The sequence below is a fragment of the Lampetra fluviatilis genome, chromosome 13 (assembly GCF_964198595.1).
Source record: "Lampetra fluviatilis chromosome 13, kcLamFluv1.1, whole genome shotgun sequence".
Taxonomy (NCBI): domain Eukaryota; kingdom Metazoa; phylum Chordata; class Hyperoartia; order Petromyzontiformes; family Petromyzontidae; genus Lampetra; species Lampetra fluviatilis.
Window position 1 is genome coordinate 12,681,922 of NC_136287.1, and position 71,966 is coordinate 12,753,887.

The following is a 71,966-nucleotide window of genomic DNA, read 5'->3' on the forward strand; positions in this document are numbered from 1 at the left end:
TCGGGTGGTGGCGGCGGGTTCAACGACACACATTTCAGCGCTCTAACCCAACGAAAAAAAAAACCCCTGTATTATGGATGTATCCACGCTCTTTGTTTGTTAATGGCTCGGTACTCGGGACATTTATAACGCCGTTTCTCGTACGCCGGGCAGAATAACACGCTCCACTGTGCACTGGCACGCACGCTTTTAAAATTAATTACAAAGCAGCTGTAAAGAATCTGCGCGCGTCTACTCGCATCTGGGAGCATTAAACGGACGCGTTTATTTTCATTATTTTATTTTATTTTCATCGCGCGGGCCGCGTCGTTTGAAGTCACGCGGATTCCGCACCTAGCGTCTCGCTGGCGCGGCCTCGACATCGCAACCATTCCCCCACACGCAAGCTGCACTGGCACACACACATACATACACACACATACACACATACATACACCCACACACACACATACACACATACACCCATACACACATACACCCATACACATACATACATACACACATACATACATACACACACACACCCAGACACACATACATACACACATACATACACACACATACACACATACATACATGCACACACACACACATACACACACATACACACACCACACATACACACACACCCAGACACACACACATACATACACACACACATACACACATACATACATACACACATACACACACACATACATACACACACCCACACATACACACACACACACCCACACATCCACACATACACACCCACACACACACACAAACACCCCATACACACAAACAACCCACACACACACACATACAAAGATCCCCCGTATAGCTTTGACAGACTGTAGGGGCAAGTGCTGTTAGCATACACACACACACCCACACACCCCACCAACACACCCCTCCCACCCCCCACACACCCACACACATACACCCCCCCCACACACGCACACGGGCAGCCTGATGGACGATTTGCCCGTTGCCTCTTCAGCTAAACCAAGTTCGAGCGTTGTGTTTTTTTTTTATAAGTGCAGGATATTTGTTACTATGGAGACCTCAATTAGCCAAATTTCCTGCTAATGAACCTCGTGCACTCGTTACAGCGGGGATTTGGAGGGGTTTGTGTGTGTGTGTTGTGCGCAATTGAAATATGGCCCTCATGCCTCATTATTCTTGACGGTAATTAGACTTCTGCTGATTGCAAAGAATATTCGGACAAAAGAGCACAGCGCTGCTCATCAAGCGTCCAAGCGAATGGAGTTGGGAGACTTTTATCCGGTACATTATCTCTTTCGTGGGTCGTTCCGCTTGTGTGTTCATACTTTGGCCGTTTTTTTTGTCGTATTGTTAAGGAAAGTGTTGGTAAGTGGTGGTAAGTGGTGGTAAATCTTGGTAAGCGTTGTTGGTAAATGTTGGTACGTGTTGGTAAGTGCCTAAAGACGGTGACCGTATCGCGCGCTTTCAGATGTGCTTCTGCGGCCGTCTGGAACGCTCTCGCTTCCGATATTTGGAAGCCACTGGAGCTGTACACTTTTAAATCGAAAGTAAAAACAAATTTCTGTATAACTGTTTTTGTGTGTTTACTTTGTTGTCCCTCCCCGCTCCGCACACCTCCGATTGGCTACGCACGGTGCAAAAGAAGTTCAACATACATGTCATTCACATGTTACAGGAATAGGGCACTGGTGGAGAACGCATGGGGATTAAAAAAAAACTTGATTACATTGTTTCACGAACACAAAATAAAGGAACGGGAATAAAATGCAATTTAATTTAACAAAGTGACAACAACAGTCCCCCGATACCCTGAGTGTGATCCACACAGAGACTGGGTGAGGGGGGTGGGGGCTCTTTCGCTTGTCCACATCTGTGAAGGAAGTTTTACTGGTAGTAACCTCCTGGTTACACCAGCCCACAGGGGATTATTGCGTCCGTCCGTCGTGCATCAAAAAATGGGTGGGGAGGGGCTGGGAGGGGAGGGTGGGGAGGGGCTGGGAGGGGAGGGTGGGGAGGGGCTGGGTGGGGAGGGTGAGGTTGTGTGGGGGGTGGGAGGGGTGGGGCTGGGTGGGGAGGGGCTGGTCACCCCGTGGTGCCCTTATAAAACTCAACGTTTAACCTACTCACGCCGGCTTGTGCCCGCCCTCACAGTCGGGCATATTTGCGGAATACACCACGCCGCTGTTGACCCTGCAGGCCATTGACCGAGCAACCCAACGTTCCTACCAGCTCCCTCCGCAGCAGGAATGTGTTTATGTTAACACTCGTTTACTCAGGAAAATATCACTGCGCCTCGAGACTTGGTGAGGAGGGTTCTGCCAGTGTTGTTCCGTCTCATCCTAATAGAGTCAATTACAGTCAAGGAATCAAATCCAGGCGATTCTTGCTGTAAGGCGCAAGTGTTACCACTGTACCACCCTGCTGCCCAAAATGCCGACTAGGAAATAATGTTTGGCGATAATGGAAGACAATGAGAATGGTTTGGACGAGTGTGAGATGTTCACAACCATCAGAGTTGCTTTCCAGAAAGCAGACAGCCAAATTTCACCCCGTCAAGTAAGAAAACAACTTTGAGTGAGCCTGCAGTGAGTCATCAGTGGCAACGAGGATACGTCCATTGCCTTGGGGTAGATCAAATGATAGGGAAATAGGGCATTGGAATATAGCTAATTATGTAGGTATGCAAATAAAGTGCTGCATTTGGTATTGGGTGTTAAGCAATGTGTACGACCATTGTTTAACTTGGTCTGCCATTGCGCAGATGTGAAATTAACAGCATTGGAAACATTTTATAGAGTGCACAACTAAACAAATTATTGATGCCGATGGAAGACTGAAGGATAGTGGTACTGGCAGTGCTGAAATCGCACGTGTTACAACAAAACATCACCTCATTTGTATTCATTAACACTGCCTTAAAGCAATAAATGTGGCTCTTATATTTTGACTTCTACAGAGAAAATAAGTAATATTAAAAAACTTGTTTTAAAACACGCTTTAATTAAATGTACCCTACTCCAGGAAGTGGCCCCGAAGCTTGCCATAACGTAAGGGACCATGGTGATTTACAGCCAACGTCAGTTGAGCGTGGACAATTAGACCCAAGCCGAAACATAACATATAAAAATGAATGTTTAAACACATTCCTGCGGAGGGAGCTGGTAGGAACGTTGGGGAGCTCGGTCAATGGCCAGGGTCAACGGCGGCGTGGTGTATTCCGCAAATATGCCCGACTGTGAGGGCGAGCACAAGCCGGCGTGAGTAGGTTAAACGTTGAGTTTTATAAGGGCACCACGGGGTGACCAGCCCCTCCCCACCCAGCCCCACCCCTCCCACCCCCCACCCAGCCCCACCCTCCCCGCCCAGCCCCTCCCCACCCTCCCCACCCCACCCAGCCCCTCCCCACCCAGCCCCCCCCCCCTCGTCACACATCGTCACAAATGTCTGACCCCCTCCCCCTAGGTGCGTGACGTCATTAATGGACGGCCTCTAAGCCCCCCGCCCCCAACATTTTTTTTAAATCAAGCTGCAATCCATGCTACTGGATACGATGGTGGAGGAGGAATCGCCGTGGTCACGGAGATGCTGCTGTGCTGTTGGCGCGCCACGCGTGGGCGCACGAAGAGAGGGGGTGGGGGGGGAAGACCGCGGGCACGAGGGCAGATGGGACATTTGTTACTCGGCTGTCGGCGCGTTTGGGTAAACCACACGCCTGTCACTTGCTGTCCGCTTCAAACACCCATCGCGCCAGATATGTATAATAATAATAACAACAACAACGGATGTATATAAATAAATAGCCGCAGAGAGCACACAAGCCTTTGGGTGTTGCACGAAGAGCTAGAAATGTTCCCCACATCCGAGGTTCTTTTTTTTCTAGAAGGTCTACGTTTAAGTCTGTTTGCCGTGTTTTTATTGAGCCTCACCCCGATGCGCACGCGTGTAATCTGGACTCTCCGAGGCTGTGCTGAAGGGGGATATCCATCTTTGTTATAAACAACATTCATTGATTCGTTATTTCTCGACGGCACTTACATTCTTCAGTATCCTGAGGCTTGGTAAATACGATGGGCCTTCGTTTTTTTTTGGTAACTTTTCTTTTTTCTAAACGCGTGGCTCTGTTTTGGCACTAAAAGTTTTCATAGCACTTATCAAGTGGCCATAAAGGTTCGAGAGGGATGGAAATGAATTAAACGAAATGTTTTGCCACATTGCGGTGGCAGTCTTCCCTTACATGCGAGTCGCCTGCAGCGAAGTAGAATTACCTGTCGCGCCGTTCTAATTTCAAGTAATGAACCAGCATACGGATGGATGGACAGATTGATTGATGGAGAGAGTGGTGAAGGATCAAACGAATGGCTCATTTGACAGTTGGGTACGCGAGTGGCTAAATTGGTAGATGGACATGTGCGTGGATATATAAATGAATAGGTAGCGTGTTTGGTTTTATGGACAGATGGCTGCATGGTGTACGATCTGTGGGAGACAAAACACGGTTGTATGTCCGTTGCAGTTCTTCATTTGTAGCCGCAGTTAATTGCAGCCACAATCATTTGGGCCCCCTAAGCGTTCCGAACTCCAAAGAATGTTCTCCTAAAATGTCAGCATCGAGGCAAAACTTGGACGCACACTTTCCCCAGCACGCAAAGCACCTCGACTACAAGCAGCCCTCGGCTTACGAACAAAGTTCGTTCCCCGAGACCCGTTCGTAAGCCGAGGACCTCCTGGTATTTTGAAATTTGCCAAAAGCTTACGGCTAAAAATTAGTTGCAATGTGGTGGGTGTTTGTGTGTGTGTGGGGCGGGGCGGAAGACACATTTCCAAGCTGCGTTGACTGTTGGTCCCATCCCTAATGAAGATGTAAAACTCTCCGTAAGACATCGCGGGGCCCCTAATGAGCACCGCATCAAGTCGGCGTGCCGAGGCGCGGGTAAAACAAAGCACGTGGTGGGGGTCCCCCCCCCCCGGCCCCCCACGCGGGCTTCCGATCCGCCCGGCCCCAGTCTAATGAAGAAAGTGACCGCCGCCGCGTTTACAACCATCGGCACGACAAAGCCGAGTGACAGCCCCACTCAGTAGGCTCGTTGTCTGTGGCTTTTGATTACTTGCAAAAACATATTTTTTTTAAGAAAAAAAGTACAAAAAAATAATGTTCATATTTATTTTTATCACGCAAAAAATGTTTATGTTTGCCCCCACCCCCCCCACCCCTAAACTAGTGTGCTTTCACAAGGGATGACTTAAAGATAATTCAATGTGACTATTAAAAATACACGCGGAGTGCAGGCATGGCCTAGGGTCTTGTCATCCGTCAAATCAATTATACGGGCTGCCTTGACTGCCTGTGACTCCATTTGATGTTAATTTTACCGCTGGGCTCACCCATCTGTCACAAGCTAATTGTGCTGCCGCTTGAGTTTTCGAGTCAAAGGGACCGCAGCGATACCTACGTGGCGACGTCGGTGGCGGCCCATCCATTACGGGCCACCCAGTTGTTGGGGCCGGGTGAGTTGGGGTTGGGGGCGAGGGGCGGGGCTGTGTGTTGCGAAATCTTAATGTGAATGTGACGTTCAGCATTTGCATGGGCTTCAAACGAAGCAACTTGGCCAATTTGGCTCTCCGTTTGATCAAAATTCACGGAGGCCACCGTCGCCGTCTGCTCTTCAAACGAGACGACGCGGACGCGACGGGGTTGAATGCCTACAAACGAAAAGACATCTAAATACACCGCAGGATTCGCCGGCGACCGACAAATTCACCGATGCGGTCGACTCGTTTTGACGATGCTTTGTGAAAGCATAAGCTTAGTTGCAGATTTCGATTTAAAGCTTTCGTGACTGCAAGGATTCATCTTCTTGGTTCTTTCGGTAAAGTTACGTAGAAGGGAAATAATAAAATGCAGATTTCAAGTTAAAAGGAATGGCACCAACAGCGAGGTTGATAAATTGACATTCTGTTACGTGACGACAATGGAGATGATGAAACAGTGACAACAGTTGTGATTATAAATTTGAAGGCTCATTTGCAGCCGTATAACTGTATAATATATATAACACAATAAACTAACACTGCTGTTGATTCGCCGTTGTTTTTGATACACGTTCTACAACGTGTACAGCAATTTAAACACAAAAACAAACCTACAGCGAATTCCCACTTCGTCTCGTTAATGTCCCTGTTTTATTTACACTGCATGACGTGAAATGGTAAAACGCAAAGTAAAATGAAGGGTCGGAGAGTTTTAAGTTTGACACCGCATGGCGAAACATTGCAAGGCAGCTCTCATCATCATCGTCACAGTCACGACCCATGAGCAGATAGCCCGGAGGTACCCACTGCACATTTCGTCGTTTGTTTCCACTTTCCTCTCTGTCTTGTAGTGCCAACGTGCCCAAGTAGTGGCCACATCTCTCTGGCACCAACCTCTTGTGACGTCATCGTCGTCAAGCCATTCTCTGTTGGGTCTTCCTCTATTTCCGGTTCCTTCCATTTTCCCCAAACAACAACAACAACACTTTTAATGTTCCTGTTGTTGTCCATCCTTACACGTGTGTCCAAATAGTGCCAGTTTCCTTCTCATCACTGCGTGCATCATAACGTCTTCTTTATATGTGCAACATTTTTTTTTATTTCTTCTACGTTGGTCTCTCTCAGTGTTGCTCAAAATAGAACAACAACAACGACAACAACGCAATCTGGTGACGGCCAATGAACACGCTGTTGCTGCTGCACGAGTGTTTCGGATATCAGGTGGAGACGCAGATGAAAATCCTCCGGCACGATGGGCCACTCATTCTCACCTGAGTGAGCAGACGGTGCAGCTTTCGCGAGTCGGGGACATTGGCTGGGGCACTGCAAACTCTCTCGCCGTTGTTACGTTGAGGTGGGGTTTCCGACAAAATGAAATCGACGCCAGCGGTTAAGAGTTGGGATCCCCTATACCTTTTACACGTCAGTTTAACACGTAGGCTTTCGCGACCAATTTCATCTATCATACTCGTTGTAATTACTGGAGAAACGTCGTGCTCGGATTGTAAATGTGGCTTGGCTCTCCAACACACCGGTGTGCTGTACTAGTGACGAATTGGCACGTTCTGTTTACGTGACAACGCTTACTAATTGGCTGTGTCGGGTGGTGGCGGGTTTTAACGACACATTTATATATCTACGCGATGTAACCCAAAGAAAAACTCTTATGGACTCATTGATATGCTAATTCTCTCTGCCCCCTCCCTCTTTCCGTCCCCGCCCCCCCTCTCTATATTTAAGGGACCGTCACAGAAACGACCCCTCTCTTTGTGCCGATGTGTGTCATCTCGCTGTGTGCCGTTGTGATGTCTGTCTGCTTGTATGTCTGTCTATAGTTTTCTAGTTAGATTTTTTGTTGCTATTTCTTTTATACCTGATGTAATATGTTATTTTAATTTATTATTTTATTTTATTTTTAGACGTGACTTAACCGAAAAGAACCAAAGAATAATTCCTGCAGTCACGAAAGCTCCTAAATTAAGATCTTATGGACCTTGCCACGTGTCGGCAAAAAAAAATCCAGATTGCGTCTGTAGCAGAGGGCGTTGTGTATGTAGTTAGGTAGTTGCATGCATGCTATATGGGGTCATGAGAAGGAGGTCCGTATGTATGTACGTATGTTGAACTTCTTTGCACCGTACGGAGCCAACCGTGCTAATCGGAGGTGCGGGAGAGGGCACCATTCATGTACCAATGAATATTGCATTGACATGGCGGCTTTTGGATCGGCTATATGAGCCACTTTTGTAAGGGTAGAGAGGTTGCGTCATTGCTAAAAGATGGGGCATTTTGAGGAAGGAGTGATGTTTGTGGTGCTGTACCAGTCAGAGAGCCGTACCAGTCACACGAGTAAGACATTGTCGGAGGGCTTTCAACTTTGTAACTAAAGGAAGGAATGGTGAGGGAGTGGTGACATCGGTGGTGATGACAGTGATGACCTCATGAGTGTTACAATTTCATTGCAGCTATGCGTCTTTAATGCCGGTTAAATTTTCAATAACACTTTACCAAGAATCGTGTTTTCACTTCCATAGGACCCACGCATCACGACTCTTCTGTCACTACAGCATACATTTTTTTTCCAAAGGGTAAACCTAGTGAAAATTAATTCTAGATTTGAAGCTTTCATGACTGCAAGGATTCATACTCTTTGTATTTTTTCGGTAAAGTCATGTAGGTAAAACAATCAATAAAATAAATGAAAACAACTAAATTAAATCACGACGTTTCGGAGGCAACACAAGCTTCCTTCCTGATGATTGCCTCCGAAACGTCGTGATTTAATTTAGTTGTTTCCAGTGAAAATTGTTTGTGCGCGTGTGTTGTCTGCGTTCATGGCTGGCTTTAGTGGCAAGGCATGCCAGCCAACTCCGGGCAGGCAGCAAAATTCAGTGGCAACTGCCCCACGCGTTTGGAAGTTGGAGGTGTTGGGCGGGGGGGGCTAACGGCTCCCGGTGGTTGTCGCCGAGGCTACGGAGAGGATCCCAGAGGGTGCGCCCTGCCCTTCATTACGGACAGACGGAGAGAGAGACGGAGATCCTCCTGTGCCATTTCAAATATACGAAGTCGACTCGACTGCTGTGGCTACTCGCTCGGTACTTGGCCTCCTGTTTCTGTGCCCCTGGGTATTATTTGCAGGCGCCATCGTCAGCATCAATGTCACGGATGTTGACGAGAAGAAGGAAAAGGGAAAAAACCGCGGAATAAATAAAAAAAACGTGAGATTTGTCCGCATTGGGATGCACGGATGAAACGCACCTCCCAAATGTAAATTATTATTGTCTGATTGTGTTGTGTTGGGTGATGGGGGTGTCCAGACACTCACGACGCCCTATACGAAACTATTCTTCTGTTTTACCAGGTAAGGTCCACTGAGCTATACAGTTATTTTTCAGAAGCGACCTGGCCACAAATGATAGCTCAACGAAGTGGCTTATCATCACGTGGAAATGTATAGCATTAAAAAAAAAACCCGGAGCACTCGGACAAAAATCCACGCGTCCAGGAGGTGCTCTAACCCTGGCTTACCAGGAGATGGCGGTACAGCATAAATGCGCGGATTCCACCCGTTCCATCTGCATGGGAGAGTTTCCGCCTCGCACACGTGACTTTTCCCCGGGTGTTCTGCTTTGACCGATTAGAACACCTCGACGTACAGAGGCCCGCAGAGCTCGGGCAATTGCTGGCGTCGGCTTCCCGCCTGGCTGCTGCTGCTGCCTTCCCCGCTCGTCCGTGGGTCCCTCCTCCCGGCACCTCCGAGTCGTCCTCTCTCTTTACGAGAGCGAGGAGCGAAGTTACGAGTTTAAATTATTATAATCGTCATAGTCATCATAATTAGAAGATGATTTTTCATAATTTTCGTCCCGTCGTGTGTCTGCGTGAGATTTCACCGGCATGGTCGCTCCACGCGCAGCGGCAGCAGCAGGGTGACCCCGAGGGTCGCGCGTTCATGCTTTTGGAGTTATTTTTATGAAAGCCACTGAACCTTGGACCCTGCTGCGAGTTGAGAGTTGCTGGGGCCAGAGCTGAATGCGAAACTGCTGCCTGCGCTGCGACCACGTTGAAGGTGCGTTAAGTCTGACAGTCTACGAGAAACGATCCGTGCTTATCCTTGGAAGTTGTTACGGCAATTAGCTCCGACTTACGTCTCCCCCCTTTTACGTCGTTTTCCAAACTCGTCGTCACGTTGTTGTGAACACCGCCACCCGCATCTGCGTCGCCTCAACCCCCTACGCACGCTCACGTCGCCGGCAGCAGCATCGCTCGTCGTTTCTCGTTACCCGTCGCCTCTCAGCCTTCGTCACCACCACCACCCACCACTATCCCCGTACACATCGCTTTGCTTTTACGTCGTTTCGATATTCATCGTCGCACCTTTCAGGAACGCATCCCCCGACGTAAACCGGGGAATGACTACTGCACCTGCAAGGGCGGCCGATCTGAGAGCTTACGTGGTGGGCGAGTCACCTTGCAACCCGACACCAGCGTCGAACCGACGACGCCTCGTCTGTTTCTGTTTACAAAGCATAAATAAAACGAACCATAGCAAGAACGAGTTTATTTTATTTGTACCTGAACATCAACGGTGTTATGTCATGAACAGGAGAACGCCCGTAGCCCACTTGTGCGCGCAAGCGCGAAGGAAAACCGATAGTTTACGATTTAAAGCTTTCGTTCAAATGTTCGCATTAAGCAAAGTCCAAAGTGCACTGCCAGGCCACGTGGTGCTCTCTCGTGTTTACTGTTTTGTGTTCCAGTTGACCGCCGCTAAGCAGATTGCGAGAACTGTTGGGCAAATTCCCCTAAGTCGCCCGAGATTATCGGATTTTCTTTTTAACTGCCTGGCTGAGAGGCGCGAGGGCCACTTAACTGTGCGTCGTCCTCTGTCACGTGGTCATGTTGCAGGAGCAGCTTTGATGATAATTATAATATACCCAAGAGCTGTGAGAACATTTCTCTGATTTTGTTTGTATACTGTTGTAGTCGTCGTTGTGTTTTTTTCCGGGTGACATCTTCCACATCATCTCAAGACACCCCAGAGAGAGGGAGAGAGGGAGGGACTTCGTTATCCGAAGTGGATCGGAGTGCCAGGTGTGGCCTCTGCTGTGGAACTGCTGTAACGCGTCGAGTTCTGTGCGTCGTTAGGAGCTCTTTACAATCTGAAGGTAAAAATCTGTTACTTTGTTTGTGACAGGCATCGAAATGCCACGAAAGGTAAAAATAAACGCGAACAGTTAATACGGGCAATTTATATTGCTCAGTTTGAGCCAATGAGACGTCTTAACGTGCAGTATAATATTCACAACAACAACCCAACACTGCCGCGTGTATTTTAGTGGTTCGAGCGCTACGCTACAAAGCCGGCGATCAGAGATCGAATCTAGTTGGCGGCCAATACCAGTTACGTGTTTGTCTGAACCGGTCCTAGGCCTCTCTTAGGTCGACTCAGCCTCAAATGAGTACCTGGCGGCGATGGTGGTACAGGCTAAACGGGGGATCTTTCTCTCTGTTGCTGGTGGTGTTGTTGTCGCTCAACATGAATGTATTTTCTTGCTGAGAATGGTTCAACAACGGGTATCGAATTTCTCCACGGACCGTGATGATGTTATTGTGGTTTTTATCGTTTTTATTTTAACTTACGAATGAATTCTCGCTCTCTCCATGATTACCTCTATGTTGTGTAGCTAAACGGGCCCTGTGATGGATGTACAGAACCTCTCTGTACATAGTTTCATATTTACATAGTGTAGTGTATTACGTTTCATGGACGGTGTTTTATATCAAGGGATAATTCAAAGTTAAAGTGGGATTAAATAAATTGTGGTTGTTACTGTATTTGTTTTTGTTCAGGAAGCAGATGGAATATAAATGAAACACTTCTTGGCGAAAATGCTTAAACATTTTAGTAACGTTACAATGGCAATAAAATCATGAACTCGGGAGATGTACGCGTGGATATGTAAATCAACCAAAGTCTTTATAAATATCAAAATAAGAAGCTATATGTAATAAATGTGTTTTTAATATCTAGGTATCAATTGTAGATTTTAAGCTTTCGTGATTGCAAGGATTCATACTCTTAGGTTTTTTCGGTAAAGTCACGAAGGTAAAACATAATAATAAAATAATAATAAATGAAAATAACTAAATTAAATTACGACGTTTCGGAGGCAACGCAAGTCTCCGTTTATTGATACAGTAAATTTAGCTGTGACGGTCCCACCTGAAGACGGAGGACTTGTGTTGCCTCCGAAACGTCGTGATTTAATTGAGTTATTTTCATTTCTTATTATTTTATTTATTATTATTTTTACCTACGTGACTTTACCGAAAAAAACCTAAGAGTAGGTATCTAGGTATCATTGTACTGTGATGTCCTTTTCATTGAAACAGCGCCACAACTGAGTTACCATCCACACTTCTTGGGGAGGAATCCCTCCCTATACCGTGCCGGTCACTGGATGATTGTTTGACCACACTTCACCACACTTCACCGTGCTGGTCAATGGGGGTTGGTGTAGGGAGGAGGAGCTCACGGACCGGTTGAGACAGCGAACCTGCCCAGGACCGGTTCGATTGCCAATTATATTAGTCGTAGCCAGGAGTCAAACTGTAGGGGCCACGTTCATATCACGGGGTGCACATCGCTGCCATTGATGTGCTTTATTCAACTATTTCGCTGTAAACTGAATTTAAATACCAGTATAGATTTGCGATAAATGTTCATGAGTATCGCTGTAAAAATAGCATTGGTAAACAACTCCTAAATGAAACGTGGTAAAATGCGAATTGGCTTTTTTACAGAGTGTAAAAAAACAAGTACAGTAGTGATGGCAGGTTAATCAGGGGTGGGGGTCTATTCACAAAAAGAACACGCATCATTTATTATTATTATACCACATCTCACAGTAACGCGTCTGACAATGTTTAGGGTGCACTGACCTTTGAACCCAACCTCGGTCTAACTCTGGGCAACAGCAAACAATCAGTGGGTGAGTCACGCCTCGTAAGGAATCAACCCACCCAGGCACACTGAGTGATGACTCGTGTGGTGGTGGTGGCGTGCGGTGAAACGAACTCACTCCTTGGCCGCGACACAGCAGCGTTGTTGGAGGCCTTCATCCAGCCACTGGACTCATTCTCATCATAACACGAGATCAGAAAAAGAGGATCGAGGTGAGGGAGGGAGGGAGGGAGATATTAGGGAGGTGGGGGGGGGTGAGATAGAGGAGAGAGACTGAGGATGGAGTGTGCGGGAGATGGAGGACGAGACGGAGATAGGGCGGGAGAGGGTGAAAGGGCATGAAGCAGAGGAAGGAGAGAGAGGTCAAGAGGGAAAGAGGGGAGCGGATGAAAATCGACAAGCAGTGTGGGAGAGATGACTAGGGAGATGCAAGAGAGATCGAGGCTGGAAAGGAAGAGGTGGGAATAAGGAGAGCGGCAGAGAAACAGGGAGAGAGATGGGGGGGGGGATCGAGTGGAGTAGAGGAATAGAGAGGGAGAGTTAGAAGGGGTGACAGAGACAGAGCGACACATCGAGATAGATTCAGTGCAGCGAAGGCAAGAGAAAGGTGGAGACAGGGCTGTTTATCACATCAAAAAGGTTTGCGGGTTTGGTGGCCAGGACGCACGGTCGCATCCCAAGTCCGTGAGTGTTGCCGGTAATCAGAGGTGGGACAAAGTCATTGTTATGCAAGTCCAAGTCGAGTCGCAAGTCATCAAATTCATGACTCGAGTCTGACTCGAGTCCAAGTCACATGACTCGAGTCCACACCTCTGCCGGTAATTATTATTAATTACGCGAGTTCACCACGAACAGCCCTCGCTTGAGTCTCTTCACTTTTTTCGGACGGGATCCTTTTCGCTTTCCACTGTAGGGAGTGCGATTTTTACTTCTATTTGTGTACATATTCTACAAAAACGGGTGTATTATCATCACCACGTAACCACGTGTTTCCTTAACAGCAAAGTCAAGAAGCGAATTGAAAACGACCGACTCCTCGATCCAACACTCTGATAACCCAATCATTTGCTTTTAAATCCATCGACCGCTGTCACTTGGGCTCACGGCCGAGGGGGAGAGAGCCAGAGAGAGCGAGAGAGAGCCGTGTTGTGGCTGAGTTTGTCGGCCTCTGGGATGGTGACATCAGCACCGTCGTCTGTGATGTCGCTCACAGGGCGGGCGGCAAAATCAGGACGTGGACAAGTCAGCGAGACGGCCACCCCACCCCGGGGCCCCCATCACCACCAGCCCATCGGTCATCTCATCCCAGCAGCATGCAGGAGGAGGAGGACGACGCCAAGATCAACTCAATTGTGAGCTTTCCGCGATCGCTGGATTATAACCGTCTGTCTCGTTCTGTTGCCAACATTGTATGTGCGTACGTACATACGTACGCATTTACATACGCGTGTATATACGTACGTACGGTGCGAAAGAAGTTCCAAGAAACATACATAGACTCACACAGATAAGCATTTTGACTTAAAGCTTTCGTGACTGCAGGAATTCATATTCTTTGGGTCTTTCAGTGAATCCATGTAGATAGAAAAAATTACAAAAATATGAATAATAACAATGTCACGACGTTTCGATCGCAATACAAGCAATCTTCATCAGGTGAAAAAAAGAGGGAGAAAGCTGCCGAGGCAGGTTGTTTATAAAGATTTAGAGAACCGGCAGTAGGTCTACCCCAATCAGAGAGCTGTTTACAGAGGTTTAGAGATGCTTGTCAAGGTAAGCTCGGAGAGAGCTAGGAAAGAGCCATCACCACATGGAGGTGGAAAAGGATGGCAGGCCGCCATTCACTAACACAGCTAACGGTGGCTGTGTGAGTGAATGTAACTCAGAGAGTCGAAAATAACTGCTAACATCACAGCCAGTTAAGACCTAAACTGGTTGATAACGTCCTTCCAATGGTTGCTCAGTTTGTACCCATCTTCTCGGTTGAAATTGTGTCTGTGTTTATATATCTGGATGGCTTCATGAACGAATCTTTGCTGATAGCCAGTGGGTTTGCAAAATCGATTTCGTGTGAGCCCACCGCGTTAAAATAATGATTGGCCACGGCTGAGGTATTGGTCCTACCGTGTTTCAGATCTGCCTTATGTTCACGAACACGGTCCGAGACATGTCGCTTAGTTTCCCCAATGTAACTGCTGACGCAGACACAGTTTGGTTTGTAGACACCGGGGTATTGCATGTCAGGGATCACATCCTTCACAGATGGGATCAAATCACGAATTTTATGTATTGTGTTGAATCGTACCTGGATCTTGTGTTTGCTCATGATTTTGTAAATCTTTTTGGTGACCCCTGCTATGTATGGCAAGGTGATGGTTTTTATTGGGTCCTCAGATGGTTCTTTCTCAATGGTTGGGGTGATAGCTTTACGGATTGTGTAGTCTGAATATCCATTCTTATTGAGGGCTTGGTGTACGTGTTTCAGTTCACTGGCTAGGTGGTGATGGTCGGAAATACAACGAGCTCTGTGGTGTAGAGTTTTGATGATGGAATTCTTCTGGGATGGATGGTGGTGGGAGTCAGGTTTTAGGTAGGCATCCGTATGGGTGGCTTTCCTGTAGAAAAGAGTGTCCCATTGAGCCATCAGGTCTCTTTTCGATTAAAACATCCAAGAATGGTAACTTGCCATCCTTTTCCACCTCCATGGTGAATATGATGGCTGGGTGTATGGAATTGATGTGGTTGAGGAATTGGCTCAGAGCTGGTAGGCCATGTGGCCAGATGACGAACGTATCATCCACGTATATCTTCCACAAAGAAGGACGTAGGGTGGATGCCTGGATGGCATCTGTCTCAAATTTCTCCATGTAAACATTGGCTACAACTGGAGATAGGGGAGAACCCATTGGGGTACCTTCAACTTGTTTGTAGAATGTTCCATTCCAGGTGAAGTCAGTGTTGGTGAGGCACTTGCCTCAGCAGCTGTCCCCCTATTTTTTCACCTGATGACGATTGCTTGTGTTGCTATCGAAACGTCGTGATATTGTTATTATTTTTATTATTTTTTCTATCTTCGTGGCTCTACCGAAAGACCCAAAGAATAAGATAAGCATTTCTTTCGAAGTTTTTTTGTGTTTAGTTTGTTGTCCTTCCCCCCACTCCTGATGGGCGCGGTTGGCTACGTAGGTGCAGAAGAAGTTCAACATCCATACAGACGTAGATAATTTGAACAAGAACTCTGCTTTGCGTGACGTAAACATTCCCCGGTTCGGTGACGATTCCAAAGTTCAGCGTAGATTATCTGCAGAAACGAATGACTGCTCCTGCGCCTGAAAACAAGACCTTCATGAATGTGGCGTTAGATTACGAGAGGACCCCACCTTGGCAAGTGTCTATAGGTGTGCCTCTGCTACAAGTTAATTGCTTCACCTCATATGACGCCTCCTCCTCTTGGAGCCATATGGGGTGAAGTAATTTACACGGTTGCGAGCACACTTACTCTATAAGCCTGGCTGCCCGACTTAAATTCGTGGCCACACAGCTAGCGTCAGTGTTAATTCATAGTAACGTGTTTTGGGGTTAGATCGCGTAAATGTAAATGCGCCGTTAAACCCGCCACCACACGACACAGCCAATCAGTAAGGTTTGTCACGTGAACAAAACATGGAAATTGGTTACTAGTTCAGCACACCGGTGTGTTGGAGAGAAAAACCCACAACATTTACAATTTGAGCACGACGTTTCGCTGGTGATTACAACTAGCTTCATCAGGCCATTGACATAATCGCGAAGAAGTCTTCCTGTTTCCGGTCTTATACTCCCCCATAAAAGTTATTATCAATAACATTAATCGCAAAAGCCTCGTGTGTTAAATCGGTGTTCACTGATATCTTTCACCAAACCTGCATTGACCGGAGTGGTGAGATATGACTGCCATGGCATGGGCAGGCCTTTATCCAGCTATAGTTGTACTTTTTAATCTCGAAAGCTCAGCAGCGTTCAGCTTGGATAGTACGTGGACAGGTGACGACTTTGCACAAACATTTTGCCACGGGGTTTGCGCAGCACAATCTGGTCGCTCCCCGACTTCACCGACTAACGCCGTGAACCATGGCGCCGTCAAATAGCGCTCGCGGCTCGCACGGGCACGGGGGGGGCCTCTTCCAGCAGTGGATTGACGAGGGCTGTGCCGTACACGGGCGTACGGACGGAGACAGCCGAAGGTCTGTCTTCGTCGTCGGTTGTTGTCTTGCCTGTCGGCGTGCGTGTCTCTGTGTGTCTTTATGTGTGAACCGTTAACGAGTGACGATTGTCTGTACCGGTCCTGCGCCTCTCCTAGGTCGACTCAGCCTCAAATGAGTACCTGGTGCGATGTGTAAAACATCGCCACTCGGGAGACAAAGGCGGCCGGGAATGCCGTTGGCCACCCACCCCCCTTCGTGTGCCGTGCCGGCCTTCCAGCACCACTTGCCCCAACACTCTGTTAAGGCTACACGGGGGCATCTTTGTCTTTGTGTGCGTGCGATAGATGAGCAGCGCTCTGGTGCAGCGCAGCACCGGTGACACGGGCGTGCTGGTCTACACGCACGCCGTGATCAAGCACAGGCCCCGGCCCACGGGCGAGACGCCCTTCAAGGTGCCGCCCCGCGCCGCCCCCGTGAGTCTTGCCGGCGTCACGGCCCGCACCGCACGGCCCGCCACGCACACCGCGTACCACGTTCATTGTGCCATGCTCATCGCACCACGCTCACCGCGCCAAGCTCACCACACCACGCTAACGTGCACCGTGCCACGCTCACCGCTCCACGCTCAGCATGCCACGCTCACCACACCATGCTCACCGCACCACGCTAACGTGCACCGTGCCATGCTCACCTCTCAACGCTCACCATGCCACGCTCACCACACCATGCTCATCGCTCCACGCTCATCGTTTCGCACGCCGCTTTGGCTCGGCACTAATTTCACAGCTGCGGCCTATGACAAGTTAACCGACTCGGAGACCCGAACCTCGGGGTTCTCCGCTTGGATTATAAAGTGAGCAGGTTAATCGGGAGAGGGCTTAAGGAGACTTACCCACGACTTACCGTCATATTTTAACCGTGAGTGGCACATTTCTGATGCGACTACAGTGAGGATGAGGATTTGCATTTATCGAGTGCTCAAATACTGAAAAGGCATCTCGAAGTGCTTTACAATGTAACCGAGAAACCATTGAGCAAACGAAACCGCAAAAGAATTCACGCACATGCACAACTGGCATACCTGTCAACCCATACGGTTTACCCCGTATTCTTGTCCAGGGAAATTGAGTTTTTCAGGTCCATACGGCGTACAGCCGTTTCAATACGGGCGAAACATTTTTGTTTATTTGTTTGTGTTTCCCCCTTGTGATGGGACTTTGTAGGATGAACGTTTATAAGGGCACGGGGTGACCAATAAGGTCTGAATTGGTCTGTAATAATGTAGCGGCACTGATAAGGAGTTGACAGGTGTGAACTGGGTACAGCAGCAGTGAAGTCCACAGCACTCGTGAAGTAGTACCATGGACTAAAATAAATAATGCAGGAATAAGATGGGCGCTCAACAGGCCAGCCACCATCCCTCTGCACCGTCGCTCAGCATCCTGCACGTTGTCGCAGGCGGGGCCCGCAGGAGCGTGCTGTCACCGCCGCGTGCCTCAGAGTTCCTGCGCTGCCACATCTCTCAGTGTTGCCAGCTGAGCGACAATGATGTTGATGTTGCTAGCCCTGGCAACTTTTTTGGTTTTCCCCGGTGACAACATTTTGTCATAGCTACTCGTGACAAATCTGGCGATCTTCTGGGATGAGTATATTATGCATATTTCGGAGTGATTCCAAATGTGTGTTAAGTATCAGGTTAAACTGTGCGTAATCTTGGGCAAATTGTCCAGTGGCATTTTTGATAGCAACGTCTCGCGACTTTTTGAGGTTTGTCATGTGACTCCGCTTCAAGAAGTTTGCAATGCCGCTCTCAGACACGGGATAGGGGGATTTCCATGTTGCGATGTTGTGTCTCAGGCCGATCCCAGGATCGTCCAACGTTATGTCTCAGGCAGGCTCCAGGAGCCCAGGAAGGCCCTGAGAGAGTTGTCACGCTCGCCACGTCGTCCCTCAGACCACAGAAGTCTGCACAGCGATGCAATGCAGAGTCTCCGGCAAATCCTGGGTGAAAGCCCAGAGAAATGGCGTAGGGGAAGAAGCGGGGCTGTGAGATTGAGACGAGAACATGCCCTGATGCAAGGGAGACAGATCATTAAATTAAGATCATATTTAATAAGTATGACATCACCGTAACATTTAAAGTAGGGGAAATTATAGGGCAGGGAGGAAATGCATTTTAACCGCACATATACTGTGGTGTCGAACGGAGAAAATCAATTGGATCGAGAGAGTGATGAGAAATGCAGGCTCAGGTGGAGAGGATTAAAATTATAAGAATCCAGAGAAGGAAAAATATGTGGCTTGGGCACATTGTCATGAGGGAAAGCTGAATAGAGGAACTGTGGGGAGTGAACGCTGTTGACAAAAAGGCCAAGAGATACATCGGTGCTGCTTAACGGCTTCAAGGAAGGGAAGGGGTCCATACAGTAAAATATCCTTCCCCCGCACCTCCGATGAGGACGGTTGGCTACGTACGGTGCGAAAGAAGTTCGACGTGCACACGTAAAGGTTGTCAACTGCTCGCAAGACGAACTGAGGTGGAGAAGGACAACGTAAAAAGAGACGCGCCACTTTCTATCCACTAAACTATTTTTGTTACTATACCGGACAAGGTCCGCTGAGCTAAACAGCTTTTTTTTAGAAGCAACCTGGCCACATATGACAGCTCAACGAAGTGGCTTATCACTGTACAGGCCATCTACTACCTGAATAAATATCCATCTCTCTATATTATAGATTACCTCCCAATACGTACGGTGCGGATGACGTTCAACATACGTACGTACGAAAGGAAGAAGAAAGCACAAGATCGGACAGGATGGAAAGAGTTGGAGCCAGCCAACTGAACATGGGACAGAATACTAAATCAGGCGACATGAAGCAAATGAAAATTGGCAGGCAGGAGGAGCAGAGAGCACGTGGCAGCCAACTCGCTCGGTGTCGACATGGTTGTCCCTCCAGTGCGGTGCTGTACCAGGTTAATGGGTGGCGTTAATTCCATCAAAATAATGCAATTTTAGGTGACAAATGCATGCTGAGCATCACAAGGCCCCAGATTTGATCTATTAATACACGTGATCGATAGCGCTAAATCGTGTTGTATTTCAGGACACTAACGGCGACGAACTAACGAACAAAATCGCCGCATTTGAGAGACGGGCCGCACTCAGTGGGAGACCAAACACAGTGATGGAATGAAGAAATCAAAGCCACGTGTGCGAATTACGCTAATTGGATTACAGCTGGTGGTGCCATTATGGGGGGGGGGGTCTTAATTGTGATTGAGAATTGACGATTGATGATGATGACGGCATTTGATAATTATGCTGAGATGTGTACACGATTACCCAAGCCATCACCACGAAGGCGAAAACGTAACTTTCAGACCACCACTCTTGTGCACGAAGTCATTATTGGAAGCAAGCACATTATATTGAAGCCTATGACTCAACTTTACCGTAGGGATTTTTTGTTTTGCATGCGAGTGTGCACAGCACTCGTGGGGATCGGTAGTGGTTAGCACACCACACTACGATCCTGGCCAACATCAGTGACGATTAACCGAACCGGTCCTGGGCCTCTCCCAGGTCGACTCAGCCTCAAATGAGTGGGTGCGACGTGTAAACATCGCCACTGGAGAGACCACGACTGCCAGGCGTGTGTTCCGTGTCGGCCTTCATAGGCTGGGGCAGCACTTGCCCCAACATAGTTGGCACATCACTGTGTAATTATATCCTGAGTGCACTAAAGCACAGTCTACGAAGCCAATTGAGATTTTTGTACTATTTTTAGGACGTTGAACGTGACTTATTTAAACTAGAGCTCTTGTTTAGCACACCGGCTCGTGAAATCTTGTGTAATAATCAGCGCGCTTGTGTAATAATCAGCGCTCCTGTGCAGGCCACCCACAAGAGACGTGTTTTCTACTGATAGGAACCTCCTGATTTCACCAGGCCACAGGGGATTATTGTGTCCGTCCGTCGTGCAGGGAGGGGCTGGGTGGGGCTGGGTGGGGGGGGCTGGGTGGGGAGAATGGGGAAGGGCTGGGTGGGGAGGGTGGGGAGGAGCTGGGTGGGGAGGGTGGGGTGGGGCTGGGTGGGGAGGGTGGGGCTGGGTGGGGGGTGGGAAGGGTGGGGCTGGGTGGGAAGGGTGGGGCTGGGTGGGGAGGGGCTGGTCACATCGTGGTACCCTTATAAAACTCAACGTTTAACCTACTCACGCCGGCTTGTGCCTGCCCTCACAGTCGGGCATATTTGCGGAATACACCACGCCGCCGTTGACCCTGGCCATTGACCGAGCAACCCAACGTTCCTACCAGCTCCCTCCGCAGGAATGTGTTCAAAGCCACCCAACGGTTCTGAGCCGAGCACTCAGTGCCCGAACTGGGAGATGGAGGTGTGATGGTGTCTCGTCACCATTTGTCGATGAAAGACTTCCATGTTGCCTTCTCGGTGCTCTTCTCGTTTTATAACAAAAAATATATTTACAAACACACATTCAGATTGCAATTAAAAATAGCCGTTGTATGTTTTGAAAGTGCCAGACGCGAACTCCGAATCACCGGCAGCGTTGACAAAATGCAAATAGTTTGGTGTTGTCATCGTCTTGCCCTCTTCTCTAATTGTAATTTGTAACTCACGGCTGCGTGTGGCGGCAAGGCCATTAAAGAGTTGTTTGGCGTGACGTGTCGGCCGCTGTGGCTTAAATGACATCTCCACCAGGCAGCTGCATTGGGGGGGACTGCCGTGGGGTGGTTGGATTGCAGCTTCTATTTTGTACAGCGTTGGCTGTTATTGCTGTTTTGGCTTAACCCTCTCCTGTTCCGAGATGCCTGCAAGTCGCAGGGTCGGGGTGCGGTGTTACCGTTCACCGACGAATCTCGGAACGCGCGAGCGGTTCGGTGTTACTTTTATTTAGAGAGGCGTAGTAGCGCCGTTGTTTCTATGAAAGACGTTTTACTCGCCGCGGAGAACCGTAGCGACACGACCGCCGCACTCTACGATAGCCGGCGCCAAACTGTGCCATGGCCGTGTGGGAGCCTCGCTGCCGATAAAGCGATCTTATTTCAGAAAAACTGATGCGGTACATGAATGTCATCGAATTTGGAATGGGTTAATTAGTCTGTCGGACAGCATGTGCGTTGTGCAAAAATGTTACCTGGAGAGTGAACAAAATTGCAAAAGTTGTTAATGATTTCCAGATATATATTTACAGATGCAATATGCCTTGTGGGGGTGGTGAAGTGGTGGTGCAATGGTTAGTGCACTGCGCTATGAACCCACCGATTCCACAACAGCAATTGAGATAAGAAAGCAAAACGATTGTGGCAAAAACATTTTTAAGTCGTTATATTCACACGTAAAATCTTGTAATTTGAAGCTTGTCAATGTGGAAACAGACAAATAACCAACCTGAATGTGTAAGCAGTGATCTTACATGCCAAGCACATTTGTTGGCATAAGTGCCCGATTAGTGTCCGCTTAGCGCGGTTGGCTGCGTATGGTGCAAAAGAAGTTCAACATGCGTACGTACGTATACTGAAGGAATGTATTTAATTGTCCGAATAATAAGCGTAAAAACCAGCGAACACTTGTCGCGTGGGCCAGCAGGGCTATACAGCACTGGTGATTCTTAACAAGGGTTAGACTTTGTACACGGCAGCATCGTTTACAAAACTTCCGTTTGAAAATCCACACTTTTTTGCTATTTTAATAACAGTGGCTGGCAATCGGGGCTGGTAGGCAGCCCACACCAACACAGCGCCACGCCTGGGAGTGGTGGACTGAATTCGTTCCATTCCAGTGAGGTGTTGCCCGAATGTCTCCCTTAATCTTTTCCCGTTCCGAGACGTCTGCAAGTTGCAGGGTGTGGCGGTCCCATTCGCCGCTGAATCCCCGAACATGCAAGCGGCTCGGCGTTAATTTTATTTAGAGAGGCGGAGTGCCACATTGTTTTTAGAGACATTGTACTCAACGCAGAGAACTGTAGCGGCACGATCGCCACTCTACGACGGCTGGCGCCAAACTGTGCCACTCGGCCTCCTGCATGGCATTTTACTTCCAATTCCGTTCTGGAATCGATTCGGATGACGTGCATTTACGTCATCGGAACTGAATCGGGATAAAAACTGATGACATACACGTGCAAGTGTACGCTACGCACGTACCGTCATCGGAACGAGGAAAAAGTTAAAGAACACAGTGCACTGAGCGTAGTTCTCGCGTTAACGCGTGTCCCCGTAAGAAAGCGCCTGTGCAGCAACCCCCCCCCCCCCCCCCCGTGTTCCGCACGCTCCCAGCGCAAACAGCGCCACCGCGGTGGCGGCAATCGCATGCAACGACGGCGCTTCACTCCAAGTGCTGCGTAAGGCCCTTCAGCTCTCCAGAGCACAAGCCTGGGGTCTGGCTGCTTAACGGCAGCCGCTGTGTTCCTGGCAGGGGGACACAAAGCCCCCCCCCCGCTCTACTAGTTGAGTGCAATGTTTAGCGCCCCACGTTACTCTTTGCAGTCCGGCTGCTGCATCGCTGTTAAAGGGGCCACACTATTATATCAAGAATACATTGTAAGCCACGCACGTTAGAATGAATTCCTCTTAATTGGGCTCAGCAGTCATCTACATTTCAATGCATGGGTGAACTAAGAAAATTGTGTTGCTTTGTGTAACACAAGCAACTCCGTAACGTGGCGCCAAAATGATCGAGTATATTGTCACGCGTTTGCCTTCATGATATTAATCATTTCTGTTACGCCTACTAAAAAGTGCGCAGAGAAGTCCAATGTCCCGTTATAGCCTCATTTTTCTTACGACATCTTTCACGGTGGACGCATTTCATCTCTGCGAGTAACACATTAAAATTTTCTTAAATTAAATGAGAATCTGTTCCTAAAAAATAAATAAGTCAATCGACGGATTTTCAAAGACCAACGAAGCAATGTGAACAAGCACGATTGGTAAACTCTCCGCTACATTTTCCTGGTGGGAAAAATCTCACAGCTCCCACCGCATGGAGCGAAACGTCGGACAACACACGGTGCGACCCGAACACACATCGAGGGCCGTGGAGCAGCGGCGGCGGCGGCGGCGGCAGCACCACGGAAACCTGGAGCTCTTGCAGACGATACAAGAATGAGTGACGCTTATGTGCAACGCGTAGACATGAGTCAAAAGGGGACCTGTTCAAGAAGAATTGATTTAAAAAAGAGGCAATATGCGACGTACACATTGAGCTTCGCTGTGATAGGAGTTGTTATTATTACTACTTATGCTTTACCCCAAAAAGCCTCAACGAGTCTCAAGTCTCTTGCAGGAGGTCCTTGCCAAGTGTTTGCCGTAGGGGGTGGTGATGTTGCCACGACGTGTAATCCAAACTGAGCAAATTGCAGGTGCATTTTCTACATTGGGATGCTTCGGCCAATCCCGGTTACGTTGAATGATCGTTGAGTTCAGGGAGGAAACTGGAGACACTGGAGGCGGGGGAGAGAACAGGCGGATGCCACGCGGAAAGGCGCCCGAGTCTGAAATCGAACCCAGGCCATTCTTACAGCGAGGCAACGAGTGTTTGCCAAATTGCTCTGCCGCCCTCGGCGATGTCCGACGTGCTCTCCTGATGTGTGCCTGCAGACCGATGTGTCCCCCGTCGGTGCACGTTCAGAAGCGAAGACTCCACGGGTCGCGTCTCCTGCCAAATCTGTGCCCTCGAGCCCGGGCCCACCGACGCAGCATTCCGAGTCGATCACTTCCTACCCATTCTCTCCCGGGAGGAACGTCTCGGGTTATTCATCCGATTCGGATTGCGGGCGCAGTGGGGATACTCTGAAAGCGAACGGAAGAGCCGGCGTGAAGACGAGGGCGAGGAAAGAGAGCAAAGCGAGGATTTCTAAACCAACGCGGGCAACGGTGCCGATTGGAGGAGGAGTGAGGGGCACGCACGATGCTTTGAGTTCACAGTCGGAAGGCGAGCAGTCGCAAGCGGCCAACGAGACTGCAAAGCAGAGGGGGGACGCCTCGGGCAGAGAGAGGACGGCACAGTTTACGATTAAACCGGCACACATACGGGCTAGAATCAAAAGCCAGCCAGATCCGGAGCAGTTGGAGGGCGACGCTAAATTCAAATCCAAGCGGTTAGTGAAGGACCTGGTCAAAATATATTCTTTGCCAGTGGACAAACAATTGGAGAGCTGGAGCCAAGAAGTCGACGTGAAAGCTCAAGGTGCAGGAGGCGGTAATGGCACGGACGTGACTGAGAGCCTAACGCAATTGCGCACGGACAGCCGAGCGTCACGGGTTAAGGATGAGTCTCAGAGCGCTGGCCAAGCACGTCATTCTTCTTCTTCCTCACTGAATGGAATCAAAGCGTCATTTAATGGCGTGGAACCAAAGGAGATAATGGCAAACATAGGAATCGAGCAATTACCAGAGACGTGGGACACCCAGAGCGGCGGAATAGCCGAGGTACAAGGGACAATTTTGAATAATCACGATGAAGCCGAAGCCATGGAGGCAGATCGGCGAAGCAACTCAGCAGTGCTTCAAGGCCGGGTGTGTGCCGATAAATTAGATTCGTGGGGGACGGCGAGCTCGCCCGCGAGGAGCCAACGTAAATCACCGCGCGGGGGACAGATTGTGAGAAGGCACGTCTTGAGCCACGGAGGGGAAGATAGCCCCAGTGGGGAGGAGGAGGCTTTGGAGTCATCTGGCTCGGATTCAGATCGCGGAGAAGTCGGTGGTGCAAATCCATCCGAGCGAAATTCAATCGGCAATCCCCATCGCAATTTGCCTCACGCCACGATGCTTGAAGGCACGGGAACATCCCTGCCACGTTCCGCAAGGAGTGTTCAGGCAAGGCAAAATGTTCACGTTCGGTGCCTTGTTGCACCACACGGCCGTAAACATTTCACACAGGCGCTTGCACCGTAGAACTTTGTAGCGGCACGCAATTGAGCGCATTTTATATTTGCTCCCTTAGCGATTGACTTGATGTAAATTAAATACTGTACGTCACCACCCAGTCTGATATGCCGCTCTTTCCTGCGTCCCGCGTTTAGTTATTGGACGCGGAAGGAGGCGTGACGGAGGGCCCACAGGACACCTCGACCAAGGCAGCGGCGCAGAACCACCCGCGGAGCCCTCGCGTGCGGCTCGAGCAGGTGATGCCCGTGTGCCGGGGAATCGTTCAGGATCGCAGTCCAGTCCAGTTCGTGGGTGCTGCTGCTGTTGCTGCCATGGTGTTGAGGTGCCGCGCGTGGTGGCTAGGAGACGTTAACGACCTCGCCTAGTATACAGGAGGTCGTGGGTTCGATCCCGACCCTGACGCCTGCTGCTGCATATTTGGAGTGTACGTGTCTCTCTCATCAGCATCACGGTGGCTAGGAGATGTTAACTACCTCGCCTGGTATACAGGAGGTCGTGGGTTCGATCCCGACCCTGACGCCTGCTGCATATTTGGAGTGTACGTGTCTCTCTCATCAGCATCACGGTGGCTCGGAGATATTAACGAACTGCCCACCACAAATGATGGCTCAACGAAGTGGCTTATCGTCAAGTGGAAATTTATAGCAGCCAAATTCTCTGCTTGCGGAGGCCGTTGGAGCTCAGGACCTGAGAGCGCCCACATCCAACATCTGGCTGCTGCACCCTTTTACGTCTTTGTGCTTTTACTTCATTTGTAACAAAATGTTTCTGTCGCTGCTGTTACCGCTACGTGCGTGGCTGCCCCCCCCCCCCCCCCCCCCAGTGACTCCCCCCGATCCCCTTAATGCCACCATCGCCTTCAATCCTCCGTGTTACAGTAACTCCCGCCTCTACGGGCTGGTCACAGATTACCCTGCCTGCGTACACCCAATCTCATCAGATCTCGGAAGCTAAGCCGGCATTTTGAGCCTAGATAGGACTCGCACGGGCAATCGCCGTGCGCGTAACAGGTGCTATAGGCTGCGATGCGACTCCCTCGTCAGCAGTGCAATAACATACAATGTTGTGTCTGTACTAAGTTCCCAACTTCTTGTGTTCGCCTTGACTAAATCGCACTGACCGGCGTGATGAAGTATCGTTACATAATGTCACTGAACATGCACGCGTGCTAGTGAGAGGTGCGCTGATTTCGTTAAGTATAATATTGCACACTTGACTATGCAACGGTAGCATCTATTTATGATAAACCGCCTGACCTTAAAAATGTAATCGTTTGCAATCAAGTCCGAGATTTCCAATCCTTCCGATTCAACGGTGCATCACAAGGTGGTGAGTTTTATGACAAGAGCGCATACACAAATAAATATGCAAGGAAATACTTCGTGAAAACCTCTGCGTGCCTAATCGCTCTTTCCAGTTGCGTTATGAAAAATTGATGACCAAATTAGTGCACCTCTCCACTGGCCCGGTGATTTAGTAACATTACAGACTCTTCCACTAATAATACAATGGGACAGCACTTCCCATGAAGTAACCAGATGGTCATGTGAGAGGCCATCCATAATCATTCTCACTGTGGCCAGTCTTGTCACAATTATAAAAAAAACATTATAATGCTGATTGATAAAATGTACACGTGCAACCGTGGATTTTATTTCCCCACTGCAGAGAAGTTCCATTTGTGTGATGTATGAATGGCTTCCTTATCCTGTGAGCCTTCATATCTCTCCATACAAAAGGGATGTCTGCACACAGCTTTGTCCTGGTTTTGATTCATGTCTGCAATTAGGCCGGATTGACCAACATTCAGTGCAGGGCCCTGTTTAATAAGGCTGAGCACGATCAGCGCTCACATTGCCATGCCTCTTCAGCTGAACCTAATTGATGTCGTTCAACCAAACCTAACCGTGTATATTGCATCTTTGCAAACGAAAGACATCTATAATATAGGTTTTTTTGGGTTAGAGCGCGTAAATATAATGTGTCGTTAAACCCGCCACCACCCGACAAAGCTGATTAGTAAAGTTTTGTTACGTAAACAGGGCGTGCCATTTCGTTACTAGTACAGCACACAGGTGTGTTGGAGAGCAAATCCACAACATTTATAATCTGAGTACGACGTTTCGCCAATAATTACAACTAGCTTCATCTGGCAATTGCCAGATTTGTGGAGAAATCCGCATACAAAGTCCTCTGAACTTTCCAATGGTGTTGTGTGTTTCATGTATCCAAAATGCTTATACACCAATTAAATACAGGGGACATGGCTGTGGATACTAAACAACAGTTATTGAGCAGGATCATTGGTGTGCCTATCAGTGATGCCACGGATAAGATCATTAACGTATTGTGCAACTCCTTATCCATAAACACATTTTCCGTGCAATCTTTGAAACAAAGGCAGTGATTACCTTTGTGTGCGGAGTGGCCGCGTGTGTGTGTGTGTCCCTGCCCATACGATGTATGATTAACCTGCACATACAGTGCACTTGCCTGGACACCCATGACGTGGGCTACCAGTTCAGATATGGGCAGTGCGCGTCGGTACTCGGAGAACATATTCCACGTGTACACACTGCAGCCTGCAGGTTCCACTTTCATGTACGCCTACATCGTCAATCGGAATGCAATAATAAACCGCGCATTCCGGCATTCTCTGTAAAAGAAAAAACACTCAGCCCATTTTCTGCCTACCTGCCAGAATGGTGCCTTCTTCCTCTTGCCTTCCTCAACTCCCACAATTCCTATCCCCAACAAGAAAGCCAGTGATATATATGTGGCAATAATATCCCTCTCTACACTACACAGAGCCCAGTCGAGAAGTTTAAGTAATTCATTTATCGTGTCCTCCCTTCGGAAGCCGTCTTCTTCCGCACCGACACATCGCTGCCAGTGACCGTGCAGCCCCTGGCAGCTGCCCTGTGGAAGCCTTCAGCTGAAACGTCTTTCAGTTGCCTCGTCGCATTTGATTTAACGCGCTCGGTGTCTTGACAACGAGATCCTTTCTCAGCGAGTTTCGCGCGTCACGTTCCCGGCGCAGGCTGCTGTGACAAGGCGGCGGGAGATTTTTTTTTTGGAGCGGCGCCCTAATAAAAGAATATCAAATAATCCCACGAACATTTTGACCGGAGCTCGCACGAATTCACGTTTTTCTTCGCCACCACTCGCTCCCCGCCGGCTCTGATGCTGACGTGGAAGCAGTAATACAACTTGACATCCTACATCAGGGGTTCTGAAACTTTTTCAACCGTGCGACCTCCTTTTGCGCGGCCAAAAAACAACAACCACATGGGGCCGCAGGAGTGGGGTTGGGGGAGTGGTGGTAGCACCACCACCACCACCACCACCCACAACTCACGGAGAGCGAGTGGGTGAGGGGGGTATCACTCTGCAGGCATCATAGCCTTGAGATGTGAGAGGTCTGGACGCAAGTCATTCCGACAAACGATGGAGCTAAATGTTAATTTGTTTCGGCAATTGAGCCGACAGGGTACCTATTTATTTAATAATCAATGGACAGGGTCAACAGGAACCTGGGTGACGACCCACCGTTCGGGATACACCTCGCCCCAACGTAATTGATCTGATTGGTCGGAGCACTCTGATCTGCAAATCACATCGGGACAGATTTCCCTTACCCCCCCCCCCTTATCCCTTACCCCACCACCGCCTCTCTCCATGCACCCTCCCGCCCCCGCCTCCACCCTCATCTGTGCCCAACCCGGGCAGGTGTGGGTCGGGGGCAGCCTGCCACAGCTGCCACACGTGCAGCCTCGATCTGCTCGATCTGTGCGCGCGTCCAGTGAGCCATGCGCTCGCGCAATGTGAACGGGGATCCTGAGTTAGGGGGTTGCCGACCTTGGCGTACAAAAACCTCGGCAAATGTCGTGGGAAGAATACACTTTTTTATTTGACCAGGTAACGCCCACTGCGCTCTGTAGCTCTGTTTCAGAAGCGACCTGGTCACAAATGATAGCCCAATTAAGTGGCTTATCCGGTGGAAATGTACAGCAGCCAAATACCCTAAACGCGTGACGTTGATTCTAAATGTGGAAGGGGAAACCCGGAGCACCCGGAGAAAAATCCACGCAACCACAGGGAGAGAGACACGCAAACTCTAAATATACAGCAGGTCGGGATCGAATCTATATTCCAGGCGGAGTAGAAGGATGTCTAAGAAGGATGTCTAACACTGGAAGAGGGGAGAACTACACTGTGAATGCGTTGTACTTAGTCGTGTATGATTATAATTATTATTTTGCAACTGACAAACAACGGGACTTTTAGGTGTCCCTGGAAGGCTTACAAGATTTCCCAGGAAGGCAACGTCAAATAAGAGGACCCTGGGCGAACCAGCACAGGCGGCAAACCCATTGTCTTACGTGTCAGAATCGGAATCTTTCTTTTGACAGGAGGAATCCGATGAGCTATGAAGCTCTTTTTCGCAGATGTCAAGTATGGGCGCGTCAGCATTGTCCCCATGGTGAAGAGGTGGGCTCGTCAACTTAAACTCCTCAGGGACAAATGACAGCAGAAGGCCATGATGGCCAAAGTGTGTCGATGATTTTAAGCTTTCGTGACTGCAAGGATTCATACTCTTAGTTTTTTCGGTAAAGTCACGTAGGTAAAAAATTAAATAAAAATAAAATAATAAAAATCACGACGTTTCGAAGACTTTGTGTTGCCTCTGAAACGTCGTGATTTTTATTATTTTATTTTTTATTAATTTTAATTTCATTTTTTACCTACGTGACTTTACCGAAAAGAGTAAGAGTATGTGTCGATGAGTCTGAACAAAGATCATCTCGGTTTACAGTTGCCTGGTTGTACTGCTGGCCAAATACAATAATTGCCACAATCTCAGCTGTGTTGAGCTTCCGGTCATCGCAAGTCTGCGTGCATGATGTCCCCAAGGGATGATGATGATGTTATATTAACATGCAAAGCATTGCTGGGATTCCCATTATGTTTTTCTCTTCAAGGCACCTCTTTGAATATCATTTGTTTCCAGTTTAGACACACGCATTTGTCGAGGCCTTTGAATTGCGTCCTCAGCCGTGTCTAAAAACACGTCTTAGTTTGACGTTGCAATTGTTAAAACAATTGATCCGTCTATGAGTGCTGTTTTTAAAATAATGATATACTCGATAAAACATTGCACCATTTCATTTCCTAAAATCGACTTCACTCAACAATTGCAGAGCATCGACGCTGCCTTAGAGTGTTTGTTGCAATTTGCCCACGGGAGGAAGTCATTGGCAAAGGTGCCGTGCGGAGGTCCGGTCGCTCGAACACTCTCCTTGTCGCGAGATCGGGCACGTCGTCAGCAGTGGCGCTGTCGTCAAAGTAGGGCATCCGCGTGTTTCTTGGGCGGAGCGAGAGGATCGATCCTAAAAAAACCCCCCACAACGTTAAGGCAATCGATAACCCCGATCGAATTCATGACAATGGCGCCACCTGCAGTTTGACCTGCGATAGCGTGGCGAGGAAGGCATTTTCAGAAGTGGACTGTAGTTCAGAGTTATTCGGTAATTACGACAGTTGTAATATAGTTATTAAGCTAACACTTGTCTCTCCAGAATAGTTATTTTTTTTTACCAAAACAAAAGGTGACGCTTCCTTTGGCAGTACGGCACAAGCACAAATAAAAAAAACTCATCGCATTCGTCAATAACAATGCCCTAAAGAGGAACAATTATGTAATGGCAAACGTTTCGGGGCAATGCCACCTCTTCATCACACACACAGCGAGAGAGAGAGAGATGATAAGTGCAGGTTAACTTTCACCGAGCCTTTGCACGTATCTCATGCTCATTCATCGGATGGTAAAAAAACTTGATGACGTTTGGCCACGAGGACATCGACAGCAGTTGGCGACAACCATTTTCGGTCCATCATCTTGGTTCTTTCGGTAAAGTCACGTAGAAGGGAAATAATAAAATAATAAAAATAAAACATAATAAAATAATTCTCACGACGTTTCGGCCACAACGCAAGCAGCCGTCCTCAGGTGAAGACCAGGTCTGTCGGGGAGACATCATTCAGACGCTGTCTCCCCCCCTGCAGTCACGAAAACTTTAAATCGAAACATTTTCGGTCCGTTGTGCTGTCACCAGAGTGATTGGCAGCTGAAGGAGAACAAGGCCATGCCGCAGCAGAGGCGGCAGCTGCAGGCAACGGAGGCTGCGTGGGAGGCTCAGCGAGCACCGGCCGGGGCGAGCAGACCCAGCACAAGCCACGCCGCGGATGTCCTGCGCGCCGAGATCATTCGTCTGAGCGAGAGGGTGTCTGCCCTTGAGGTACGCACACTTTTTTTCTTTTTTCTTAGAAATTGCGCATGTTTTCGGTTTGTTACTCTCACGTGAAACTCGTGTTATTTTACTTGATGATTCTTGAGCGGAATTAGTTTAACTTTTTATTTTAGCAGGTAAGGCCCACTGAGCTACGTAGCCCTTTGTCAGAAGCGACCTGGCTCAACGAAGTGGCTTATCAAGTGGAAATGTATAGAAGCCGAATAATTTAAACGTGTATTGAATCTAAATGTGGAGGGAAAAACTGGTAAGACACGGACAAATATCCACGTGACCATGGGGAGAACGTGCAAACTCCAAATATACAGCAGGCGTCAGGGTCGGGATCGAACTTACGAACTCCTGCATAACAGGCGAGGGAAAGGCCACAAGTGTAATGGAAAAATATTGAGCTCTGCTCATCTCTTTGGTTCTGGCTAAGGAAATCTCACACCCCGGTGTGGCCAGGAGAGGTTCTAGTGAGAGCTTGGTTTGTGTGGTGTTGCTGCTTGCAAAATTGTACGTTCGTGATTTGGTACCAGGTGACATGGGAAATGTACAGATCCAACTTGCTAATCTAAATTTCGATTTAAAGCTTTCGTGACTGCAGGGATTCATCTTCTTGGTTCTTTCGGTAAAGTCACGTAGAATGGAAATAACAAAATAATAATATATTATAATATATAATATTATTTTATTATGTTTTATTTTTATTATTTTATTATTTCCATTCTACGTGACTTTACCGAAAGAACCAAGAAGATGCTAATCTAAGTTCATTTCCTTTAACATGCCAGGCTATTTATTACCTTTACACGATAATACCTCATTAACACTATAATTTTGGCAACCTTTGTTCTCAAAACCGTCTAAACTCTCGCTGATAACAGCTTCTCTTCACAAGGCAGCAGACATCGCGGCTGTCGCGATTTTCACCTGAAGATGATGGCTTGTGTTGCTATCGAAACGTCGTGATTTATTTTGCTTTATTTCTACTTACGTGACTTACCGAAAGAACCAAAGAGTATGGATTCCTGCAGTCACGAAAGCTTCAAATCAAGAATGTACAGATCATTGAAACCTTATCACTTGAGGATATGTTGGCACCTAAACAATTGTTGTAAGTGATTTAAGTCAGCCGGACAAGACATAAGTGATTACCCAATTTGTTTCTGTACAAATAGACTTGAACAAAATATATATTGTGGGTTTTACACCGGATCTCAGTTGGTATTTAATTAAATGTATATTTTCTTCATCTTATTACTCATTCAAACTATTAAGGCCTGCAACAGTGAGATTTAGAGTTAGGATATCGAGGCATATATTGCTAGTCCCCATCTAAAATAAATATTGATAATTGTGATGATGATGATGACCATGATCAAAACATGCACATTAAACTACAGCAACAAAATTACCGTTTGCGAATATATGGGGCAATGTGCATTGATGTCGTGTGTGTGCCAATGCTGTGTCTGTGAACCAGGGAGAACTAAGACAGGCTCATAATGCTCTCAAGCAAGCAGAGAAAGCCGAGAAGTCACTGGTAACAGAGAAGGTCTCCCTTCACAAGGAGCTGGAGGACACGCAGGTAAGCCTGCTCCACCACCCACGCGAAACAATCGCAGAGGAGGGCCTGTGGGCTCACGTAAATGCAATACGGTTGAATTCAGGGGTGGCGATCTCGTGAGTTACAAAATCCCAGACATAGCACGCGAAGACTATCCCACAATACCAGACGAGAGAGCTAAACATAAATGAATTGTCTTGAGTGGTGGATTGTTGTTATTCGTATTTTAATGTCCTGGAGAGATTTCCAGACAGTTTGCTTAAAAATCCTGCCAACACCAGGACAGGTGGCAACGCTGTTAAACAGAAGCCACTGATTTATATTTCCACATTTTAACCAACATTCTTCTTCACTGCATCCAACGTTGTCCCACAATGCACACGTCTGGTGATTGGTAAAAATGGTACCTGCTGGTGATGCTAGGTGGAGGATAATCACGGAAGTTTGGAAAGTCATTTGATAGTGTCCTTTGCCTTCTTCCCATCGCCTTTGATTTATTCAAGGGCTACATTTTGCTGAGCTCATTTTGATATTTTTTGTGCTTTTTTTGTTATTTTCATTTTCAGTGACCGTGTTTCAGGTCAATATTTTTCAACATTCATTGATTTCTGTTAAGACTGATTCAAGTCAATATCATCATAGCAGTGTAAACTTACAATCCATATTTGTTTTTGGGGTTAGGCCACGCAGTGTCAATTTGCCAATTTTTTATGTCATTAACCCTCCACCACCCAACGAGATTGTCATGTTTACAAAAACATATAATTCACGCGTGCCAACCTATCCATCAAATTCTGACCAATCAAGCTCCTCACCCGGTGGCTTAGAGGACTTTTCATGACCGAATTCAGCATCCACATGCGACGGCGTTTCGCTCCGACTGAATATTGAGTGGGCTGCCTCATCCGTGTAAAACTAAAACTGACAGCTTATTTGCACTGGTTGTAATTACTGCGAATGAATGGGACGCTTTGTGCGATGTCACCCCGCTGTACGGGGTACAGCAATGTTGCCGCTTGCAGTCGTCATGTCCGTAGTCACCCTGGATTTGTTTTGGTGAGTTAGTTGTTCACGCAATAGTTAAACGTGTGCAGTCGACATTGACAAGGCGACGTCGTTTTGGTCAAATGAGGAATTTAACATTTTACAAATCGGACTACGTTCCACATCCTGTTTCTTCAACTCCCACACCCCCACGCCCGTCAATGGGTGTCGACATACCTGACTGAAGGGCAACACGGAATGCACGCTGCTTGAACTGTCAGCCTATTGTTCAAGTCACAAAAAACTCCTACGCGTTCGTTCATAATACTGTGGCCTTAAAAGGGGACGTTCGTGCCAATGGCCCTGCTCTAAAACACATTTTAACAACAGCCATTGCCCACAATGTCACCGACTATATGAATCTCCTTCTCCGTCTAAGGCGAGAGAGGGTTATCGACGAACACGTTGAGTTCTGTTGTTATTTGTGCTCGTGCACTACTGTCAACGCAGCAGCAGCAGCAGCACTAAATGTCGTGTTATTGGTCAAGCGATCGGTCGGGGTGTCACCTGCACAGAGCCAACATCTTTACGCACCTCTAAGAGCGTACCTCTGCCTGCCTTCGTGGGGGGAGCGGGCGGTTTTTCCCGCTGTGCTCCCACCTACCCAGGCGCCCTGGGTTCAATTCCTGGTCATGGGTAGCACCAGTGGTGTGTGGAAGGGAGACATATCCCGAGCCTCATATACATCGGGGGGGGGAGGGGGGTTGAACAAAATAAATGGGGGGGGGGGGGGAGTTGGGGGGATGTAAACAAAATAAATGGGGGGGGGGAGTTGGGGGGATGTAAACAAAATAAATGGGGGGGGGAGGTTGGTGGGGGGGGGAGGTTGGGGGAGTGAACAAAATAAATGGGGGGGGGGGGGGTTGGGGGGGTGAACAAAAGAAATGGGGGGGGGGGAGATGGGGGGGGGATGTGAACAAAAGAAATGAGGGGAGTTTGGGGGGGTGAACAAAAGAAATGGGGGGGGGGGGCGTTGGGGGGGGTGAACAAAACAAATGGGGGGGGGGGAGGTGGGGCAAAGCGGCTGAGGGTGGTTGCAGCCACTCCACCCCCACGCGTGTCGTGCCAGCCGAGGTAGGAGCCCTGCACAGTAACAGCTGACCGCATGGAGTCCATCAGGCTTAACAGGAGGCCTTTATCTTAGCGCGCGTGTGTGTGTGAAGAACTTATCGCCATCACTGTCAGGGTAATAATGTTCTCCTGATGTTTGCTATCGGCACGGTTTGCATGCTAGGGGATTGTTGAGGGTGCGTTCAGAGTATTTGTCTGCTATAAATGTCCTCGTGATGGTGACAAGCCACTTCGTTGAGCTGTCATTTGTGGCCAGATCGCTTCTGGACAAAAAAAAACAACAACAGAGCTACATAGCTCAGTGGTGGGCCCTTACCTGGTAAAATAAAACAAAATTGTTTAGTTAAAAAATCGTTTAATCAAACTCCAGTGTATCTTACTCGCACTCTACAGGATGGTCTAGATGTCTTGTGACCCCCCCCCCCCCCCCCAATTTAATTCTCTAAAACTTAACGTTTTTTTAAAGAAAGGTTTATTTAAAACATAAATTAATGTGCAATAGAAAATAAAGGGTAGGGGTTCCTTAATTGGGGGGGGGGGGGGGTGTCACAAGACAACTGGATCACCCTGTCCATCTGACTCGGTTAACGCTACGCGCTAATGCTGCTGTATTGGCTTACTGCCGGAATACAGTAAGCCTTTACATACCAGGTAACGCTTGCATTTAATACATTTCCTGGACTCTTTGAGTTCTCACCTGGTTAACCAAAATAAAACTTTACAAATTCGTGCTCTCCGATCCATCAAAAGCGTTTCTGCAGTAGGCTGCTCTGAATGAGGAACACGAACGACTCCCACTCGAGGACCTGTCACCATGTTCAGCCTAAATCTTGCTGTACGTCCTAGCTCATCACCTGGAATGTTGTTAGCGTGTTTGCAAGCGCCCAACCTAGAGTCATAATCCACGTGAAATAGGTTACAAACATAGGAACTGTACGTCATTCTACTGTATCACCCTCTTCTTCCAGACAAAAAAAACCCCACCTACCCCCATCATCCTCTCTTGAGCTTCTCCCTTCAAGCTCCTGCCAAACCCAATCCCCCACCCACCCACCCACTCATCCACGCGAGACCCATTCAACCTCTCCCACCAAATAAAAACCTGCCTTTCCCGCTCAGTGTGTCTATTCTTATCCTCCGGCTCAAACTCAACCACCACCTCCCCCCACCTTGTTTTTTGATTACCACACTTTCGTTTGGCAACAGCAAAGGAGAGACCTTGGAACGGCTACGGTCTTCTTTGTCTGTCGGTGGATTCGCTGCATCTCGCTCGCTCGCTCGCTGGTCACCTGTCTTATGCTTCTGCGCCTAGGTTCCGTGTTCACCGATTACAGGTATTGTGTATCACGCACACGCGCGCGTCTGTGTGCGCGCGTCTGTGTGTGCGCGTGCGTGTTGTTTTTTGTCGTCTTCGCTTCGTTCATAAGTCACGAGCTCCAGGCAGTTTTGTTTTTTTGGAACGCCGAGTCTGCAATTGGGTTATTTTTTTGGTCGTACGTTTGTCTCCGGCGTTGAAGACAAAGACGGACGCCAGGTAAGATGGTACAGCCGGCAAAGTGGAGTTGTCACAATGTAAAGCCAGGTGAGCAGAGTCTGCCGTAGGGGTGCTGGCGTGTCTGTGAACGTTAGTTCGTGCCAGTGTCAAGGTGCCCGCCAGGAGGGGGGCGGTACAGGAAATTTAGACTCCCAACTCTTCCATCTGTGTGGGATCGAGTGTTGCCCCCTCGCACGCGTGAGTTTCCCCCCCCCCCCCCACATGTAAATGATCATTTATTGGCTAAAACCATCTCTTATATGGAGGACTGCAGAGCTTGGGAAATTGTTGGTGCCAGCTCATCGCTCGCACTTCTCAGTCGTTCTCTCTCACTTCGAGAGCGAGAGAGAGAGCGCTGTGTGCGTTATAAGTTTAAATAGTTTTATTATTATCGCAGGATCGTGAGAGATGGCGGCAGCCTGGAGAGGCTTTTATCCGGCAGTGGCTTGACCTTGGCTGATGATGATGACCTTTAGATTATAAATGTCGAATTCCCTTTTGTTACAGTTTGACCAAATTGTAAATGAGCCCTATTGGTGGAAGTTATATATCACAGTGATGCTTTTGGTGGAAATAATTAATGGGCTGTCTTGTAGTGCCCTCATGTCGAGAATCATACCAGCAGCCTTACGTCACGATAAACAAAGAATGAGTTTACACATACAGGATTACACATGCAACCACAGGAATATTGATGCTGTGATTATACATACCTGCGACCTTTGTTGACATAATCATTATACTGTATAATAACCAATTTATATGAGCCATGGGAAATTATTGAAGACCTTAAGAAAGAAGGTTGCAAAGTTGGATTAAAAATTATAATTACGAAACAAGTTAAATAACTAACTCCCCTATTGTTGGAAGGAAATAACTGGAGTGTGAATATTGATTTGATCATGAAAAGCAACATGAATATGCCTAAATATATATTTTGCTATCATTAAATATTTCCATTTTTGACATATGGATCAGAAACATGCCCAAAAAAGTACACAAAGAAGCGCGGAGAGATGCATGCTGAGTATTGCACTCAAAAGATAAATTAGGATCATAAACAGACACAAAATACATGTAAGGATTTGTTGTGATTTATTTTATACCTACGTGGCTTTACCGGAAAAACTTCAAAAGAAAGCTGTCTGGTGTGGACCAATCAGTTTCAAGGACAATGCATGTATTATCAGTGTGTTTTTTGTTTGCATTCTGACCACAAGCATTGTGGTTAATGCAGACATGATTCCTTGTAAAAGGTTTCAGTTTGGTGTTTTAACATCTTAACAGCTGATGTACATGTAAGGATATCACGCGGTGTTGGGTGTAACGAAAAATAAGTGGGCATGAAGGGAAGATGGCCATTGGGTGAGACGTGTGAAAGGATGACAGCCAAAGGAGAGAACATTCCAGAGAGGATAACCACCACAGATATGGAGCGATAGAGATCGGCTCGGGTGGATTACGGCGGCATCGTAACATTGCGAGGGGTGGCAGTGGCGTGGGAAGGCTTATTTTCAGCGTTAGAGTGATCATGACCGTTGATTTTGTTAGTGGTTATCAATATGCAACTGTCGTGAGTAATTGGTCTAGATTGTAACAATGTTATATTAGGAAAAGTATATGCTTTTAACTAAAACAAATAAACAAACATTTTTGGACCAACTAAAATGTTAGGGGTTGAACTTTTGTATCTTTGATCTTTGGCCTATGAGAGTTTGTGTTCAGATCTTTTTAAAGTTTTTGAAATCGAACATTGATATCATGTTTTTATCGCTCTTAAACCAAAACTATTTTAATTTGGCCTCCCAAAAATTACAGCCCCTACACAACTATGAGTAAGTCGCCTAAAAAGCGAAAGAGTGTCACATGTATTCAGCCTGTGTTTATCACGAGAAAAATCCCCAAATTAACATTTTCAAGTTTAGTCCCCCACTCCCCCAAATTGGTGGGGAGGTAAATATTGTGCACTGTTTTTGTTTTTGAACCTATGACAATTTTTGTACAGTTCTGCCCGTTAATCACTTTGCACGGTGGTGCCGTGACAGTGAGCTGTATTGTGCAGTGTGTTACGTGATAACCCGCATTAATAAGAGATGCCAGCAAATGTGAAAGAGGGCATTTCAACAGGTGCTCAGATCGTGAACATAATACCTTATACTGCACAGTAAATCCTAGACTGCAATTTCACCTGGCAAGATCAAAGCATGCACTTGTCACCTTGTAAGGGGCAATGCTTGCTACCTTGTTAACAAGCAGTCCGATCCATTGCTGTACTGTACTCTTCTGCAACTTCTATGCTCCACATCTTGATTAACTCCCACTGACCAGCATGGCGATGTCTCGTCACATGCCCCCTACTCTCTGCATGGGCATGGCAAAGGGGGAAACTGACTGATCTGTTAGTGGATGGAGTAATGTGTGTGTAGAGATATTCTCTAGAATACGCCAGGTCTGCTGACGTTCAAATGAGTTCTGATTCCATTTTCTCGGGTAGTTTTGGCAGTACAGAGTCAGTCGTGGAAAGTCCACATTCCTATGGCAGGGACTAGAGGCTATTTATTTTGTTGTAGGACGACGTTCATCGACTCCAAATGCTGCTGATGTTGATTGACGATTGACGACTTTTGCCAGATGAGAACCCATTGGGACTCCAGGAGGGGGGGTGTCTCTTTCGCGACGGTCACTTGGGTCAACAATAGGGCTGAACCATTTGGGGAAAATATCTAATTGCGATTTTTCTGACATATTACGATTTGATTTGCGATTACATTTTGTAAAAGTCAAGCTTCAGTTCAATATTCAATGTGTAATAGATTTAAAACATGTGATGGAGCATTACCACGTGATACCATCAACATATGAACTGCTCTATATATTCTAATGCAAGGATGAGAACTTAAACGATATGAATTGTTTCCAACATGTATTTAAAAAAAATTAAAATAGAACAATCAAACACAGAACAATTTTTAAGTTAAATAAATAAAGTTATAATAATAACAATAAATAAAACAATTCCAATAAGAAAGTAACAGTACTTTTCAAATCGCAAAAAATCGCAGCCTTTACGATTTGCTAATCACATTGTTTCAAATTACGATTTCGATTTGAAATCGATTAATCGTTCAGCCCCAGTCAACAAGTAGCCGTAGCGGAACGAAGGGGGGCTGAGAGTTGACCCTCTCCAGGGTTTGAACCCGTACGTTTTTTTGTTGTTGCTGGCGGGGGCAGTGTTTGGTAAAAAAAAAGGGCTTCCAGCTACGAATGGTTCCCAGCTGCGAATCCGCCCACGGGCAGCAGAACGACGCGATCAGGGACAACTGCGGAATCCTGCAGCGGGAATGCAGTACGCCCTGTACTGTACGCTCGTAGAGCCAAGTGATTGCGAGACCTCCGCTTCGTCCGCTGTGTACTTATTGTTTGGTGCTTTGTCTATAATGTGATCATCATTTGCATGATTCACTTGCGTACTCGGTGTTGCATTAGCTGCGTACACTTTTGTAAAGCTAATAATGTCCGTGACCACAAGCAATAAATTGTGAGGTGTCTTTAACTGAAGCATGTGGATTTGTTTCTTTTACCAACACATGAGTCAGGGTCAATAATTTTTTTAAATATTTGCACTAATTCTAATTTAGACAGTACGGATTGTGGTTTTACATTTACCTTCATTTTCCTGTCGGGAATCAAACCCAGGCCCTTCTCGCTGTGAGGCACGAGTGTTACCCACTTGTGCACACCCCACCACCCTCAGTGCTAGCTAATCCAAGACGAACCCGACTTGGAAGGTCACCGAGGCAGTAATTGCTTCACTATTAACGCTGCTTTCCATCGCTAATGCCCGCTCAAGGTATTTGCCGTGACGGTTGCGAGCCTCGAACTGAGTGTTCGCAAGGGATTACGGCTGCACATTGACCTCCAGCACGATTAACGGGATCCCAGTTTTCCGAGAGGCCACGCGATTTGGGTGCATCCAAGACACTCTAAAAAAAAAGGAACCGTCGGACCAGTCCACACCTATCTGGGAAAATTTTGAAATCCCATGGCGATTCATCCGCCTGGTTGGGAAAGAGTTCGGGGGTTGTACGTGGACGTCCCTTTTGTCAACCCACCACTGGATGAGGGCCTTACCATGCCGCGCGAGCCATTGGGGTCATTTTCTCCATACTTCACCACACCGGTCAGCCTCGGTTGCTGAAGCTGCGGAGCATAGATCTGGGAGCATAGAAGAATGGTTTAACGAAAGGATTTTATTGCACTACGTCTGCCGACGACTGCCCCATAACCACGGAGCCACCTGTTTGTTCCAGGTGGTCACCTAACCAGGCACTTTCCAGGCTCAGCCTGCTTAGCTTGTAACACTGCATTTGTGGATGTACACCACTGCATGGTGCGGTGTGCCGGTTCCTAAAAAGGATAACAACTGGAACCTCGTGATACCTCGGGGCTCTCGGCAAGCTTCTCGTTTTACCGATGTCCGTTTGTTTCAAAGCTGTACACACTGGCGACTATTAGAAAACGGTATTTTTTTTTACGTAACGTGGAAATTCATTTATAATCATTTTAAGTGGCCAGGAGAGAAGAAAAAACTGTTACGGCTGGGACCAAAAGGTTCGACTGGGTTGTTTGTGATGCGGACATTTATTGTTAGCGTTCTGATACAACAACAGGAAACAACAACAACAAAAACGTCAGTTGCCAGTGAGGATATGAAACGTAGTTGCTAATGGTCTATTTTTCACACTGAACAAATGTGGGCCATACTTCCACATTAACTGAGGGGGGGCAGGGACCCCAGTGCAAGGCTCCCTTGTGTCCAGAATTGGCTGTCCCTCCTCTCCCAATCTTTCTGCAGAATCAGATACGCCCCCCCCGCCCCCCCATGATAATTGGACGTGAGAACAATGCCGAACAAGGCCAACGTTGTTTGGACGTGAAATCCAATAACCTTTTGACATTACAGATTCCCAGGACCATTCGTCGGAAGAGACCTCCGGTTGTGTGGCAGTGCCCCGTAAACGACAAATTCATTTTTATTCGAGGAGTGCAGAAGCAACGTGCGCTTGCTGAAAGGTCCCGCAAGAGAGCCGGGGTTGCTTGCACGTGTCACCTGCAATCGCTCGTTGCATTGTTTTGTCTTTAAACGCCTTCCCCTCCACGCTCTGTCCACCTCCTGCAAGCGAGGCTCAGTCCTCATTCGCGCGAGCAACGTTGCTGTGTCGAGCACATTTTTGGCAAGCGCCGTTGGAGCAGAGGGATTAAGCGCGTTAATAAATAAAACGGGGTTTTATTAAAATTTTAACAAAGAGAATGTTATACTCAATCAACTTAAGCGGCGTTTGTGGTCTATGGCAGTAACCAGATTATTAGACATGTAACGATGCATTGGATAATTTATTAAAATTGATCATCATAATACGCGCAATCGTATTTTGTAAAAATTAATTATATTTTGTATTCGTGTCTTATGCAATAGGTTCGCATTACCTCTGTAAGCACTACAGGCACTAATCACCTCAGTATTAATTTTAAAAATATTAATATTCATCAACCGGATTGAAACCAAGGCATTGAATCAGGAAGGGGTGAATCATTCCATGCCCACCGGTTATGAGGCAAGAGCTGTCCACCCACCCTGGGTTACCCGGCTGTGTCGATTTATCATCCTACATCCTGCTCATGAGACCGAGGTGAAGTTGAAACCACAGAAATCGCATCGATCTGTGAGCACCCGTTGTCCAAGGAATTCGGTGTTATTAAAATTTACCGAATTACGTACACCCCATATTTGAAATATACCGTATACACACAAAGACAAAGGTTTCCCATATAGCCTATAATAGACGTTGGAGCAGGTGCTGTTAGCGAGCACCTATGAAGGCCGGCACGGCACACAAGGGGGTGGGTGGCCAGTGGTGATGTTTACACACCGCACCAGAAACTCGTTTGAGGCTGAGTCGACCTAGCGAAGGCCCAGGACCGGTTCATATTATCGTCACCGGTGTTGCGCGTGAGCGGCGATTCGAACTCGGGTCACCGGGTTCACAGCGCATCGCGCTAACCGCTACACCGCCGCTCCCCACACACACACACGCAAATATTGAACACAGTTGGCTCGCACTAACGTTGACCGCTCGTCTGGCGTCGGCGCGTCTGTGCGCGAAGGGAGCGCTGGAGCGGCTGTCTGAGGGCCGCCTCGGCGTGGAGGGGCGGCTCCGCGAAGCCGAGCGGGCCGCCGCCACGCTGCGGCGGGACAAGGAGGAGCTGGAGCAGCGGGGGCGCCAGCAGCAGCACGCCATCGAGCGCCTGCACCGCGAGGTGGGCAGCCGTGAGAGACATTGCTGGGACTCGCCAGCGGGGCGGGGGCCCTCAACGCCAGGGCCCTGAACGCGGGGGGCCCTGAACGCCTGGGCCCTGAACGCATGGGGCCCTGAACGCCTGGGGCCCTGAACGCCTGGGGCCCTGAACGCATTCGTATGCACATTCGCGTTTGCGGCGCTTAACCGGGTGAATTCGACCTTAAGTAAGTCCCTGGTGCAGTGTGTAAACATTGGCACTGGGGAGGCAAAGGCAGTTGGGCATATTGTTGGCCACACTCGCCCGCTCATGGTGCTCGCAGACAGCACGTGCCCCAGCAGCCAGTGCAGGCTACGGCGTCATGATATCTGTGCTTGCGTGTGTGCGTGCTTGTAAGCGTGAGCGCGAGCGCGTGCGCGTGTGTAACACGTGGTTCCTGCTGGCGGCGGTGGCGGCGGTGGCGGCGGTGCGTAGCTGCAGGCAGCGCGGCAGGAGGTGTCTCGAGCCTCGGGCTCGGCGGAGCTCGCGGGGTCGCGCGGCGGGAGCGGGGACGGGCCCGGGTCGGAGATGGAGCGAGCGCTGCAGCAAAAATCGAGGCTCCAAGAGATGGTGAGTGTGCACCACCAAGTGCGCGCGTGGAGGGGAGTGCACCGAGAGCACGTGCCAGTGCCAGGGCTTCGGCCTGTTTGGCCGCTTTGGTCCGCGGTGGTGGCGGCACTGAGTTTTCTAGATTGAGAACTCATTTCTTTAGAACTGCTTTTTGTGTTCAGTTTGTTGTCCTTCCGCAGCACACCTCCGATTAGCATGATTGTCTACGTACGGTACGAAAGAAGTTCAACGTGCATACAACTGCTGGGCCGGGAGATCAAACCGGCGACCTCCGGATTGCAAGTCAAGTGTGCCAATCATTTACGCCGCGGCAGCGTCCCTGCGTTTGTCAAATCACCGATTTTTATATCCGCTGCTGAATGGGGGCCTCCTCATTCACTGTGTGACAATGGGGTTATTTTATCAGGCAAGCAAACCAGGGGCAAAGGCCCCCCCCCCCCCCAGAGAACTGCAGGAATGAGCGGGAGGGAAACGTCGATTGCGACGGCATCGCCTGCGTTCGTATCTCCTGAACCCTCGAGTTGTAACGTTGTGTGTGTGGGGGGGGGGGGGGGGCTGTCCGGTGGGTCCAGGTGGAGAACCTCACCGTGGAGTTGGAGGACCAGACGGCCGAGCGGGAGACGCTGGCGCTGCAGACTCGCCGGCTGGAGCGACGCGTCGGGGAGCTGGAGGCTGAGCTGGAAACCGCCATGGCGGAGCGTGATGCCACGTTCAAGCAGCACAAGCAGCTGGAGGTGACCCGCCGCCGAGTGAGCGGCCCCTGGGGGCGAGCCGCCCCGGGAGCCTCGCTCCGTTCCCCGTGTCGTTATTGTTGTTGTTGTTACCGTTATCACCGCCGCGCAGGGTTTCGCAGTCGCGCCGTACAATGCCCTCCGAGGCGTTTTTGGGTTGTGTCGCGTGTTGTTCGGTCGGCATGGTGTCCGACGTTCCGGTCCACGTGCTGGGCAGCTTCTTCAGGAGCTGAGTTGAGCAGCTCGTGTTCTCCCTCTCGTGCCGAACAACACGCGGCGCCACCTGAAACTGGAGCGCTTCTTTGATCGTTCACTTTTTCATTCCATCCGCTTAACATTCTTTTTGTGTGTTTTGCACGGTTGATACAGTGAGCAGCGTGCAATATTATATACATACAAAAAAGATTACGTGCCAACCCTACTGCTGGATCAAGGCCTCTCCCCATACCTTATCAGCCATGGGTTGTTTTTTTTTGCCATATTTCACCACGCTGGTTGGGGAGCGGCGGGCCCAGTTCGTGTATCACTCGGCACTGATGTTAGCCGTGGCTACGAATCAAACTCGAGCCACCAGGTTGGATAGCGCAGTGTGCGGCTTACTGTAGCACTGTCTCTGCCCCCACCTCTCAACCCTCCGAATGTCTGATGCCAATTTGACTTACAATGTTGGCACACAATGACCCGCCCTTGTGAGTGATGCTAATGGGATTTATTGGATCCACAAGTAGAGTAAACAGATGGGAACATTGCGCCCACACTGAAGGCACACGTGGTTGTTGTTGTTGTTCCCGGAGCACATTATCATCGGGGTGTTGATGCTATAGGGTGGCTTTTGGGTCGGCGTGCGGTTGCTTGAAAGTCATCCGTGTACTGAGAAACAACGCGTTGCTTCAATGTTTCAGTCGCCCAAAGTAGTTCGATCAAAATGTTTTTTTTTTAATTCTTCTTCTTCGTATGAACTTGGATCGGCGTTCGACTCGAGGGCTCTCACATTGCCTCCTGCCTAATCGCCGATGCAACGTGCACCAAATAGTTGAAACCGAACGCTCACAGTTCACAGCCCCTTGCCAGTGCGCTGCAGAATGAAGGTCCCCTCGACTCGCCGTCGGTCATGAGGCTCGTTCGGCCATTCCTCGCCACACTCGTACGGCTGGGTGGGTGACGGTGGTTGCCCAAGAGCAATGCGGGTGTCACTTGCCACTGGATGTTAGCCTTAGGCGGGAATCGAACTCTCGATCGCCGCGTTCATTAATCCGCGCGCTAACCACCGTACCAGCGCTCCGTGCTAAACAAGTCGTTGCCGACACGCACATGCAGAAATCCTGGTGCAGATTCGGCAACGCAGCACCCACGCGTGGCGCGAGTTGTTTTTTTTAATATCCCGTGAGACAACGTTTGCTCGCACGTTGTGCAACCGATTTTTGACACCCGAAGATCGCATCGCTCTGCGCTGAAACAGAAGAGCGCTGAAAGGCGCGCATTTTTTGTGGCACGCGACAGCCGCGTGCATCACCTTCGACGGAGGAGGTGTCAAAATTTAATTTCGCGGATTGCACCGGGCAGTTGTATAGAGGCGGTTGTCATGAGGCGGTCATCCCTGGTCAGTCCACTGCTGGAAAAAGGAAAAATATATTATTGGCAACGTTTCGGGCAATGAGCCTTCTTCATAGCACATTGCGTTTTACGTGCTATGAAGGAGGGCCCTAGGCTTCTCCCTGCACTGACCAGTGTGGGGAATTAACATAAACCCCGTGACCCACACACACGATCGAGCAGTGGACCGACAACAGGGTTGCGTATTTGCTACGAGGATGCTCCTTTTGCAGTTACGTGAAGATATTGGTCCGTCGGCTGTGAAGGGCCCCTGCCTCAGACATGTAGAAGTTCCACCACGACTGGCTCGGGGCTTTAAACAGACATTTGCAACATCCCTCAATTGATCGCACGGAGCAACGGTGTCTTTTCACGTCGAAATCTTAGACTGAAAAACAAAAGCATTCTGCATTTTTATTGCGCTTTTAAGAACGACTCTGCTCTTGACAGGATCGCAACAAGGAGCTGCAGATGGAGTATGCCGAGCAGTGTGAGAACCTGGACCTCATGATGAAAAAGGTGAATCGCCTTCGTGAGCAGGTAACTCGCCACGGCGCTTCACCAGTGCCGACACACGCGCACACACACACACACAGAGGGGAAACCGCTGCACTGCATCGCCAACGGTGACCGAATTGCATTTGCCGGTCAACGAGAAGAGTCCGTTGCACAGTCAAGATCGTAGAGCCACATGGGCTCGCATCGTGGTGCACGGTTATGGTCGATCGGCAGGTCACGCGCGTGGCGGGGTAAAGTTGTGAGCACTGCCGCCTCTTCCGAGAAGTCTGGACAACGTGCAAGAGGAGGCCCGAACACCCGTGAGTTAGTGGGACTACCTCTTGAGGGTTCTGTCGGCAAGCGATTCCAAGCCCGCACTGTTACCTGTCAGAGTGCATGCCTGTGTCTAGAGTGCCGCGGTGGCGAGATGTTATTTACCTCGCCTGGTATACAGGAGGTTGAAGTTTGTATGTTCTCCCCGTGGACGCGTGCATTTTTCTCCGGGTCCTCCGGCTTTTCCCTCCACATTTAGCAACGTGCTTTTTGAGTATTTGACTGCAATAAAATTCCACATGACAAGCCACTTTGTTGAGCTAGCATTTGTTGCCAGATCGCTTCTGAAAAAGAGTTACATAGCGCAGTGGGTCTTACGTGGCAAAATAAAAAATGTTTAGTTTAGTTTATGTATCATGCTGCATGCTATAGATCAACAACTTGGACGTGGTGGTATTGATGGATTGCACAGAGCTATCAGGCTTACAAGAGACACCCACTGTAATATTAGCTGCGTGAAGGTTTAGCGTTATCAGCCTGCGTCAGTGAGCATTCCCTCACGCACTTCAGTTTCATCTCGCTTACAAAAGCACTCGAGATTCCCCAAGGTGTTGAGACTCTTGAGCACAAAGAGAGTCACAAGCCTCCTGAGTCTCCTGGGTATGGATCATTTCAAAAACGGGTTGGATCTCCCGCAGCCAGATCTTTTCTGGACCACACATCGATCCATAACTTTCCCACTTATAGCAGGGCCCAAAGACATAAATGTAATTTTTAGCAGTCGTCTTCATGAAAAAGACGACCCCTTGTGTTGCGATCGAAACGTCGTAGTTTTTTGTTATTTTCTATGAACTTATCTTCGTGAAAGACCCAAAAATATGAATTCCTGCAGTCACGAAAGCTTTAAGTCAAGATTCATGAGGAAATTGTTTCCCTTCCCCTGCACCTCCGATTAGCGCGGTTGGCAACGTGCAGAGCGAAAGAAGTTTCAACGTACATACGTGCATAAAGCCCAGTGAGTATAAAACGTTAACAGTGAAGTCTGGCTCACGCTAAGCAAGGCTTTAACAACTGCTGTTGTCAATCATCAATCAATCTAACATTTATAATGCGTCATTATCAGCAGTAAGTTGCGACGGAAGCGCGGATGGCACGGAAGAAAATTTAAATGAATTAAACTCGGGCAGCCCAATGTAACATGGCATTTATAACAAACAATTACCGCTCACGAGAAATAGCCCAAAGCATTTGTGTTGGGTTCATCGCTTATGCCGGTGTAATGCTTAATGTTCATCATCACTTAAGCCCTGTGAGAATTAGCGGTCATGTTTATGAGTCAAATAAATTCCGAAATGTTTTTTTTGACTTATTGTAATTAAAATAAAGTATAATATAAATCAGTGAATATGACAGTGGGGTCATTTAAAAATACGATGTAGTATGCCGATGGCCATTTTTATAAGGTTTAAAAATGTCAAATAAAAAACGTGGGGAATGATCTGTAGAGCCTAAGAAGCACTGAACCGATGTACAAAGTTGTTAGAACACTGACGGATGATCACTTTATAATAGATTAAATCTCGTTAAACTAAGCATCCGCATCTGAAATCTGTTAAATTAAAATAAATAACCCACTCCCCCCTCCCCGCCATGGTAGCTAGAATAAAATTTATTTTTTTAACTGCACATTTTGTAACTTTACAACCCACTGAGCAATTTACACATGTGTCTTACTTGTGTAGAGGTGTAATTGTGTATGGGAGCGGATGGCAAACAAACACAAGGGGCGTGGTTAGGGCCGTACACATAGGAGGTGGCCACACCGACGTCCGCACCTGCATCCCCCACGGGCCCCTCCCGGGGGGGCCGCGGACTATAAGAGGGGGTGAGCCGGAGGGCTCGAGGTCGAGGTATCAGCTTTAACCAGCGAAGACGGAAGACCAGCTAGAATAGGCCCCGGAGCTCCCCTGGCTCGCTGTCCTTATCAGGGCCGACCAGGGCAAGCCGGTGGCGTGGCCCCGAGAGCCCAGACTGACGAGCAGGTCTGGGAACTCAGGGGGTCGGATCCCAGCTTGACCAGGGCTGGGACAGGTAGCCTCCCCTAGCTCCCTAGTGGAGGACTTGGGCTTAGGTTAGCGGGGCTTAGATGTTGTGTCTCCCTGTTAGCCGAGTAAGGGGACGTTACCCCTTAGGTCCTGTGTATACTCGCTAACTGTATACAAGTTGTGTTAATAAATAAGTGTGCCTCCGATCCCGTCGTCAAGCCTCCTGAGTAATTACTACACTTGCAGAGAGTGCCATCGTTCTTAGAGTTGGGTGTGGGTTTTATCCAAAGTACAACTTAAAAAATAATTATCCATGTCTTTTAAACAAGAAGGTTATATTATCAAACCAGATGTTCACACTTTGCACTTCCTAATGAGGCACAATTGAAAGTGTTAACCGTATTTATTTGGCTTTTTCGTGATGAAGCGGTTATTTTTCACGTGTTATTTTCGTCATTTACCACGCTTGCTTGAGGTTACCGTTGGCATTTCAAGTTGTCGCGCTCATAATCATCATGAACAATATCGTCATCCATAATCCAGGCCCACTGCTGCTTGAAGGCCTGCCCAAGCCACCACGGTCTCTCGTGGCCTTCCGACGCAACAATCCAACTAGCAGATACAACACGAGCTCCTCCGATTAGGGCGGTTCGCTACGTACGGTGCGAAAGAAGTTCAATATACATCTGTCCTTCCCCCACCCCACACCTCCGATTAGTGCGGTTGGCTAAGTACGGTGCGAAAGAAGTTCAACCTCCATACATGTGTACATACGTGCGAGCTGATTCCCTTGCTCCCATCGCTACGGTGATTGTGCTCTCGGGCGTGTGTTCACTTTTGGCTGCCACTCCATTACTTGAGCAAACCTGTCCTGGCCAAGCCCACTCGCGTTTGATAACATTCAATATGTTTCGATTTAAAGCTTTCGTGACTGCAGGGATTCATCTTCTTGGTTCTTTCGGTAAAGTCACATAGGAAGTCACGTAGAATCGTGAGAATTATTTTATTATGTTTTATTATTTTATTATTTCCATTCTACGTGACTTTACCGAAAGAACCAAGAAGAATATTCAATATGGTCAACACGTAGATTAGATTTTAATCAGAGTCAGAAGCTTTATCAGAATATCTATTTATACTGGAAGAATCTGATGCTCTTTTTCAAGGATGTCCAGCAGGGGCGAGTCAGAACGTGACAACAACAAACAGTGCAAAAACACGATTAAAAGTTCAAAGTATATAAAAAACATCTACAAATGAAAGTAAACTATTTTTGTCTGACCAGGTAAAGCCCACTGAGCTATTAGCTTCTTTTTCAGAAGCGACCTGACCACAAATGATAGCTCAACGAAGTGGCTTATCATGTGGAAATTTATAGCAGCAAATAATCGAAATAATTTTGACGCATGTTTCTAAATTTGGAGGGAAAAACCGGAGGACCTGGAGAAAAAAATCCACGCAACCACGGGGAGAACATGCAAACTCCAAATATACAGGCGTTTGGGTCGGGATCGAACCCACGACCTCCTCCATACCAGGCGAGGTAGTTAACATCTGGCCACCCCGGGACCCCACACACATTCTGCCCAGCGAATCGACACCAAAAAGTCTACACATGAATTGGCAGGAATGAGATTTCCAGAAAACCAAAATGTGTGTACTGCACACATGAATTGGGCTGCACAAAGTTCAAAAGTTCTAATTCCAGCCATAGTCCATAATGCAGCAGGGGTGAGTGAAAACGGTGAACCCACCTGGTTAGGCAGCACCACCTGGTGGGAATCCAACGGTGAGTGTCCTTGCAGGCAAAAGATCCTCGCCACGTTTAATGGTAATTCAGTTTTATATCGGGTCCTTCGTGCCAATTGCATCTCACAACGCTGTACCAATAATTATATGGGTTGGCCACATACGGTGCGAAAGAAGTTCAACATACGTACTTACATGTTCATAATCACGATTTATGTATGCATGCATGTCGAAATTCTCTCGCGCTTCACATAGCCAACCGGCTAAAACCTATCCAAAAGTTATCACAGCAGAGGTACTGAAAATCACGCCTGGCAAAAAAGGTCCAGCTAGCAGCTCCCCACACCACCAAGAGCCATCGGTCCACCAAATGATATCACAGAATAATAATATCATATTTACACGATTGGTTCAGAAACTGTTAGCCGTGACCGGAAATCAAATCCAGGTCACTGGATTCAGAATGCAGTGCACGGTGGCTAGGAGATGTTAACTACCTCGCCTGATATACAGGAGGTCGTGGGTTTGATCCTGACCCTGACGCCTGCTGCTGTATATTTGGAGTTTGCGTGTCTCCCTCTCTCTCATCATCATCACGGTGGCTAGGAGATGTTTGCGTGTTCTTCCTCCAGGTCTGCCAGTTTTTCCCTCCACATTTAGAAACATGCGTTTCCGGTATTTGGCTGCTATACATTTCCACATGACAAGCCACTTCGTTGAGCTATCATTTGTGGCCAGGTCGCTTCTGAAAAGAGCTACATAGCTCAGTGGGCCTTAGCTGGTGAAATAAAAAAAAGTTTAGTTTTAGTTGAAATTACTACGCCAGCCCACCACCACATAGATACACGCATTATGAGTAGCATTGTTCTAGCTTTTATGTTTTATTTAATTATTCATCACTCTTGCAGTGTTTGTGGTTCCAATTATCTTGAGTGAACAATAATGTAAAGTTATTCACGTCATAATTTTTCATCGCAAGGTTGACTTTTAGGGAGCGTAAACATTTATATTTCTCGGCAGCGCATAACTATAATTGCGGTATTATCTTTTGTCTTGTGCATGGTACATTACTACGCTATTAAATTATAATTATCATCATTAATTTAAGCCAAATGTGACCCCGGTGGATAGCATTCAAGTATTACTGTGTTTTTTTAATGCTTTAAAACCTTTTACGTGACATCTCCATTCAGCTGTACACAACTCACCTCCTATTGAGGCGAAATAATCATTGAATCATGGGAAGGGATGGACAGCGGGTAACGAACTTGCCTGGCTGTTGTCTAAAGCGCCACCGCTCTCCGATGTGGTTTTAGGCTGTCCTACGTGTTGATGTCCGACTTTTTTCTGGCTGAAAAACCTACACAGTAGCCAAAACACTATATCTCAACCCACCCAAAGTTCTCGTAATTACCAATAATTAGAAAATTAGACCGCACGCAACTGACAGTTGCTAATCGCGTGAAGCTATACCGTTGGGGGTGGGGTGGGGGGGGTTTGCTGAAAACTTCCGAGGTAGAGAAGCACCTGGTCTACAGCTCACCTGGGGTCGTGTCTAATGAGGTGCCCATTTCCCACGCCGGTGTGTGCGAGCAGAAGGACGAGCTGCGCGCGGAGCTGGAGCAGAAGTGCGTGGACATTGAAAGCCTGAAGAACGACAACGCGGCGCTGGAGAGACAGGTGACTTGTCCCACTCAGCCGATGCCTCCAGACACACGCCTAGCCCTCGAGAGATCGCTGCAGAGCGTTGCGTTCTCTCTAAACCTGCCATAAGCTTAACCCGAACTCTCTAAACCTACCCTAACCTTAACCCGAACTCTCTAAACCTACCCTAACCTTTACCCGAACTCTTACCTGCTCCCATTGTTTGATGGTTTGGCTAACCGTCGAAAAAAAGACAGTCACTGTATCGCGCGCTTTCAGATGCACTTCTGCGGCCGTCTGGAATGCCCTTCCTTCTGATATTAGGAAGCCACTGGATTTTTGCACTTTTAGATCTAGATTGAAAACGAATTTCTTTTAGAACTGCTTTTTGTGTTTAGTTTGTTATCCTTCCCCCACACCTCCGCTTGGCACAGGTTGGCTACGTACGGTGCGAAAGAAGTTCAACATACGTACATACATACGCATAACAATAACCATAGGGAGATCACTAAAAGATTCCTAAATCTACCACAACTATTAACAATAAACGTACCATAACCCTAACCGTAACTCGAATCGTAGCTCTAACCCTCGCCCATAACTCTAAACAGATGGTGAGATAGCTACACAGCACTGCAAGTCTACTAAGTCTACTGCAACTCTCACGACAAACTTACAGTAACCCAAACCAGAACTCGAACCGGAGCTCTAAACCTACCCGGCTCCACAACTCTAAACATAATACACGCATGCGGCTCCGGGCCAGTACTACAACTTGGCGGACACTCGGAGGGTTGTACTTAGCAGACATTATTAATGAATGAGGATTAAATAATGTATTAATAATGTATGAATTTCTGTGCGTATGCATAGTTGATTTAGATAATTTTTTTAAATAATCTCCGTGCGTTGTGAGTTTGCGTGCGTGCGCGCGCGCGCGTGTGATATACACAAGCTTTCACAGGTGCTACTCGCTAACAGCACTTGCCCCAAGAGCCTGTTAAAGGCTACACGAGGGATCTGTCTTTTTGATACACGAGCACTTTTGTGTGCTGGTTTTCCAGTAAGAGGGGGTCAAGTGGAGTTGAGTTGCGCTGCATTGTGGGGTTCCCACCACCTAGGTTCAATTCCTGGCCGTGCACATCGCTGGCAGTCCATGTCCGAGCCAGCGCCGTGTATGTTTACAAAGGTTAAAATTAAAAGTAGTCGTGGTGTTTGTAAAGTTTTCTTCTCCGTTGGCAGGCCTGAGCCAGTGGTGGAAATTCCAGAGTCTCTCCGCGAGAGACAGCCTATTGTTGACTCGCACATCAATACATTGTGACTCAGAAATCGAGATGTGTAAGTAGGTCTTACTGGATAAGACTTTCGAATATTTTAAATACGCAACCGACGTAGTTCGTACTTTGAATGGCAGTCGGCGCGTAACGTACACATGCCGTCAATTTTGTGAGTGCACTGCTGCATAAGAGGCTCCGCATGCCCTGTGGTTTGCAAGGGTCATTTCACCATACTTCACCGTGTTGTACAGTGTGCGTTGGTGAAGGCAAGGAGCATAGACGGGGTCGGAGGGGGGGGGGGGCGGTTATAGTACAGCACAACAATGGATTTCGATGCACCGCCCTCTGCAGCCCACTGCTACCCCCCTGCGGCAGCCTATAACACCTGGTATGCACGGTAGCCAGCCACCCACGCACTGCCCAGGCTCCTGAGACGGGAGCGACGTCGGCCGCCTTTGCGAGCGATTCGCTCCGAGGCTTTGATGAAGCACGACGCTTGAGTGGGGGGGCGGTTGTTTGTCTTCACCCCGTCCTCAGAATGATGACCTGCGGGGCCGGGTGTCCGAGCTCGAGAGCCTGGGCAGTCGGGACCAAGGGGCGCTCCTCTCCGAGCTAGAGGGACGCTTGCGTACCCTGGAGGCTCACCTGGAGGCCACCGAGAGGTACCTCTCTCTCTGTGTCCACGCGCACCTTGAACACGGCGCCATACACACAACAATGATAATTTAATTTTATAAAGCGCCCTTAAACAATCGTTCTCAGGGCGCTTTGCATGAAAATGCGGAAATAGTTTAACTGCAACTAAGGAGAGAAGAGGTGAGAATGACGTTTAAAAATAAGTCGAGAGATAGAAATCCATTTCACACGGATACATTTTCAGTCGAGATTTGAATTTTTGTAAAGTGTCTCGGAAGTCCTCGCCTCGAAGGGCAACGAGTTCCAGACTTTAGGTGCCGCAGTTGCAAAGGGACGATCACCCCCAAGTGTCAAGCCTAGAGATCGTGGTGACAGTGAGCAATGCACAATCTGAGGATCTTAATGATCCTGATGAAATATATGGGTGAAGGCGGACATTAATACAGGGATGAGCAAGTCCATTTAAGATCTTGAATACCAGCAAGAGTCTTCCAAATGAATACAAGGGACAAGAGCACAGGTTTCAGAGTTTATAAAATGGCTAAATTCATATGGAGTTTAGCCACCTCTTAGTGCACGTATCCAGTAAAAAAAAATCCACATTATTCATCTGCTCTTCCTGTTATCTGAGTCCCTCAATCGATCCAGTGGCAAATCCATCCAAATAATCTGTGCTTACGTCCAGATCCTAATCCGACCAATACTTGACCCAGACGTGGACTCCCACAATTATGCCATTCATCCTGTTATCTCAGCAGAAGGAGCAACCCGGAAGTGGTGGCATATCCATCCTATTATCCACGTTCATCTGCGTGTCTGTGCATGGACAAGAGCAGGGAAATACGCAGATAATGGGATCCGCCAATGCTCGCTCCTCGTGTCTACATGAGATAAGAGCTGCGTGTTCATTGGTGAAATAAAAAATTTAAGTCCTTTTGGGAGATGGAGGCAACGGGGAATTAAAAGCCACTGGCTCAAGCAAAGGACGCCATGAGACTACAAGGGGTCTTCTTATCTCGGGGAGAAGTAGTTAACATCTCGCCTATCTGACGAGATGTTAACTACCTCGCCTGGTACGCACGAGGTTGTGGGTTCGATCCCAACCCTGACGCCGGTATATTTGGAGTTGGCATGTCTCTCTCCCCGTGGTCGTGTGGATTTTTCTCGGGGTCCTCCGGTTTTTTTCCCCCTCCCCATTTAGAATCAACGTGCGTTTAGATTATTTGGCTGCTATACATTTCCACGTGATGATAAGCCACTTTGGTGAGCTATCATTGGTGATAGCCTGGTCGCTTCTGAAAAAGATCTATCCAGCTCAGCGGGCCTCACTTGGTAAAATAAATAGGCATTGAAGACTATAATCATAAAATTAAGAACATCTGCTTGCGCATGAACAGCAAGGAGATTGTCGATGTTGCCCGAGAGTTCCGCTTGTGCCCCACAGGGAGAAGGAGCGGCTGCAAGCGGAGGGCCGCAGGCTGGAGGAGAACGTGGTGGGCGTGACGAGGCGGCTGGAATCGGAGCGCACGCAAACGAACAGCGAGAAGGAACAGGTGTGCGACGGGTGACCGGGACACGCCGTGGCAAGGGGAATCGTCGGCACTCTCGCAAGGGAGGGGTCGCAGTGAGGCGACGTGAATACTGTGGTCAGCACGCTGAGAGGTGCAGTCCAGAGGTCCTGCGCGGTTCGATTCGATCTTCAGGCACAACGGTTGGCAAAATGGTGGCAGTAATCTTAAAGCTCTCCCCCCCCCCCGCCTCCTCTCTCCGGGGGCGCCTTCTTCCCACCCAGCAGTATCAATTTGTACACCACAGTGAGTCGATCAGCAGGTTGCGAGTGGTGGGGTAAAGTGTGGGGACTCCAATGGTTTTTGTCCAAGAAAACATGGACAGGTGGCCCAAAAATGCCCTCTTGATTGAGGGGCCTGCTAGTTTTCTCGAGTCGAGCCTCTTCCACCAGCACTCGTGTGAACAAGCAATTCCAAGACTGCACCTTAACCATGGATTTCATGTAATTGATGCTTCTGTTCAATAATCATACAGGGGGTGCTAAGAGAAGGAGATGAATGGATATATTGGCTTGGAAGGCCAGGTTTTTATGGAATATTGAAACTACTTTATAAGAATTTTTTGCTTCTTTCGGTAAAGTCACGTAGAAGGGAAATAATAAAATAATACAAATCAAACATAATGAAATTCTCACGACGTTTCGGCCACATCGCAAGCAGCCGTCCTCAAGTGAAGAACAGGGCTGTCGGAAAGGCCAGGTTTTTATGGAATATTAAACTACGTTATAGGAGTAGAGTGAGGGAGGAGGCGTCATGTCTGCGTTTGTATGGAGTCAGAAAGCTTCTCTTCCACAAAGCAACTAGGAGAGACATTTCTAATTGTTGAATACAGGTGCAAGCAGGGTATAGTAAGCAAAGTCATGGATAGAATTCGGTGGAAATCAGTTGTGAATGTAATCGGCAAGAGGAATGTTAGACGGGTGGGGCAAATGGAGGGCTGGTTCCTGAGATTGACACCGGAGTGGCGCTCAGAGTATCGGCCACTTCGGGGGGAAATCCCGCAAGGGCGAAGCTTGCGGGTCGGTTGTCAACTTTGCAAATGTTTTGTGATCGAGCATCTAAAGGAGGAAAGCAGCAATGTCGGTGGCATGCTTCGGTGAGTAGGCCAACACGGTGGCGTCACACCGTTGCGCGTTATCGTTGCCTCCAGGTGAAACAGCAGCTTTGGTCGTTGAGGCAGCAGGGCGAGGAGAGCGAGCGGCAGCTGGAGCACGCGTTGGGCATGAACAAACAGCTGCAGCACGAGCTGAACAAGCAGCGCTCCGCCAACGAGGGACACCTCGTCGAGCTCGGCGCGCTGCGGAAAGATCTGCGGTAGGCCACGCGCTCGTTCTGTGCCCATTCGCGCACGCCCACCCAACCTGGAGACGACGGGAGATCGTCAACTCGGGCGAAATGGCGCGGAATGGAGGTTTGCAAGGGAGGATGGAGAAATGCACGCTGGGAAAAGGGGAGTGCACGGATCAGAGAACAATTGCAAGTTGGAGACATCGTAGCGACTGTTGAGAAGAGCGAGTGGGTTTGGGCAGGACACGTCTCGCTATCAGGGATTAAGCAGATGGATAAAATAGTTCGCCTGCTCAGAGACTTTTGTACTTGATGCTACTTAAATAATCTGTTTAAACCTACAAAATCCCCCCGCAAAACCTTTGTAATCCTAAAAAACAACAGTCATATGAAGTGCATTCAAGGAACGTCTCTCGCTAAAGAAAACACCGAAGCTGTCACTGGCGCGGTTAACTCGAACCGTTGCTGGGTGACGACGACGAGGACATCGGCGACGATCTCGTAACGTCAAATATCTGTTCCCCAACAGCCAACGGGCAGCCGCGCCGACGACGCGGTCGGGGCAGCCGCTGCGCTCGTCAAGTTTCCCGCCGGAGGCTACCGAAGACCCGTACGCAAACGACGACTCCGACCTTCCGGTTGCCGTCTTCTGATTCGCCAGCAATCGAGCGGCCGAGGAGGGGGGTGGGGGCGGCGGGAGGTCAACACTTATGATGGGTGCATTTTGTATAATTCAAGCTTTGCTGGGTGAGGCATTATATTTTATATAAAATTTGAAAAACTAAAATCAAACGGGTTCGGTGCTGCCAGCTGCTTGACGCACGTCAACGCTTAGCCACCGCATCGCACGCTTCGAAAATGAAATGCGGTCAGGCACACAGTGCTAGCGCTTGACCTGCACTTCACTTCGCTGGCGCCGTGCATAAGCATCGCCCATCGTAACACGCACGCATCGCACGTGCGTCCAAAACGTCCCTCCTCCCGTGTCGAGACGCACGACGTTTTTTGCACGTCCGTGTCACACAACTGCCACGAGTTTCGATTTAAAGCTTTCGTGACTGCAGGGATTCATCTTCTTGGTTCTTTCGGTAAAGTCACGTAGAAGGGAAATAATAAAGTAATAAAAATAAAACGTAATAAAATAATTATCAGGATGGCTGCTTGTGTTATGGCCGAAACGTCGTGATAATTATTTTATTAAGTTTTATTTTTATTATTTTATTATTTCCCTTCTACGTGACTTTACCGAAAGAACCAAGAAGATGACCTGGCACGAGGTTCGTCGCCAGGGGTTTGACTGTGCCGCTGTGGTATCGGTCTCGGGAGTTGAACCCCAGAACGTAGCGAGCCCAACTTTTTAATCGTTTAGAGTTGAGATTCAAGGTGGGGCAGAGTGCGTGATGTCCACACTTGCGAGCCCAACTTTTTAATCGTTTAGAGTTGAGATTCAAGGTGGGGCAGAGTGCGTGATGTCCACACTTGCGTGACACACTTTTCCAGTTGATCGGTCCGACTCTTCCTGGGTATGTGCAGGTTGATTGCGATCATCACAGATGGTTGGGCAGAACGTTTTGTGGACATCACACACGGCTTCAGACTCACAATTATGAATGCATTTTTGTAATATGGTAATGAAATACTAACTCTTTAAAAGCAATGATATTATGACTTAAAGCTTTCGTGACTGCAATGATATTCGTTTTTCTTATGAACAGCACATAAACAGTAATTATGAATAAGACTGCCACTGTAATATGTGAAGTGTTTTGAAATTGTATGTGTTATTTAGTTAAACCTTTGACCACAATTTAGGCATTTTATTAACCCATATTTGTTGCACCATCCTCGATAACTCTACAGATTATTTTTTTACGAAAAACAACATTCCTCATTTTACAGTTCAATTTCATTATAATCTGATACAATATCCAGAAATGAAAGGTGAAAAGCTATCTTGCATAATATTTTTAAATTAACAGTTTTGTAACTGATCTTTCATTTTTTAATATTATAAATTATGACTATAAATGAAGAATTTAGATCAGATATAAACACATCACTGTGCAACTATGTAGGTAGAACAAAAATGTAGTACAGTACTGTATTAAACTTAATGAGAGCTTAATTTTTTTTTTTTTATCTTGAATACAAATGCCGATATTATTTTTAATCTGCTTTTTCTGTTTGAAATATATATTTTGATAAAAAAAATGTTTAATTACACATTAAAGCGACAACTGTCTGATGTTTAAAATAAAGATGTGTGTTCCTAAACTGCTTGTCAAAAACAAACCCCGTCCACATTGTTTAGATTTCAAGTGAAATATATATATAATTTTAAACTGTCTCCTTGTCAGCCTCCTGCGGCGATGTCGAAACCTGATTGGCCGTCGCATTGCTAATGTCATTGTCAGCATTGAGAAAGTCCTGATTTCATTTTGGACCTATATCTTGGCAAGTCCTTCATTGGTGCTGGAGGCGAGCGAGGGGTTTGGTGGATCACACAAATGTGAAATTCCCTTCCCATGGCCACCGAGGTGCCATACCCTACCTCACCAGGAGACGTAAGGACAGCAAATATGGACTCCACCTGTATGGGAGAGAGCAGGGCTCGCCAACTCAAAGAACAAGAAGGGACCTTTTTTTCGAATTCGGTAAAAAAAAACCCTCAATATGTCAAGAGCCACAATTCACGTGAATAATGTCACGAAGCGGTCCTTAAAGAGCCGCATGCGGCTCCAGCGCCGTAGATTGCCGACCCCTGGGATAGCGCGTTGCCCCCTCGCACGCGTGGGTTTTCTCTGGGTGCTCCTTGTTTCCTTCCTTCCACGTCTAGAACGTCTTAATAGATGGAGGACCACAGAGCTTTGGAAATTGTTGGCACTGGCTCACTGCCTGGCTGCCTTCCAGCTTGCCTGCAGTCCTCTCTCTCTCTGAGAGTGAGAAAATACTGTGTGTATTAAAAGCTAAAATGATATACATTTATTTACAGGTTAATTTCCCAGGCCCTCAATTGTGAGTTTGATCTCATCCCAGGCACAAAAAACTGCACAAAACAATGCAAATTTGCCCCGTCTAAATTTGTCCTAGGCCAGCCGTGGGATCTGAAATATATCGTCAACTCAAGCACAAATGGTTTTAGTCAGTATTGCTAAACCACATAGCAATCGTGTGTTAAATGTGATTCCTTTGTATTCCCACGGCATAATGTGAATCCTGCCAGGTGACGCTATGGGAGAGCACTTGACTTACGATCGAGGTGCTCTGATCTAACACTGGTGCGACAAGCCCATAAAAGGAGATTATCTCTGATGTAGGCCAATACTTTTAAAAACAATTCATAGTATAAGCGCATGTGTATCTTCATGTTTTGCCACGTGCAGTTAATGCAGACCTAATGCCTTGTAATAGGTATCTCTATTTTGTGTTTGAACATCTTCAGACCTGTGTTATTGCCAGAAAGGGTGAAGCCTATTCTTATTTCATCAACTACAAATCATCCCCTTCGAAGCTGATCAAATTAATACCATAATGATAAGTCAAGAGTGAGAGTCGTATTGATGTAATGGCCTCGGTCATATGAATGTAGAATTTCCATCACTGGCGTCGGACCACCACTAAAGATATGCACCGTCCATGAGCATGCAGACGATCGATTCACTGCTGGATGAAGGCTTCCGCATGCCATATTGGTCAAGGAAGTGTAACCATACTTCAGCACACATGCCCAGTGAGAACTTGCCCGTTCCGTACACACTGGGGTTGCCAACTGCTCTGGTTTGACCCGGACGGTCTGGGAATTGGCCACGTGTTCGGGTGGCAGAAATCGATATCTTCCGAGGTCTGGAGGTATTTGCCTTTAACTTTATTACTGGATGCGGCACTTTTGTTCGACTTGGTCTGACTTGAGAAATATGATCAGCGGAAAAGATGGCAACCATTTGTTCCAACACTGAACCTATCTTTAGATACCATACAGCATTGGCTAGTGTTAAGTAAATGAAGCCTTTTGAATAATCATCATCATCATCCATGATGAATCCACTGATAAAACTAAACTATACACTAAACTATTTTTTTTATTTTACCAGGTAAGGTTTATAGAGCTATACAGTTCTTTTTCAGACGCGACCTGGCCACAATTGATAGGTCAACGAAGTGGCTTATCATGTGCAAATTTATAGCAGCCAAATACTCTAAACGCGCGTCGATTCTAAATGTGGAGGGAAACCCCGGAGGACCTTGAGAAAATCCACGCGACCACGGGGAGAACACGCAAACTCCAAATATACAGCAGGCGTCAGAGTCGGGATCGGGATCGAACCCACGATCTCCTGTATACCAGGCGAGGTAGTTAACAGCTCGCAACCGTGGCACCCTGCTGGACAAAGGGCTCCAATAGCAGAGCATTACATAAGGTCACTTGGTTTTGTTTTCCTCAATTCAAACCTGTAAAAGTTAATATCCAATTCCCCACACTTTATATTAACTTTGGTTTGTTTTGCTCTCCGATGACATTTCATTGATTCAGTCACGTTTTCAGCCTGCCTCAACATCTCATTGAAAATGTGTACATCCTTCAAGGATAATCACTTGCGGATACAATGAAGCCCCAACAACATCGAGGGCACTGTGGATGACTTCATCTCACAGTAGATTAGTAAATCATTAACAAGAAATACATCGCTCTTGTTACTTTCCTATGCATCTAAAGTTCAAAGTTCCAGCTTACTGTTCTTGCTGAAAATATGACATTGCGAAATAAATCAATAAACATAATACTGCATTAAAAATATACAGCTATTGTTTTTTTTCCAATGGCTAATTTTGTGCTTTATTGCCGATGTTGCTGTGTGGGATGAAGAATAATGCTCAGGTAAATTGTACGTAATTGCTTGTGGTTCTATACGCTCACGTTGCCAAGGAGAGTTCAGAATTTGTCCTGGAGAAATCCACTGAGCTGTGAAGCTCGTTTTCACAGATGTCCAGTAGGCAATTGTTGAGTGACGTGTGGCTTTATTCATATGCACTGAATGTACTGAAAATGTGTTTAAAAAACAATGGGGTTTCAATTAATTGCCCAGTGGAAGTAGTACAATGGGCATATGTTCAGATCAAGTCCAGATTATCCTAATAGCAAAATAGCACATTTTACGAGCCCCGCACTTTCAAGGGCCCCACGCTCTATTACTATAGTACTATACTGCCTTCAACCTTTATGGACGACTGGGTGTTTAAGGTGAGCGATTTGTCGTATTATCTGGCTGTATAGCAAATAAACAAAAATACAATGACTTTACTATGCAAGTTAAACATTTGTGTTTTAATCTTTACGTTTTTTTTATTTAGGGCCCCTTTAAAACATTTGCTACGAGCCTAATCCGGCATTGGTTCTGATATAATCGAAATGCTAAGTCCCATGCAAAGGGCTTAGAAAAAAAACCAGTTGGGTGAGGTCGGCACAATCCTTGGGCTGACGTATTCTGCTCGGGGCCTGTCACAAAATATGTGTAAATAGGTGCGCGTGACATCATTGTGCATTACGAGCCGGCCCGCCACTGCAGCTGCCACGAATGCTGATCCAGAGCAACTCTAGAGCAAACTATATATGTGTGTGTGTGGATATTATTTAAACAATTAATTCTCGTTCGGAATTCACTCTGTTGGCATCATTTGTTTCCAACTCCGTAGCAGTTGCGCGGAGCATATCCCACGCGAGTCATGGCAAGTCCTCGACTCGAGTTGAGCTCTCTGTCGAGCGAGTGCCCTCTTCAGAGGTCTGGCTCCACCGACTCGGGGCTCGACAGCCCCACGCAGGACGACACGGAGGGCACCTACGACCCGTTCGCCTCGCCGCCAGCAGACGAGGCAGAGGAGGAGGAAGAGGAGGCGGGGGAGGAGGAGGATCCGTCGTGCTGGAATAACGATGACCTGAGCGGGTGGCACGGGGAGGAGAGGGACATGCAGGGGCTCAGCCTGCCAGCACAGACTTCGGATGGCAGCATTCCACCGGCGGATGAGCAGAGGGGCGATCGTCCAGAAATGGTGAGGTTCCATATGGACATGAGCTACGGTCGCCACGTCTGCTGGTTTTCCCAGGATCGTGTTCTTTTTGAGGTAGCTGCTGTCCTGGGAAATCTGTAATAATACACCGATCATGGCAAAACGTCTTACATGGAGTATCTCTCCCTTGCCGCTATTGTGAGATATTCTTATCGCTACGATGCCTCCTGGTTCTATGACATCTCTGAGGTGAAGTGAAGACTCGAGACCAGGCCTTTAAATGATCAAAGATTGTCCTTCGCCGCACTGCGGATTAGCATGGCTGGCTAAGTAGGGTGCGAAAGAAGTTCAACATACGCTATCGTTGTATGTACATACGTACCTTTACACGATCTCATTTTAGAGATGCTTATCAAGAGGCGCTCGTTTTAGAACATTACGATGTGAAATGTGTTTGCAGATGTCTCTGCCGAAGGCACGTCTTCAGTATATTGCACAGTATATTATAGTATTTTATACATAGTATTTACACGATATTGTCTCCAGTATATTTAATATATTCAGGCGATAATTCTCACTTTACACTGTGTGCACGTATACTCGGGGTTGTGTGACTCCTTCATCCTTCTGAGTTGGTCAAAAAATGAGTTAACAGTGTTGCCCAGAAGGTCTGCACGACGTCTACTGAGCCTCACGCCTTAGTTATGTAGTATTAAAACCATTGGCTCAGGACCGCAATTTGAGATAAGCACATCTTGCTTAAGCATGGATAATATATTATGGAGACTTTTACATAATATTAATAATGATGATAACAAACATTGTTTTCAAAATGCCTGGATATTATTATGATTCCATGGATCTTGTTCTAAAGATGCTTGTCGTAGTTTCAAGCGAAAGTCTACACACAGCAAATATACATTTCTGCCTCAAACTCCCAACCCCGGTCTTCTCCTAAGTCCACCGATATATGTCTTACAGTATCAGTTTGCATTCGGCAAAACTCTGCAAAACATGTATTATTGGAACGTCCATTAGATGTATCCCTCGAGATGCCAGACGAACTTCTATCCCTCGTGACATTTCACATCTTCTGACAGCTGCTCACTCTGCCATGCAGCATTATCCTGAGCAGTTCCTCCACGCGAATTTCTCTCACCGCCCCGGCAGCAATGGCAACACACACACCACTCCACAGAACACGTCGGCTAGATGGGACGACGCCCATTGGCCAAGACGAATAATGGAGTGGCAGCCAGGGAATAGATGAGCGATGCAATAATCACCCCTCTGCACTTGTTTGGTCAATTATTGCACCTCAGGATCACGAGAGGGGACGGTGGCTTGGGGAGGCCTACATCCAGCTGCGGATTGAGCATGGCTGATGACAATAACCGCACACTCATGCCACCTTACCTGTTATTTTTTTACTGTCGTTTTTTAACTATCTCTTTGACTATAACTCATTTTCCCTATCTCCTCAGTTTCCTCTCTTCGCCGTCTGATATTGCACATTGATTCTGATGAGTCATACCAGTCATCATTGTTCTGGCTAAACTTTGACGGACCTCCAGGGCTTTTTAATTCTTTGAACATCCTGTCCTGCTGGTTTTATCTCTCTGTTCTTCAGATCGCTTTTTCTCATAATTCTGTTTACCACAGTCCTTGCAATGACCCTCCATGTTCGCGTCTTCCATTTCATGCCTCCTTCCAATAACCAATTCTACCCTGATTCAGTGTCAGGTTTATTGTCACTGCTTTTTCAGATCCTCCTTCTCTTCGCTGACAGCCATCCCCAGCATCAATAGACTTCGTGCCTTCTTGAGTTGAAACATTTTCAAAAATTCTAGATTTGAAGCTTTCGTGACTGCAAGGATTCATACTCTTAGGTTTTTTCGATAAAGTCACGCAGGAATTTTTTAAAAATAAATAATAAAATATTAGAAATAATAGAAATTATAAGACAAATAAAATAATAAATCATGACGTTTCGGAGGCAACACAAGTCTCCGTCATCAGGTGGGCCCGTCACAGCTAAATTTACTGCATCAAGTAAATTTAGCTGTGACGGGCCCACCTGATGATGGAGACTTGTGTTGCCTCCGAAACGTCGTGATTTATTATTTTATTTCTATTATTATTTATATTATTTTATTATTTCGTTTTATTTTTACCTACGTGACTTTACCGAAAACACCTAAGAGTATTTTCAGAAATTGTTTTTGTTTTTCACTGTCACATAAAAAATACAATTATTGCCGCTGTCTCGGGCGCAGCTGTCTTTAATCCTGACCTTCGTCTTGGTCACGTTTAATTGCATGGTTTTGTAAATCTTGCAAACACTGCATACCAAGCCACGCACCATCGCTTCATTAGCCACGAGTCACTGAGGACACGATGAATGAACAGATACCGTCATGAAACTGACGCGGTTTCACCAATTTATAAATCTACGGTTTTTATTCAAACTGCATCAGTCCTGAGGTGAGTTTGGGACAACAACAACAACATCAACGACGAACAACAACTTCTTGGTTCTTTCAGTAAAGTCACGTAGAAGGGAAGTAATACAATCATAAAAATAAAACATAATAAAAAAATTCTCACGACGTTTCGGCCACAACGCAAGCAGCCGTCCTCAGGTGAAGACCAGGTCTGTCGGGGAGACAGCGTCACCTGAGGACGGCTGCTTGCGTTGTGGCCGAAACGTCGTGAGAATTATTTTATTATGTTTTATTTTTATTATTTTATTATTTCCCTTCTACGTGACTTTTCCGAAAGAACCAAGAAGATGAATCCCTGCAGTCACGAAAGCTTTAAATCGAAAGACGAACAACAAATTGCTGGCATTCAAACACGACTGCCGAAAATGTCAGAACGACCCAACCGATGGTGCGTAACACGCCGGTTTAACACTGCCTTTGTAGCCTTTCAATCGCTACTGCCGCTGCCGCTGCTGTTGATGATGTTGTTGATGATGATGTTGTTGATGATGTTGTTGTTGATGATGATGTTGTTGATGATGATGTTGTTGATGATGATGTTGTTGATGATGTTGTTGATGATGATGTTGTTGATGATGATGTTGTTGATGATGATGTTGTTGATGATGTTGCTGATGATGTTGTTGTTGTTTTCATTTCCCCAAGCTCCAGGCGCCGTCCCGCGATGCGCGTCTCGGCGTGAGCCGCGTCGCCCAGACTCCGCTATGGGGGGGCCCCGGGACGCGGCTGCACGCAGCTGCCGCTGGCGAGTCGTGGTGCGGCCGAGAGGCACGGAGAGCTCCCATCGCCCTGGGGCCCGACGAGCCCGATCCCACCGCCTCGGATGTCGGTACGGTTCCACGTGTGTGTGTCAAATATTTTGACATGTAGAAAATAAAATGTAACTTCAAATGTTCAGCCGTGACGTATGTCATAGGGAGCCGGTGAGGTCTGCGGAGACTGGCCAAGTTCGGGGTTGAAATGATCATCTTCACGTCTTAAAGGTCTTGGAGCTGTGCGCGCACGTGCACCGCGGTCCGCGTGCACGTTTCGTTTGCACGTTTAACTTCTCTCGCACCGTGCGTAGCCAGCCGTGCTACACTGAGGTGCGGGACATCAGGTCGCAACGCCTGATTGTGCAACCCAGCGGCAGACGACGTTATGTCACTGCATTGTTTGCCATAGTTCATCGGTGTTCGGAGTGCTCGCCATGGCATTGTACGATGTGGCACAGGATGAGGAGGGGGGGGGAGACTCAGGGATTGTAAGCCCCCAAACTGAAGGCATGACACACGAAGTAGACTCGATTCACACGGCTGTCAAATGATTGTTGAGTGATCTGATAAGGCATTCCCATAATCTCTTTGGAGATGTTGGAATGTACGATACAGTACGGTGATTGTTATTCGACCTATATATATTGTGCAATGATTGTGGTCGGTCTGGTATTGCTTTAGAGGCGTATATCCGGCAAATTAATAATAGAACACATACTTTTTCCATGATTGTAATGGTATGGTCATACAGTGAATGAAAATTAACAACAGTATATTTTATTCCGTATCTATTTTGAATGTATGAAATGTCTCTTTCATCCCTTGTACCCTTCCTGAAACAATCTCTCACCTATAGCTCTTACATCCCTTCTGAATATCCCTCGTATGTCTTTACCACCTTATCCACCGTTTCTAAACATCTCTCTCTTATCTCCCGTCTGTATTATGAATACAGCTGCCACATCTTCTGAATACGTCTGAATAGTTTACATGTCTTCTGATATATCTATTCATCTCTGTTGATTTTTTTTTATATCTACACTAAAACTAGACTTTTTTTTTACTAGGTAAGGCCCACTGAGCTATATAGCTCTTTTTCAGAAGCAACCTGGCCACAATGAAATATGCACAGTATGTTGAACTTCTTTCGCACTGTATGTAGCCAACCGTGGCCATCGGAGGTGCATGATAGCTCAACGAAGTGGCTTGTCGCGTGGAAATTGATAGCAGACAAATACTCTGCACGCGTGTTTGTGAATGTGGAGGGAAAAAACGGAGGACCCGGAGAAAAATCCACGAGGACATGGGGAGAACCATGCAAACTCATGCAAACATTGTTGCAAGTAATAAACACGTTAAAACTATACCATCTGTACAATACCTGATGTAATATTGGCTATTAGATATCTTCTGAATATCATCACCGTCATGATCATCAGTCATGTTTATCCACTGCGGGATGAAAGCCCGCACTCCGTCGCCATCCCTCGCAGTCTCGCGATGCCATAATCCACCTGGTTCCTGCGTACGAGCGAATCTCATCGCTCTCTGCCTGCGGTGGTCATCCCTTCTGAGGCGCCGAATCCCTCCCCGGGCCGTCATTCTCTCACCAGTCTCGCCCATCGTCCATCATCCCCTTGAGCGACGGCTCCTAACCCTCCGCCCGCCCACGTTGATTAACAGTCGCCGTATCGATGTGTCTCCGATTCGCGCGCACGTTCTTCCGATCCGCACATTCCGCTTGTTGTTTCTCTTTTGAGTGAACAGCTTCGGCCGTTGTTCCATGGTCATTGTCAGTGGCCATGATTTCCGGTCTATCTGTCACCACAGCAGGTGCGTTGTTTCTGTTGAGACACATTGTTGTCGTGTTGATTTTCATTTCAGAAACTCAATTTTTGCAAAAGCACTCAGACCTGTTCTCGCTCCCCTCTTCATGTCATCCTTTTTCATTCTGGCCCAGGAAATATAATAGAGTCTATATATTTGTTTTTGTTCATTAATTTTTGTACTTATTGTGTCTCTAGCCCATGGCTCTTAAGCAATACAATCGGGCCATCAGTTGCAAACGTTTGAACTCCCCTGATGTAAGCAAATATTCGGTTACTCGTAACAAATTGTAATTCGATGAGGACAAGTTCCCTTGAAGGTCGGTGCGTGTGTGCATTCGCTCGTGTTATTTTATATTTATATAAGAGCGCCTTTGCTCAAGGCGCTTTACATAGATACAAAAAAAAATCGGCAAGACAAATCAAATAAAATTTAGATGACAAGGGGGCATTGCAAGGGCCGATGAATGAGTGACCATAACAGAAGGCACACGTGGTGGGGGTCACGAAAGGGCTTTCGGGGAGGGATGGGAGGGAGTGGAGGGGCGAGGGGAGGGTAAGAGGAAGAGAATGGGCAGTGGAGAAGAGGTGAGAGAGGGAGGTTCAGGAGGGGTGCGCTTTTCGCACGGGGGAAGTCGAGTCCGGTGTGCAATGCTCCAATTACCAATGCCGCGTACATTACATTTACACAACCTGCAGTGCAGTGCCGTGACCGCGAGACTGCGCGTGTATTTTCTGTCAACAGATGGCAATGGCCATGAGAGCAGAGAGGATGCAGATTCACGCCTGGGATCACCGATTACCACCTCCAACACGGACGTAAGCCACCCAACGCAGTGTACCTTCAGAACACATGTCTTGACATCATCAGCTGTTTTGCATCGTTACCATGTGATTGTCGCACACTTCCTTAACAAGCATTTTACTTGTTTTTGAATCACCGCTCAACCAGCCGTGGTGTTGTTTATTTTCCCGAAGGCAATCGCGATAGGATTGTAATACGCCATTGTACGCGTTTAAAGGCTTACAATTGTACAATGCGCTCTTCCAACGGAAGGAAAGGATTTGCCGCTGAGTGGCTGTACCAGATAATGAATATAGCACGAGTAACAAAACCGCCTGACCCTATTACTAGACACTCCCCGGTAAACACGGAACGTCGGCCCAACGTCGCACGTTTACTGGGACACGGCTTGACCCATGCATTCACGCGACCGGTTGGCTGTGGAGTTGTCAATGCAAACATCTGTGGCAGTTTCTGGCTCAGATGTCAGGGGCGAGTGCCTCGGGTACACGCTCCCACTACCGCAGATTTGGTTGTTGTTGTTGTTGTTTCTGCTCTAAACAAAGTCCTCATATTTGAGAAATTTAAAAAATGCGGGTGCAGCTGCTTCTCTCTCGATTTCATGGCTCCCATCTCCCTTGGGCTGCCGCTCCATCACGAATCTCAACCAGCGGTCATCGTCCCCTTCTAGCGACGTGTCTTGCACAAGACTGCTCGCTAATAACAGCACGTGTCTTTAACCTGCGTTCGTTCTGAAGTCGATGTTTGCCTTGTTCTGCCGCTGAATGTCATTTGAAGCACGCGTCTCTGCACGTTTCTTTCGAACTTTTCAGATTTGTGTTCAATTGCTTTCGTTAATGTTTCTTTCTGATCTATATGTCATCATCATCATCATCAGCCATGGTCAATCCACTGCTGGATGGAGGGCTCCCCAAGATGTCGCCATCTCTCACGATCCACCGATGTAATATCTGCCTAGCACCTGCACACGATCTGATTTCATTGCTCCATCTCCACAGTAGATGTTTAGATAAAATAATAATTATTTTTTACAGCCCTTTATCAATCCACTTTTGGATAAAGGCCTTGCCATGCAGTGTCAACCATGGGGGGTTGTTTGATCATACTTCACCACGCTGGTCAGCGTGCATTGGTGAAGAAGGTAGGAGCAGGACCAATTCAGATACCGCTCACTACTCTTAAACAAATTACCTTAAGATGGAAAGAACACAACATTGTGAATCTGGTCCAAGACAGTTTTCATCCATACAAACAATGGGCATTGGTAAATAATGTCCATTGCACATTGGCATCCGAGGATGGAATGCGCATTATAAAAATTGTTATTATTATTAATAGTTGTGAGTAATAATATGCAATAATTTTCAGGGCAGTTATTGGATGTGTGACTAATTGGTAATTTGTGAGCAGGCTTATTACACAAAAAATAGTTCAGTCCCCTTTAGCCACGTATTCATTCAATGGGATGTCTCACAAACTGAATTTCAAACGTCACACATCTAATACATGTTGACGGTCTTTGCTTCGTGATTGATGTAAATTGTAATGACGTTATAGAGGCCTTAGTAAGATGGCATTTGGGTCAATTTTAATAAAGTCTACGCTTATAAATATGCAAATCCAAAAAACAAATATTTTTTTACTTTTGAGTTTTTTAGAGTCTTAATAATGTTTATATCTGGAGCTTTTTAAGGGTGCTGAATCCAAATATGGCATTCATAAAAAAAACTGCTTTTTCGTCTTTGGATCCTCTAAAGTTAGGGCACAATCGTTTTTTATTTTCAAGTAACTTGGGCCTACGATCGTTTGATTGTTAACTTTTTGAAGGATGCTGAATCCCAATGTGAAATCACATGTGAACAACTCACGCGTTTATAAGTACCTTTTTTTTTTAAAGCACGACGCGTGAGCCAATACAGAGTGGGCAAGAGCCACAACTGGTCGCAATTAATAAATAAAATAGGTGTATTTGCAAAAGTCACACCTTTTATAATTTTAACGATATGAGGACGACATGCTGCAAAGACACGTACAAGCATCGGTTATTTTTCTACTGACACGCGTCTTTTCTGCCGCAGCTCCTGACTGATAGTGGATTTGTCTCGGCTTTGGATGCGGAGAATTCCGAGGACTCAGTCTCTGAGGACACCAACCGGTCAGTACACACCTCTGTTATCTTGTTCACGGAGCCGTCCAATTGATTGTCACAGTCCATTGTCACAGTCTATTGTCACAGTCCATTGTCACAGTCCATTGTCACAGTCTATTGTCACAGTCCATTGTTACAGTCTATTGTCACAGTCCATTGTCACAGTCCATTGTTACAGTCCATTGTCACAGGCCATTGTCACAGTCCATTGTCGCAGGCTATTGTCACAGTCTATTGTCACAGTCTATTGTCACAGTCTATTGTCACAGTCTATTGTCACAGTCTATTATCACAGTCTATTGCACAGTCTATTGTCACAGGCTATTGTCACAGTCTATTGTCGCAGTCCATTGTCGCAGTCCATTGTCACATTCCATTGTCACAGTCCATTGTCACAGTCCATTGTCACAGGATATTGTCACAGGCTATTGTCTCAGGCACAGTATTGTCAAATTAAACATTCAGACTCTGTCTATAAAATAACCAACATTGTTATGAAACGTGGTTACGTGTTGTTTCATAACAAAGATATTTCACGATACCTTGATGTATTGCGTCGTGGGCTACCCGCCGATGCCCGTCAGTGCCCACTGTGCGGGTCACAGCTGAGTGGTTTTCACGGCTTG

At 47.4% G+C, this 71,966-nt stretch overlaps 2 protein-coding genes across 2 annotated transcripts; both read left to right on the forward strand.

Moving 5' to 3' along the window:
• The first annotated feature begins 12,577 nt into the window (after positions 1 to 12,577).
• Positions 12,578 to 43,478, forward strand: LOC144935617 (uncharacterized). The gene is made up of 7 exons (XM_078862441.1): positions 12,578 to 12,696; positions 13,698 to 13,836; positions 17,013 to 17,141; positions 25,714 to 25,815; positions 31,696 to 31,878; positions 33,359 to 33,463; positions 43,257 to 43,478. Exons 2-7 carry the CDS (start codon positions 13,798 to 13,800, stop codon positions 43,476 to 43,478), a joined length of 780 nt encoding a protein of 259 aa, XP_078718567.1. The 5' UTR covers positions 12,578 to 12,696; positions 13,698 to 13,797.
• Positions 36,738 to 59,524, forward strand: LOC144935339 (uncharacterized). The gene is made up of 10 exons (XM_078861903.1): positions 36,738 to 36,891; positions 43,257 to 43,409; positions 43,863 to 43,997; positions 44,570 to 44,731; positions 46,772 to 46,861; positions 52,483 to 52,566; positions 54,345 to 54,469; positions 55,888 to 55,996; positions 57,162 to 57,325; positions 57,828 to 59,524. The coding sequence occupies exons 3-10, from the start codon at positions 43,956 to 43,958 to the stop codon at positions 57,949 to 57,951; spliced, it is 900 nt and encodes a 299-aa protein (XP_078718029.1). The 5' UTR covers positions 36,738 to 36,891; positions 43,257 to 43,409; positions 43,863 to 43,955; the 3' UTR covers positions 57,952 to 59,524.
• Positions 59,525 to 71,966: the final 12,442 nt, after the last annotated feature.

What these genes read in the sequence shown, in the direction of transcription:
- LOC144935339 (XM_078861903.1), top strand. Translation starts at nt 43,956, where the DNA reads ATGGAGCGAGCGCTGCAGCAAAAATCGAGGCTCCAAGAGATG. An exon ending in AATCGAGGCTCCAAGAGATG is followed by an intron (nt 43,998 to 44,569) that starts GTGAGTGTGCAC and finishes CGGTGGGTCCAG; the next exon opens with GTGGAGAACCTCACCGTGGA. An exon ending in TGAATCGCCTTCGTGAGCAG is followed by an intron (nt 46,862 to 52,482) that starts GTAACTCGCCAC and finishes GTGTGCGAGCAG; the next exon opens with AAGGACGAGCTGCGCGCGGA.
- LOC144935617 (XM_078862441.1), top strand. Translation starts at nt 13,798, where the DNA reads ATGCAGGAGGAGGAGGACGACGCCAAGATCAACTCAATT. An exon ending in CTCGCGTGCGGCTCGAGCAG is followed by an intron (nt 25,816 to 31,695) that starts GTGATGCCCGTG and finishes TGCTGTCACCAG; the next exon opens with AGTGATTGGCAGCTGAAGGA. An exon ending in AGGAGCTGGAGGACACGCAG is followed by an intron (nt 33,464 to 43,256) that starts GTAAGCCTGCTC and finishes CTGTGCGCGAAG; the next exon opens with GGAGCGCTGGAGCGGCTGTC.